Below are 72,089 nucleotides of genomic sequence, written 5' to 3' on the forward strand. Positions count from 1 at the left end.
TCCCTTTTCCTCCCAAGTCTTTTGTGCGTTTCTTCAAATTACGGAGGTGGGTGCCCATGCGTTTTTGTACGTGATCTACGCATTCCTTTTTAGTTATTGTCACGTTTTCGTACGGTTCAGCATCTGTGACACCTTTGAAGGTTTTCGAGTCTCCATCGCCTACATAACTTACATACTGCACATCATGCAATGCTTCAGAGCGCTGGAACATTTCAATGGCAGCATCGACCTTTATTTTTCCAACTGATCCCTCGTGATTTGCTTCGCAATTGTCCACATGATTTTCTGCCTATTCCTTGTATTCGTTGGTGTGTTCTTTTTTCGCCCAGATCTCGCATGATTTGCAGTATTTTGATTTCACTAAGACATCGATAACTGTACCAGTGTGCCAACCGATAAGTGAAACGAAACCATACAGAGATGAAAAGCCGCGTTTTCGCCATGATCCATCGCCCGACACCGTTTTTTTCTCCATTCTCGACAGAAAGTTTTTTTTCTTCTTTCGCTGCATTTGACAGACTCCTCTCGGAAACGATTTTTGTTGCATTAGAAATATTTTGAACGATCGTGTCATAAACCGAAGAATAGACCGGGCGGGACAGTTCCATAAATGCACAAAATTTTCGTATGCCTTGCAAACCAACACCAAGCAATCGCATGGCAAGAATAATTCTGCGATTAATTCCGTAGGCATTCTTGATATATGGGCAACTCGGTATTTCTGTTTTGTCACAATTTTTACAGGATACAACAATTTTAAATCCTAATCCTCGTTTACTGCTTTCTATGAAACTCACTTCAGAGTGACACACTTTACACACGACGACATTGGAAATGGCGGCAAAAACTGCTACAAAATTTACGATGTTATAGCCAAACGTAGGATCCACTTCAATATTGGTAACATCACGCCCTTTCAATTTCTTCGCCGATGCGCTGACGTCTAAATCCTCCGGCTTTTCTATTTCATAGCGATTCAACGGTCGCTTGTTTTTCTTTGTCGATCTTTTTTCGTACGAATCAAAACCTTTTGCACCTTTCTTTTCACGACAACTCCTTCTGTCACTCATAGTTTTCAATAATCACTGCTTATTTTCACTATTATTCGAATATTATGGAATGTATATACGAGGCGAAGCAAAAAAGCGTCCGTTTCAACGATCGAGATCCGGTTTACTAACGTTACACACGTGTTCTTTGAATGTATATTGGACATGGTGACACCTATAGGCATTCTTAAGTACTATAGAATTTTCGGAGAAAAATTCATTCTCCATCGACTGCCATTATACTTGCTCCCGTACTCATAAATTACAGCGCGCGCCGGAATCACAAAAGACGCTCAAAGCATACCTGAGAGGCGTTGCCGCAGAATGGAAAATTTGGGTATTTACACATTTTTGCGGCACTCCATCTTTTGGAATATTATTCTTAAGACTCTAAAGCACCTTATAAGCAAAAAAAAAGTTTTCGATTTTTTCAAAATTTTACTGTGGGTTTCTCTCTTAAGATAAGCAGTCAAATTATTTTAAAAGGGCTACATTTTTATAATTTTAATGTTCTTTTTAGAAGAAGGCGTCAAATTGTTTTAAAGATTATTTAAAAGTTATTAAAATAAAAAGCCCTATATTTAATTAACTATAATTGTAAAAGATAAAAAGACGATGCAAATGTCCTATAATACTTTGACCGTACAGTAGCTATAAAATTTAAAAAAATTAGAAAAACGGAAAATTTAGAAAAAGAGGAGTAATAGATAAATAATAAAAATAATAATCTAAATCAAAATATAAATTAATCATAATATAAATCAAAATAAAAATTAATTTTATTTAATAAGGCACTCAAAGTGTTGCACATTTTATTTTATAACACTTTTAAATACGCTCTCTGAAAAAAAGGATATAATACAGGGTGTTTCCAGATTAAATAGCCAAACTTAAAATACGAATTTAAGATCTCAAAGCAAACAAATATTTTATCTGGAAGTTTGCTCGCAAACGCTTTCTTGAAGAGATATTGACTTTTGAAATTTTAAATTATAGAAATAAATAATATCAAAATGTCTCTTTTTCTGTTTTGAAGATCGAAGGTCATTGACAAACTTGTGTGTAAACATAACAGGCTTTACACTATAAACAAAGCTCCGTTCATTTGTATCATTTCTTAATTCGTTGAATACTTTTATGAAGTAATGATGCCTCTGTGGATTATTCAGTTAATACATGCGAGAATGTCAATGTAGAAAAATCAAGATAATTATTTATATAATATTTATTGCAGTAGACACCTTTATGTTTTATTTAATTGTAAAAGTATTAGAATACATTTTTAGTAATTTAACCGAGAACAATCATTTTCACGCGGACGCAAGTTGATATAAATTTTATCCGTGCAGGCTGAGAGTCGAGATCTTTCTAACGTTATCGTTTAACCTTTTTTATTATTCTTCTTATCTTCGAGCCTTATTATATATTATTTCTCATTAGTCATGTCGATTGCACGCTTTTTTAAATTTTTATTTTTGTTTTGTATCACCAGTCGCGAAGTCTGTTTATACATACAGTACTGGACAAAATAAAGTACGCACCTCGAATATTTTTATATTTATATGAATAACTCGACAGTTTTAGCAAATATAATAATAATGTATTTTGACAAAAAGAAGGTTTCTTAATCTACTTTCGTTTTTTGACAATAAAAATCTTAAATACATTCAAAATTTTTCAATAGTTAAGTTTGCTACATTTATTATGAGATTTTTCTCGGACAAAATAAAGTACGCAAGTGATAAAAAGAAATAAATCAAACATAGAATTTACAATTAATACTTTGTATGGCCGCCTTTTGCTTCTATGACTACTTGCAAACGTCGAGGCATACTTTCAACAAGGTTTCGGATGTGCTGCTGGTCTATATTTTCCCATGCTTCTTCTAATGCTTCAAACAACTTAATTTTATTTGTTACTTCGCCCTTTTCAACTTTTTGATCTAAAATAGACCACAGGTTTTCAATCGGATTTAAATCCGGTGATTGTGCTGGCCAATCCAATAGTTTGATCCGTGAAGTACGGAAGAAAGCAGCAGTTTTACGAGCGGTGTGTTTCGGGTCGTTATCCTGTTGAAGTATAAAACTATCTTCCTGACCAACTTTTAGAAGAGTCTTATATTTCAACAGGATAACGACCCGAAACACACCGCTCGTAAAACTGCTGCTTTCTTCCGTACTTCACGGATCAAACTATTGGATTGGCCAGCACAATCACTGGATTTAAATACGATTGAAAACCTGTGGTCTATTTTAGATCAAAAAGTTGAAAAAGGCGAAGTAACAAATAAAATTAAGTTGTTTGAAGCATTAGAAGAAGCATGGGAAAATATAGACCAGCAGCACATCCGAAACTTTGTTGAAAGTATGCCTCGACGTTTGCAAGTAGTCATAGAAGCAAAAGGCAGCCATACAATGTATTAATTGTAAATTCTATGTTTGATTTATTTCTTTTTATCACTTGCGTACTTCATTTTGTCCAAGGAAAATCTGTTAACTATTAAAACATAGTTCAACCGAAAGCAATGGATACTGTATTGATTCTCGAAGATCAACGTCGCAATAGACATGCGCCGTTTACTCACGTGGCTCTCGAAAGCCAATCAATCGCGCAATCGAACGTTTCGCGCATGTCAGGCGCGTACCTATTTCGCACAGATCATGGGCAGCCAATAACGACAGGCGCCTTCGCGTCACCTTCGCACATTTTAAATTAGTAAAAATTGTAACAGTCCTTTTTTCGAAGGCTCGGACAGCCTAGCCGAGATCAGGGCTCGAGAATAAGGTTGACAGACCTCTGTGGTGTGTAGATGTATAATAAACTGAATTTATTAATATAATAAATATGTAATACAAACGATGGCTACTCAGCACGCGGATATAATATAAAAGAAATATAATTGGCATGCGGATAATTACAAAATATAATATATAGGAAATATAATCCAAACGCGGGTCATATAAAATATACTACAAAAGAAGTATCAGCAGCACGCGGATAATTACAAAATATAATATATAAGAGATATAATGTAGAAGAAATATAATCAGAACGCGAATAATACAACATCTAATATACACGAAATGAAATCATAGCACGAATAATGTAGCATTATAATATACAAGAAATTGAATCGCGACAGAGAAGAAACGACGAAGTACGATACAGGCGAAACATAATCGGGCGCAGGTAATATACAATATAAAACCCGAGATCCGAATACGAGTAATGCCATGAAAGTCAAAATACGGATTAATTACATCGGATGCGGTTCCGTTGTGTAGGCGCATTTATTCCGACGGCCGAAATTTACTTTGGACAGGTGTCAAGGCGGATCGGTATTTCGGCGCAGGTAAGGCTTGTAAATGATGGCCGCGAGGCCACTTTTGGGGATAACGGAACTCCGTGAGTATAAGAAGTCAGAGGGGCGGAACGCGTACACGTAAGGGGCGCGTTTCCTTTAGACGGTGAACCCCCACACAACAAAGACGATCTCACGGCGAGAGCAAGTGGGCGGCGCGTATAGGAGAGTGCGCGCGAGAGAATTTCGTTGCTAATTGCGTGCAGAACACGTGCTACCGTTATCCTGCGGGTAGGCGGATGCACCGACCTGTTGCAATTCAGCAGCACAAGAGATGTCAGCTTCCCTCGAGAAATCGGTGCAGTGAGAATCGGAAGACAGAGAGAGATAGTCGGCCCCCAGAATATTCGAGGGAGACCGAGTACTTTTGACCTCATGCCGGCTGATGCGGATGGTTCTCGGATTTGGATATATATTCGGAAATGCGAGGTTCGCAGCGGAGACCGAGTATGTCCGATCTCGGCTTTCCTTATATACCGTTCCGTCGATCAGGATCGGTCGGAATCAGGAACTAGAATCCCTCAGTTAGGATTGCTGGCACTATTTATACCGCCTAGATCAGCGACGGATTATTCGGCGGCTCGAAATTGTAACGGGATTTTTACTGCCGGCGGCATTCAGCTGTTTTCGTTAATCGTTGGGCGGCCTCGGCTGTACATATACGTAACGCGCCGTGTACGTATATCGGGTGCCGTGTACAATTTACAAGTCGCTTCGGCGACTATTATGAGAAAGATTAGGGTGGCGCGTATGCGTCTGCTGCATTGTTCGGCCGGTGTTCGCCGAGCGCAGCCTTCCGACACGCGGTCGAGACGATGGGGGGATGCATTGTTACAAAATTAATTGGCGCATTGCAATTAGTGAGGCTTCAGCACCGCATTAATAAAAGGAGCACCCATCAAATTGCGCCACCAAGTCTTTTGAGTCTTTGTACGCAAAACCGCTGTTCGCTAGTAAAATATCGCTATACGACCGTATTAAAACCGCTTACTCGACTTGAAAACGATTTCAGATTATTAATTGGAACTCTTTGTTAATTATTATATTGTTTAAACTGTATTAGTAATTTATTGTGTTAATTAAAATCGGTCTATCTCTTTCGGTCTCTTCTCTGCGCTCTCCTTCACGTATTCGCGCACAATTATATATATATATATATATGAGTCATTCCACGTCAAATCGGTCACCCCCCCCCCGCCTAAAATTGTATTAAAATAAATTTAACTTCCAAGGTACCAAAAACTTGAAGCATCTAGTTTTTATGCCGTGTGGTAATTTTGAAAAATGTTAAATAATGACCTTGGTTTTGTCAGTTATATAAAAAATGGTACGTATTTTCTTATTCAAATCTTTACTATTGCCTTACAAATAAAGTACAAAAATCATTTTTAATGTAATTTGATCCGTTGAATCCGAATCCAAAGTCAGAAAACCAAAATTAAATTTTTGCAAATAAATAATTAGTTATTGATATTTACTTCTAAAAAATAAAATTAATGTTATTATTTTTAAAAATGCTTTTTTCTCTTTTTACTACAACATTTCCGCGCTAGAATATTAACTAATTATATATATATTAAAAGCATCTAGTTTTTTATGCCAGGTGGCGATTTAAAAAAATGTTAAATAATGACCTTGGTTTTGTCAGTTATATAAAAAAATGGTATATATTTTCTTATTCAAATCTTTACTATTTCCTTATATAAATATATATATATATATACAATATATATTGTATATACAATATATATAATATACATATATTATATAGATAGATAAATATTGTATTTGTTCGTTCTCCTTGGGATTACAATATTACACAATTATAAACAATTTCCGATTATACACTGTCACAACATAATATAATCTTTTAACAATTTATCTTAACCTAGTTTAAAACTAATTTAATCTACACTTTTTAGGGGGATGAGCATCCGCTCTGGGTCGCCCGTTAACCAAGTTTTTCTTTTTTAACATCTTTTTTTCCCTTTTTTTAACCCCCTCGCTTCATACACCCTTCCATTTCATCCTTCTCCTCTTCCTCTCTCTTCTCTTCTCCCCCTCTCTCTCTCTCTCTCTCCTCTTCTACCTCTCTTATCCACCTTTCCCCCTCTCCCTTTTCTCCCAATATCTTTCTCACTACTTCCTGCCAGCTCTCCCTTCTCTCTCCCCTTTTCCCTCATCTCTCCCACACATGCTCCCACGACTCTTTCTCTCCTTCACATATCCTGCATTTCTTCTTCTCCTCTTCCCAATACCTACTTTCTAACATCTCGCTTCCTAATCTAAATCTCGCTACTCTTCTCCATCTGTTTTCCTCTCAATTTTTTTTTAAATATTCAGGTATGCCTTCCCCTTTAACCTCCTTGTACCATCTATTATATTCTGACCTTTCTATTTTCTCCTCCCTCTCCCTCCTCTGTTCCTCCAAATCCATTCTTATTAACTCCCCAAACCATCTCCCTCCCCTCTCTTCTCCTCCATCTTCTCTATTGTCCGTCATCTTCTCCTGAAGTATTCTTCCCTTTCTCTTTCCCATTCTGATCCCACCTTCCCTTCCTTCGCCCTTTTTTTACAATTCCTCTTAACACATCTTTGCCAGTTTACTTTCTCTTTCTTCCTCCATTCTTTTTTCAAAATTTCATGCCCTTCTCCCCGCTCTTGTCCTCAATTTCTGTAGCTTCTCTCTCACCATATATGCCGGTGTCCTTCTTTTCACTCTCAAAGTCCACCTCAAGTACCTTTCCTCCATTCTTTCCATTTTTTTCCTTTCCTTCCATCCCCATATTTCCACCCCATAGCTCATCACTGTCCACACCAACTTGTCAAATAGCCATAATCTTGTCCCCCAATCTTTTCCAAACCTTCTTTTTTCTATTCCCCAAACCTGCCCCATAATTACTGTCGCTCTTCTCATCCTCTCTTTCATTTGCCCTTCCTGTTCTCCATTTCTCAGAAATCTATATCACAGATACGTAAATTCTTTTACTTCCTCTAATTTCTCTCCTTTCCATCTTCACTTCCTTTTCTTTCATTTTCCTACCCCTCTCCTAAATCTCATTATCTTCGTCTTCTTCGCATTCAATTCTAGGTTTCTTTGCTCTAAGTACTCCTCCAATCTTTCTATCATACTCCTTGGTTCATCTTCCTCCTCTATCGACAACACCATATCATCCGCGCACCTAATGTGTATATCCTTTCCTCTCCTATCCTTACCCCTCCTCTTTTCACCTTTCCCATTTTTTCCGCTGTCAATATATTAAAAAGCATTGGACTCAATGGACATCCCTGTCTTACTCCTTTTCCTATCAAAAATTACTTCTCTACTTCCTCTCCTACCTTTATCCTGCAACTTGTTTCCCTCAGCATCTCCTCCACCCTTCTTCTCAATTCTTTCCTCATCTTTCTCTCTCATTGCCTCCATTAGTTTTTCCCTGTCTATCGAATCAAACGCTGCTTTCAGGTCTACAAACTTCGCCGTGAACATCTCCCCTTTTCTCTCCAGCTGCCTATTTATCACGTAGTTCACTACATAGATATTGTCCATCGTACCCATCCCTCTTTTGAATCTCGTTTAATTCCTCGGCACTATTCCTTTTCTGTCCACCTCCTTCCTCAACCTTTCCGCTAGTACCATCGTGTATATTTTATATAGTGTCGACATCAGAGTCACTCTCCTATAATCCTCTACCTCTTTCTCTTCCCCTTCCTTCACTATTGGTACTATAACTTCTTCCTTCCATCTTTCCGGCCATCCCTTTCCTCCCCACACCCTGTTACAGAATTCCAATGTCCACTCCTCTATGTTCTCTTCTCCATACTTCCATATCTCGTTTGGAATCTCATCTATCCCTGCCGCTTTCCCTTCTTTCAGTTTCTTTATCGCCACTAACATTTCCTCTCTACCTATTTCCTCTTTCTTCTCCTCTTCCTTCTCTTTCTTATTTCCCTCCTCCTTTCTCTCCCTCCATACTACCTTTTCTTCTACTCCTTCTAGTAGCTTCATAAAATATTCTCTCCACTTTCTCATCTCAATTTCCTTATTTATTCCCTTCTTCCCTCTTCTCTTCCTGTTTACTATTTCCCATACCTCCAATTCTCTTTTCACTTCCGCTGCCTTCCTTTCCCACCTCTCATTTTCTTCTTTTTTCTTTCTCTCGCACATCTTGTACTCTCCTCTTCTCTTCCTGTATTCCTCACCTTTTCTTCCTTCCCTCCTCCATCTCCTCAGTTCCTTCCTTATCTCCTCTCTACACTCCTTATCCCACGACCCTCCCCTCTCTTTCTTTTCTTTTCTTAACTCCTTTTCCGTTTGTCTCATAATTTCCTTCAGCTTCTCCTCCATTCTCTCCCATTCCCTTTCTAGCTCTTCTTCTCTTGCTCCTATTTCTCTCACTTTTCCTTCAAATATCCTATGTCCTTTTTTGTTCCATATTCCTTTCCTTATTCCTCCTTGTTGCTTTCCCTTTTCTTCACCCTTCCTTTCTTCTATCTCCACTTCTACTAGATGATGGTCTGAATCCACCTTATTTCTTATCCTTAGTCTTTTCACCTTTTCCCCGCTGAACTCATTCCCTAATACATAATCTATTACCGTGTTCTCTCTTTTTCCCATAAACGTCCATTTCCCCTCCTTGTCTCCTTTTGTGTTCCCGTCTAATATGCTCCATCCTCTTTTTCCCCAAAATTCCAGCAGTTTCCTTCCTTCCGCGTTGATTAAATTATCCTTCGACCTTCTTTTATTTTCCTATACTTTCTCCTCTTCTGATCTCTCCTCTCCTCTCTATCTACCCCCTTCCTTTCCCGTTTTCGCGTTAAAATCTCTTCCTATTACCGTGTCCACTTTCTTTATTCTTCGTCTATTGCTCCATTTCTTTGCTCGCTTCCTCCCTCTCTTACATACACCCTTACTACCTTCCATCTTTCTCCCCCCACCTTTACTCTTTCTACCACAAAACCCTCCTTGTCCGTCTTTATCTTTCTTCTCTTCTCCGTTATTTTTTTTCTTATCCCCATAATCATGCCTCCTATTGCTCTTCCTATCTGTATCCTATCCCTTGTACTCCCCATATATATCCTCTTAGTAACAATCTTTTCACTTTCTTCCATTCCTTTTTTTCCAACCATGTCTCTGACAACACTATCACATTCCATTCTTCTAATCTTTTCCAGAAATCCCTATCCTTGTTCCCTACATCTGCTACATTCCAGAAGGTCACTTTCCAACCTTTTTCTCTTTTCTCCCTTCTCCTCTCCTTATCCTTCTCTATTTCGCTGTTCCTTCTTTCCGTCTCTTCTCTTCCCCCGCTTCCAATTTCCTTATATTTCCTCTCTCATATTTCAGCACCTCCTTTTCTCCATCCCATCTCCACCACTTTTCTTCTATTCTTATCTTGCCATTACTTATCCATGTACTTTCTCCTTTTTTCTCTTCCCTCCTTGCTATTTCCCCCAGCTTCCATCTCATCTTCTTTTCTTCAACAAAAAATCCATTGTTGTCCAATTGTTGAATCTGTTTAATATGACAATTATTACATGTTTCATTACATACATATATTTCATATATGTATATCGATACGTTCAGCTAGCCACAGCGTCATTCGAATATCGAGCCATGTAATGTTTATGGATTTCTGTTAGAGCGTACCGTAGTGAAAGGATTAGTCTGTACTTTGATTTATATTTTATTTTATTCACTAATGTGTTAAAGTAACAATACAAAAACAGCGCTAAGTATTTTTTGTACATTACATTCTTTTTACTTTTAATTTTTTATTTAAATTTTTAATTTTCATTTTTTAATTTGCTAAATTTTATTTTTTGTGCCTTATACTACCTTTTTTGAATATACGTTTAAATATTTTTGAATTAAATAATTATTTAGAGATAAATAATTTCGAGCAGTTTTATTATGAGAATATTAATATAGTATTATTAAACGAATTTTATCTAATAATTGCTTCCCGAAAAAAATCATTGAGCGTTGGATACAAAAAAGACTTAATTTTTTAGAGCATTGTTCCTTTAATAGAATAAGTAGGAATTGTAACACAACTAAACCTTCTTTTATTTCTTTACCATATGTTAGTTGTTTAAATGATGTCGTTCGGATTTTCAATAAGGTTGAACTTAATGTTGTACATAATATACCTAAGAAATTAAATTGCTTAATAACTTTGGGTAAGGATAGATTACCTATTGAAAAGGAGATTGAGGTGGTTTATAGAATTAATTGTAAAAACTGCGGCGCCTCATATATTGGACAAACAAAAAGACATCTGTGTACACGCATAAAAGAACATTTCAGTAATATTAAAAATCATCCGAGTAATTTTTCAGTAATTAGCAAACATAAGATTGAATTTGATCATGACTTTGATTGGTCTTCTCCTAGTATTTTACACAACGAAAAACATGTTAGAAAAAGAGAGATTGCTGAAATGTTTTTTATTAAGAAAAATAGGCTCTAATGTTAAACTTGACACTATGCTCTCTCTTTGACATCTCAAGAATATAATTATTGCTTGCAAGTATATATTTTTATATTGGTTTTGTTTTATAATTTGCGGTTTGCGTTAATTACTAATGACTCTGTATTGTATATTTTTTTTATAGTTCACTTGAAAAGGACCAAAAACTATGGTCGAAACGTAGTGATTGTTGTGTCTCTGGTGAGGTACAAAGAATTTTTCGGGTCTCAACCGTTTAAAGGATGGGGATCCTAAGGATAGGCGGCGTCTCCACTCCGGATTGGATTTCAGTTTTGTTAATAAATCCTTTTCAATTTAACTCTTGAATGGTTTTTTTATTCTGTCGAATCCCACCTGGGTGGTTAGTCAAGTATGCCCACACTCGGCAGTTAGATTACAGGTGATAGTTTTGTATTCAGCGGCGTGTCTTCGACTCTTAGTTAGGTTCTAATTAGTGACTTGTCTTTTAGGATTTTCGTTAGCGATTGACTTCATCGCCTCGCTCTCCGTTCGCTGTGGTCTCCTGCCCTTTTCTATATCTTTTGAGGGAAGATGTAGAAAAGCTCTTCCATTGGCTAATTTTTATTCACACGTTTTTATCTAGGTGCAAGCGAAGCAGTTTTTGTTGATTCTTCGCTTGCGATCCGCGGTTTTCGGTGTAACGCTTATATTCCATCGTGTTTGCGTCTTTTCGCGATAAGCGCTTCGCGAAAGCGTGAGAACGTTTCTTAAACGATTGCATAATGGTCGACTTACTAATTTATTATTAAAACTATATTTAATATAATATAGTTATAGTTATTCGGACTATAATATGATTAACATGGTGTAATTACACCATGGTGATTAATATCAATAAATTATTTGTCAGTACGGTGAATTTAAAGTCTAGCAGGCGGACCGTGGCTTTCGTTCCCTTCTTCATCATCCGTTTGTTGTCATGAACACACTTATTCTCGTGAGAAAGGTAAACTTGCCGCGACGAAGCAAATTTGACCGGTTGTTAAATTCTCTCGCGAGTACCAGACAAGGACCCAGATCAGCTGAAGCACAGCTGATTGAACTTTCCACGTTCAGAACGAGACGGAAGCGACAATAGCTCGGTTCGCAAGCAACTCGTACAACAGCTCACGTTCCGCCATTGCAGATTCACATTCACGTGGATCTCAACGCGTCCTTATTCTGTGCCTTTTTGCACTGTGCTCCGAAAAGTTGTTTGTACTGTAAAATAAAGTACGCAAAATTCAGCAACGCAAGAGACTTGGTAGCACCAGTTTTTTCACCAGGCTAGTCTTGTTCTCTCCAAACTATTCCGTCTATCACCCTACATCTCTCTCGCTCTCTCTTACTCTCGGTCTTTCGATCTCTCGCCTGCTCCTTCTTTAATCCCGCTCTGCTCTTCAACATTCGACTGCAATCACTACATCTAATCAACTCTTTCAACAAAAATACTGGTGTTCTATAATTTTTCTCGTATGAGCAATACTTTTTACGTAAAAAATTTGCGTTTGTTGTGCGGTGAATTGACAGAGCAGTGAAGCGTGTCAACAGCCGTTATGAAAATTAAAGTATTGCACGCACGCACAAAAATGTCAACCTTTGTATAAATTATCGAATAGAAATGAACAACGAACTATTGAAAAGCTGGAGATTTCAACTTTTCAATGTAATTTGTTTAAAGAATGTAGATATTTGAGAATCGCCAGACAGAATTTAAAAAAGGTAAGATTCTTTTCTCGACCGTACTGGCAAATATTATTTATTCAATCACAACGTTTCGACCCTTCTTTGAGTCCTTATCAAGTGATCTAGATATACATAGACAGAGATAATTGCAATAAAAAAAACAAAATTACTTCAGTAACAATATTACAAAATGATAAAAAGAAAAAGAAGCGAAACATACTTGTAAAAATAAAAATAAAATTATAATTTTAAGATGTCAAGAACGAACAGTGTCGGTTTGACAACACGTCAAGACTCTTAGACGAGTTATTGGAGACTAAACGATCTTTATTATTTTGTCGTAGATATTATTTAGATTGTCGGTATCCTTTTGTAAATTAATAGCGTTATTATTTCCCTTAATAAAAAACATTTCAGCGATTTCTCTTTTTTTTACGTGCTTTTCACTGTGCAAAATAACAGGCAAAGTCCAGTCAAAATCGTGATCGAATTCAATTTTATGTTTGCTGATAACTGATAAATTACTCGAATGCATTTTGATGTTGCTGAAATGTTCCTTTACACGTGTACAAAGATGTCTCTTTGTTTGTCCGATATATGACACGTTGCAATCCTTACAATTAATTTTGTAAACTACTTCAGTTTTTTTATCTGTAGGCAGTCTATCCTTGCCGAGTGCAATTAAATGGTTCGGTTTTTTAGGAACATTATGAGGTTTATTTTAATAAATCACGAGGCCGAGACCTCACACATTTAATCAGTTTCTTTAATCAACCACGAGGCCGAGTGCTCAAATTTTGTATTAAATATTTTAATAAATCATACTTCTACGAAAATCGTGTGTGAGAAAGTACATTACCACATATCACAAAACACATCTAATCAATTTTCTTCTCCAAGATTTCAAAATGTATTTAAGTACAGTTGGTACAAGAGTGAATATCTATCAACGTGGCCTAAAAAGTTTAATAATTTAATAAATTTTTTTGTTATTTTAAAGAAAATAAATATTGTTACGTCCTCGGGACGTCTCTTGCGCTGTCTCACAAAAAATGTCGCACACACTCACTCGCGCTCGGAATGAACAAACTCTCGTAATGTGGAAAGGAGTTTTAATGAAACAACCCAATACAATAAAGTAAAGAAACACAATATGTAATAGGCCAGAATGCTCATCGGTCTTGTAAGCGTCTACACGATGCGACAGCTAGACCAAATCTAGTCATGGCGCTGGAAAAACATCCAAACGCCGGTTGTCTATAAACAACCCTCCTAGCAATGATGCTCAGGGGATGAAAAGGGATAAAGGTGCTCAGGAGATGTAAACCAGGGACGTAACACTGCCTCCCTTCTTCAAGCTTGTCGTCCCGACAATCAGAAACAGAAGTTATCCAACGCTGTCCAATAACTCTGCATTCCGATGCCGACTTCAGAAGTCCGACGAATTTTTCTGTTTTACCCTGGGCTCCTGCCACAGGTTACCGAACAATCCACCATTCTGGATTCCGTCACACATCCATACAAGTTATTGTCGACTCCAGGGCACCGACGAGCCTTTCTGCTCTACCCTGGGCTGCTGCCACAGGTTACCAAGCGACTTCGTCATTCTGGTCCCAATCGACTGACAGTCCAACATCGACTCCAGGGCTCTAACAAATCATCCTGCCTTACCCCGGACTGCTGCCTCAGGTTACTGGGCGATTTGCCAATCGACCTCCGATGTTTTGTCTTCTACGTCCTGATTTTCCTGCGACCTCGTGAAGAACTTCAGACAAGGGAGGAGGGGATAACTTCCGTGGACCCATCGTTCCTTATGGACTCCCCAAGTCCCTGCCTCGGCATTTGCCCGAAGTCCCGCGGGAAAACCACGGATCAAAAACTGCGGGAGAGACAGTCTTCTTAGAATAAATTGAAGACGAAAATCCTTCTTCCTGAAAAGCTCAACTCAAAAATCGGCCTCTCCGCCATATCCAGGAAACTTTGTTTCTCCTCGAAGCAGAACCGTAAATACTCCTTCAATTGAAACCTCTCCCTCGAGTGAAACTTCTCTTCTTCGAAGATTCTGTAAAAGAAAAAGAAGATTACGCAATAATTAATTCACCTTACTTTTATCTGTTCAATTTTTCTCTGAATTTTCCATAAAATAGACATTCCCTGGGTTCCAATCTATTCTAACAATTTTAATCCCTTTCCAGAAAAGAAGCTATCCTATCCGCATGTATGACCTTTTTCCTATGCCTAGGAGTCTTTTGAATACAATATACCACGTCGTTAAATCTTTTAATAATTGAATAAGGACCCTCCCAAATATTCTGCAATTTCTGGGCCTTTCCTTTATTTCTCTTGGGATTATATAGCCAGACTCTTTCTCCCTCCTCGAAAAGAATTGTTCTAACTTTCCTATCATATATGGCTTTCATTTGCGAAAACTTTAAAGCCATACGTTCCCTAACACAAGAACGAATTTCTTCTAACCTTTCCTTCAAATTATCCACAAAATTCTCTGGAGGCAATTTTTCTTCGTCAAATTTAGGACTTTCTTGTAACAAGTCTACTGGTAGCCTCAGTTCTTGAGCAAAGTACAACTCGGCAGGAGTCACACCTGTAGTCTTATGTTTCGACGATCTATATGCCAAGAGAAACATAGGAATCCATTCATTCCAATCTTTCTGATTTTGAGAAATGTATTTTGCCAAGTAATTGATAATCGTCTGATGTTGACGTTCCACCGGGCCATCTGATTGAGGATGAAGAGCAGTAATCCTTGTTTTTTGATCCCAAGAAGTCGCATTAATCCTCCAAATAACTGAGACTCGAAATTCTTTCCCTGATCTGTGTGAATCTCAATAATGTGTGATTCACAAAAATTTTAGCCACAGTCTTGGCTCTAATATTCTTGACAGGGAAAGCTTCCACCCATTTTGTGAAACAATCAACTATTACAAGAAGATACTTATTCTCGAACTTAGTCAACGGAAGAGGACCAAGGATATCCATTTGCACCTTTTCTAATGGAGCTTTGACGTTATAAATTTGCAGAGGGGATTTTCCTTTTCCAAAAAGACCTTTTTTTGATATACATATCTTGCAGATTCTGCACCACTTCTCAACGTCTTGCTTACAATTCGCCCAAAAGAATCTTTTTTGAATTTTCTCAAAAGTCTTGTTAACTCCGAAATGTCCTTCGGACGGAGAATTATAAGTTTCCTGTAAAATCTTTTTGATTCGATCTTGAGGAACTATTAATTGAAGGAAACTAGTTTGAAGATTTAAGGCTTTCCATCTCTTATAGAGAATTCCATTTTTTAGAACGAGAATCCCAATAAGACCAATAAATTTGAGCCGAAACATTCTTGATAGGAACTTCCGAATGCATTAATCTTTTTCCTGTTTCTTTTTTTCGTATAATAAATGAAATGCTTAATACAAAAAGTGATAAATAAAAAGGCCAACTTATCGAGCAATTATTAGAGTTGTTCTGTCAAATAAAAATTTATTCCATGTATAAACTATTAAACATAAAACATTATGTGAAAGCTACAAACATTCAATACTCAGACTTAAGCAATAATTACAATCATTATAAAATAATAAAATAAACGTTTCAACCGCACGCGGTCTTCCTACGTATTATATTACAGTAATTATTAAAAAATACAAAATCATACAAAAATTCACATAATATCGAAAATTAATGTTCTTCAACAAGAGTCAAGAATTTATAAGCAGTTAAAGCGTGTTTCAATCCGTCATATCCAACAACTGTTCGTCTCGATATAATCTTTGATTTTAATCAAATCTAGAAAAGTTTCATCGTTAATATGCGAGAAATTAAAACGTTCCGTAGGCGCTGCGATTAATAAAAAATTAACGATTACGTATGTCAAAAATCGTTCTCATCAATCTTTTTATCGTTCTCATCAATCTTTTTAAAGATTGATTTAAAAAAATTGATTGATTTAAAAAGATTGATTGATTTAAAAAGGTTGATGAGAACAATAATTCTTTATTTACAAACGTACATCTAGATCTTGCGATTAATGGGATTAATAATAGATGGGATCACATTGAAACAAATACTAGAATACCGAAAAGCGAATTTATATGTGGTATAAAATTCATATTGACCTCTACTTATTTTACATTTAATGACATAATTTACAAACAGACTTTTGGGACCCCTATGGGGTCTCCGTTATCACCAATTATAGCTCACCAATTATAGCTAATATTTCTCTCAATGTTTAAACCCCCAAAGCGTCGTGATTAGGCCCAGACGCAACGAAACAATCAAAACAATAATAAGAATATTAAGTCGGCTCCTTAATTTTTAAAACACGATCTACACTCCATTCCTCTCAGTCAATAGAGTCACACGCGATGTTATTGCGACAATTAAGAAAGAAAGAAAATTTGGAAACTGAGGAATGTTTTATGTTTAATAGTTTATACATGGAATAAATTTTTATTTGACAGAACAACTCTAATAATTGTTCGATAAGTTGGCTTTTTCATTTATCACTTTTTGCATTTACAATATACGAGCAAAACTTTGTATCAATTGATTTGAAATGCTTAAATCTTTTTGCTGTTAATTTATACACGCTGGCTTAAAGGCGTTTATTTACCAACATTAATATATATAACAGAAAAAAGTATAGAATCGAAAGGATCTGAATAGCTCAGTTGGAAGAGCAGTCGCCCGGCAAGCGAAAGGTCTCGGGTTCGATTCCCGATTCTGCGACTTTCGGATCTATATTTTTCTCTCGCACTTTATTTCTTTAGGGGGAATAGGGGATACATGGAATTAAAAATCTCTTGTAGAGATTATTCCAATTTTATATCTTGGCCGTGCCCAAGTAAAAATTTGGTGCCTTGTGCACAGGTATTTAATTCTAACGAAAAAATTTAGTTTCGTTTAGAATAACGCACTGTCATCCGCGATTTGGCTCTTATTGCCTATCTTATATATGTTAAATTTATATTTATATTACAGAGCCTAGTTAAACTCTTAATTTATACACGCTGGCTTAAAGGCGTTTATTTACCAACATTAATATATATAACAGAGAAAAGTATAGAATCGAAAGGATCTGAATAGCTCAGTTGGAAGAGCAGTCGCCCGGCAAGCGAAAGTTCTCGGGTTCGATTCCCGATTCTGCGACTTTCGGATCTATATTTTTCTCTCGCACTTTATTTCTTTAGGGGGAATAGGGGATACATGGAATTAAAAATCTCTTGTAGAGATTATTCCAATTTTATATCTTGGCCGTGCCCAAGTAAAAATTTGGTGCCTTGTGCACAGGTATTTAATTCTAACGAAAAAATTTAGTTTCGTTTAGAATAACGCACTGTCATCCGCGATTTGGCTCTTATTGCCTATCTTATATATGTTAAATTTATATTTATATTACAGAGCCTAGTTAAACTCTGAAAAAAATTTAGTTTCGTTTAGGATAACGCACTGTCATCCGCGATTTGGCTCTTATTGCCTGTCTTATATATGTTAAATTTATAAAAATAAATAAAACAAAGTGTTCACATGAAGCGCAGATGAGTTCTATATGTAACTTTCAGAATTATCTTTACGTTACTGTATAATTTAAACTTAATATAAATATATCTCTTTATAAATAGTCTCTTTGTATACTAAGATCATAAATAATATTGAACTCATTGCACATAAATAACGTTTAAAAAAAAGAATTAGAATACTTTAGCTGAAAATAAATAATTAAATTATCTGTCTGGAAAAAAGTTGTTATTATAAAGATCTCCTTGAGGAGTGTAGAACGAGTATGAATTGCTTCGTCGAACACCTCGCCCCAAGAAGGGGGGACTGAGCCAAATGTAAATCTTTATTCTTACAATTAGTCGAACTGGAATTGTTATCTTTAGGACGCAGCACAGGGAAGTGTACTGCTACGTACATCTTAATGTTAGTCAAACTAGGACTTTGTAAAGAAGAGTCGAACTTGGACTCTTATCACCTTTCGGCTCGATAAAGAAAGGACTGTATAAGTCCAGGGAGGTCATAAGACTCTCCGTCATCATGCGGCCCAAGTTTCCGATAAATGCCTGACCTCTGAATTAAGAGGCTATTTCTCCTGGTCCCCAATTGGACCAAGCTAGAGACGATCAAGGTCGATATCTCTAATATGAGAGATAAATGCAGCACTGCGAGATAAGAAATTTGCAAGCAGTTCATACACACGTCAGTCGTATACGATGCACATCGAGTACTTTGACAATGAGAATAATGGCGACAACAAAGACGAGAGGCGCGCGCACGTAGTCAAGCTGACGCCCTCCCAGACTGCCGAGCGCTCTCGATCAACGAACATAGTCGGTAATGCAGGGAGTTTCCTTAACAAAATATATTTTTGTTTTCAAAATTTTTTGAACAATATTACTGTAACTACACAAAATAAATAATATTTTATAGGCGTCTGATGGGCGTGAGAGAGAGAAATAGAATGTTTCTCTCACCGTTTCGATTAGGATATCGTGTTTCAAGGGATAGGCCAAAGGTTTAATTTATTCCAACGTTAAATGATAGTATGTATATGTATAATGTGCAATTGTGAATATTACACGTCTTCACGTCGACAATTCTTCAGAGTCGTATCTTGCCGTTTTCGCCGTCGTTCGATGTTTCGAGGAAGAGAGATATGATCTGTTCTGTTCGGTTCTCTATTGTCTCTCGATTCCCAAAAAGTCGGCATATTTATACCCGGTGTTAAAACCTTCCCTACCCGAAACATCGGACCAATCAGAATTACCTTTGTTCATCGCGCAGAGATGTGTTTTCGGTTTTCTCGACAAACAAAGGATCGCTTAGAACGCTTTCAATAATAAATATTACAAATAAATAAGTACCCGGCACGAGGTCGACAAACAAAACACGTAAATCAGCTAATCTCATCGTCGGTTAACGTCTTTATAAAAAATGCCTACAGCTCGGCCATCCTGACTTTTTGACCGTCCCGGTCAACGTTATTACCAAAATTACAATACGCAATAAATAAAATTCCTTTACCAAATAATATATAATCATGCTCGAATATACGGGTGCATTTGATCCGTCGCAAATTATATCACATCTCGTTTTTTTCTTTTTCGCTCCGTCAATATTTGTCTGAGGTTTATCTCGCGTCAAGGTCGCGCTACGGATAATCGCTCACCTTAATTGGATCGCGTAATAGATCGCTCGCATCACCTCGCTGGTCAATTTTTTTTTCACCATCGGAATTATCATTCTATTATATTTTCCACCTGTCCGTTTGCCCTCGGCGTGCCCACAGCAATTGATACGTGCTCTATAGCACCGGATCCCAAATATCTCTCAAATATGTCAGATTTGACACAAGTTCCTCTGTTCGAAATTGAACGTCTCGATTTACCATACGCGCAGAAATATTTAAAGAGATACTCTACCGATTCCTCCGATGCTGTTGACTTACGCGGGTAGAGCCGGATAAATTTAGCGAACACGTCGATGACGACAAACAGGTGACGCCCAAACTTGAAAACAGAGTTTTTTCGAATAAAATCGTACAATGATTTTGCCACCAATAAAAATCTCGGCATAGATCGATGAAAATGACTCGCGAGTCCGACGAACCTATGTACGTCCCTGATGTTACATGGCACCGGATCATTCAACGCAGACTCTATACTCTCATCGCTCGGTCGTTCGTGTTTTAATGCGATAACCCTCTCGAGATCCGGCGCGCACTTCTCCGCTCGAAGACTACTCAGACCATGAGATTCGTAGACCTCGCAGATCTTTTCGGTGGTATCTTCATCAACCGCCGGATTAATTTTCACTTTTTCGCTCGAACATACCACATTGTCGTCGCATTCAATATGCATCATTTGACTAACGCGCGCTTCTTCCGCGTTTGTAATTTCAAAATCTCGCCCTAATGTTACACGCAGCGACGGGCAATTCAAGAAATCCCTACCGAGCAAAACGCTATACGCCATCGTATTAGGAGGCACCGTATAAAATTTCATTTTCAAGCGCACGCCTTTTACCTCCAAATCGGCGTGAGCGATACCGTCAATATTTAACTGCGAGCCGTTAATTCCGCAAAACTGATCGATGCTCTCACCGGCGAGCAGACGTGAGTCGCCCCGAATTATCTCGCTTTTAATCAGACTAATTGGAGAACCCGAGTCTATTATTGCATCCACCACGTAATTATTGAACCCGTTATTCTCGTTTTCCATTATAATTTTTACGGTAATCTTATAAGGTTTTAACAACGCGACAGGTTGTACGACGTTCATCGACGCAGTTTGCGCACCATTGTTCAGCGTTTCCGACGCCGCGGACCGACTTCGCTTCGGACACTCCCTAGCCAAATGATCCGGAGATTCGCACACATAACACACTCGCTTTGCCTGTGGTCGCACGCACTGATCCGCAGTATGTCCTGCTCCGCGACACCTGTAGCACCTCGTCGAGTCTCCCCGTGTCGATGTCTCCGCTCTTCCTCCGCTAGTTGTCCTCGCTCCGTCTCCCCTCGGTCGGACGTCTGGTCTCTCTGAATGTACTCGAACCACCTTTTCGAACGCCTTCAATAATTCTCTTCTAGATTGGAAGTTCATCAGGCGCGCCTGGCTCTGCAGACGAGGATCGGTCACTCCCTCGATGATATAATCGAGGAGCTCGTCTTCCGCGATCGGTATGCGATTCGCGAGAATCACCTTCTCGTGATAATAATCACAGAACTGCTCGTCTCTCTTCCACACGCGAGCCTCAAATTCTCTCCTCAGCGTCAATTTTCCTGGTCGCAGATCGAACATCGACTCCATCTCTCGCAGAAGGTCCTCCAGGTCCAGTGTCACATGCTCGGCCCTTGAGTGAAACCAAGACAACGCACGGCCTTTCAACCGAGAGCTAATTAACACTCTCGTCGAATTATCGTCCAGCTGATACGTGCGTCTCAATAACTCCAACTGCTGCTTCCACCTCCAGAAGGTGCTATCCGTTGCGTCAAATTCAGGCAGCAGCTCCTTAATTCCCCTCACACCGCCGAACGCAGAAATGACACTGCCGTTCGTTGTCGTCGGTGTGGGGGTTGCACTTCTCATTACTTCTATTTCTCGTTGAAGTAACTGCCGCTCTCTCTCCAAAATCTCTCGTTCTCGACGCAGTAACAAGAGTTCCGCCTGCGTCGCGTCGTCGTGCTCTCTCCGTTCCGGCGTCGTCATCCTCACTCGGTCTCCTCGTCTCGGCGTATCGTCCACGGTCTCCATCTCCATGGCGTCACCCTGTTCACTGGGTGAACGCACACCTCCTGAAGCCGGGATGCCATCCGAATATCTCTCCTGCCTCCGTTGCTCGCTCAATCTCGCCCATACGCCTGAATCGTTGGCATTCAGGCGCTGGATGAGCTCGGCTTTCGACCCTCCCAAGGTCAGTCCTTTCTCGCGAAGAGCCTCCTTCATCTCAGCGATGGTGAAATCACTCGGCTGCATCGACTCCGCCACCGTCCCTCAGATCTGTTCGATCGGTTCCTCGGGCACTCCGCGATGTCCCCGACACTCGCGCAACCCAAAGATCACTATGCGTTGATCGTCTCAACCCGCGCGTCCCACACTCGACGCGTATCGCGAACTCCCGAATCGCCTCTCTCAGGCCGAATTCGCGAAACCGGGTGCAACGCCTCGATCCCACTTCTGATTTACTATAGGCGTCTGATGGGCGTGAGAGAGAGAAATAGAATGTTTCTCTCACCGTTTCGATTAGGATATCGTGTTTCAAGGGATAGGCCAAAGGTTTAATTTATTCCAACGTTAAATGATAGTATGTATATGTATAATGTGCAATTGTGAATATTACACGTCTTCACGTCGACAATTCTTCAGAGTCGTATCTTGCCGTTTTCGCCGTCGTTCGATGTTTCGAGGAAGAGAGATATGATCTGTTCTGTTCGGTTCTCTATTGTCTCTCGATTCCCAAAAAGTCGGCATATTTATACCCGGTGTTAAAACCTTCCCTACCCGAAACATCGGACCAATCAGAATTACCTTTGTTCATCGCGCAGAGATGTGTTTTCGGTTTTCTCGACAAACAAAGGATCGCTTAGAACGCTTTCAATAATAAATATTACAAATAAATAAGTACCCGGCACGAGGTCGACAAACAAAACACGTGAATCAGCTAATCTCATCGTCGGTTAACGTCTTTATAAAAAATGCCTACAATTTTAATAATATTATTCCAATATTACAAGATATTTATTCTATATTTATATTATTATGATATAATGTATATGTATGTTGTTCAAGTTCTATACTTTAGATCCATCTCTTATAAAAAATTGTTGTTTGGTAATCAATTAAATCATGCATTTTTTATCTACCTGTACCCGACAGCGCGCAGCTGCGGGACGGTACCTTGCCCCGCGTTCTGCGCGCCTACACGCGCTCGAGAGCTGCTTTGCGCGCGAAAACGAAAGAGACGCGGCCGTTCGAGAGGACGAAAAACAATAATACCAAGACAATAAACTAATAAAATCGGATACGCCGGAAAGATTCCGAATTTTCTGGAAATCAAAACATATAAAATCATTTCTCGAGCGACCATCGTCCTCACTCTCCTAGCTTGCGTGGTAAACAGATTGTCGGGGATTACTTAATGTTGAGAGAAACGCGAGATCCGGCACTGGCGACGTCGAAATATCTCGAGGTGGATAGGAAAGTGATCTGAAGAGAACTTTGTCGTATTAATCGATTTATTCTGATTAAACGCTGAGAGACGACTGGACCCGTCGGCGAACGGCAGTTCGTGAATTTTGACAAACAAGTATAAAGAGGGGGAACAGTTTCGACAGATTCATAATATCTAGAGTACAGAAATATAAAGGAGAAAATACATATAAATATAGAGGACATAGGTGTCCTTTGTAATGTAAACGCGAAAACAACAAAAAAAAGCGCGCAAATAAGTACGCGGAGAACGGTATCTATAGAAATTAGCGCGATAACATTTACCGAGAATATTTGCTTAAAATTCGACTTTTCATAACGGCCGTTCTCGAGAGATTTAAGAAGATTGATATTTTCTTAAACTCAATGACGAATATTATTAAATTCGACGATACAGATTTCAAAATGCAATATTAAATTAAATTGAATCTAATTGTACTTATAATGATTTGTCCGAACATTCCGCCCGCCTTGTCTACTCGTAGTAGACGAAATATTGAACTGAGATATACGAGCGGTTAGCGCAAAGTCTTTGTATAGTCTATTAATTGTCTATCGGCAATAATCACAGTTTGACGATTGGTCGCTTGAAACTTGAGGTAGCTGTCTTCACTGTGGCGACTCGAATGAGTCCGTCGACTCCAGAGTGCACGTCGGTAATGCGTGCGAGAGGCCACTTGGATGAAGAAAATCGTTCGTCTTTAATTAGAACGAGAGAGCCTTTTTTGATAGCATCTTGAGGTCGTTGTCGTTTCGAGGTAGTTTGCAACTGCTGCAAGTATTCTGACGACCATCGTTGCCAGAATAATTCTTTTAATTGCTGTAGGAGTTGCCAGCGCGACAATCGATTTTGCGGCACTCCGTCAAGCGAAGGTTCCGGCACGGTAGCAAAAGTTGATCCAACGAGGAAATGTCCAGGCGTTAGAGCGGAAAGGTCCGACGGATCATCAGAGAGAGTAGTTAACGGGCGCGAATTTAATATCGCCTCGATTTGCACGAGAAGCGTTGTCAGTTCCTCGTAGGTAAGAAGAGCGTCGCCGAGAACTCGCCGCAAGTGAAATTTGACGGATTTCACCCCGGCTTCCCATTTTCCTCCAAAATGGGGGACAGAGGGTGGATTGAATTTCCACCTCACTCCGTCATTTGCGAGAACATTAGCGATGTGAGCCCACTCGCGAGAAGAAGACGTGAACATTCGTTTGAGCTCTGCGTCGGCACCGATGAAATTCGTGCCACAGTCGCTGGTCAGAGTAGAGCAGATGCCTCGCCGTCCGGTGAATCGCCTGAATGCCGCCAGAAAACCGTCCGTAGAATAATCAATGGCGACTTCTAGGTGTATCGCAGACGTGCTGAAACAGATAAAAATGACGAAATATCCCTTGTATGTTTTGCAGCCTCGTCCTCAAAAAATTTTGAGAGTCAATGGGCTGGCATAATCGACTCCAGAGTTCACGAACGGTCGGCACGGAACAACACGTGATACTGGGAGCTGTCCGACAGTTTGTTGACCCGTAGTAGCACGATGGCGAGCACAGATAACGCATTTGTGGATAAAAGCTCTAATAGGAACGCGACCGCCGATGATCCAGAATTTTTGACGAATCGATGATAGCGTGAGTTGCGGTCCGTCGTGTAGAGTCTTTCAATGATAATGATCCATCAGGAGAGTTGTTAAGCGACATTCTCGAGGTAATATTAGATGGATTTTTTTCTGCTGGATCGAGTTGTGACCGGAGTAAACGTCCGCGTAAACGCAACAGTCCATTGTTGTCGAGAAATGGCGTTAAACGGTGGAGCCAGCTCGAAGTTGAGAGTGATCGTTGATTCTTCAAACTTTTGATCTCGGTCAAGAAGTAAAAATGCTGCGTGAGTTTGACCCACAGCATTAGAGCGGATTCTAACTCTTCGACGGTGAGAGGCTCGAGATATGAGCGTGATGTGACTGATTTGCGGAAGAGTTGTAGCGCACGCTGGACCCATGCGGTTATTCTGAGGAGGGTCGTCAGCGATGAATATCGATCGAGCATAGAGAGATTGTGCTCATGATTTTCAACTGCAGTTGTACACTGCGGAGATCGTTCTTCGAGGTTGTCCGTAGATTCGAGACTCGGAGTTGAAGACGGCCAAGATGTGGAATGCGTGTGTAGCCAATGAGAGCCGGTCCACCAGAGTTCTTCTTGTTGAAGACGTTGAGGCGTTACGCCTCGTGATGCGAGATCGGCAGGATTCTTCTTTTCGGAAACGTGATGCCATCTAGAGTTTAAAAGCTCTTGAATAAAAGAGGCGCGATTACGCACGAAGTCTTTCCATCGAGATGGATGACTTTTGATCCACGTAAGAGCGACCGTCGAATCGGTCCAAAGATGGATCGGCGCGGTTTGTAGTTCAAGCACTTCGCGAATTTTGAGAATTGACGCACGAGTATCACTGCAGCTGAGAGTTCGAGTCGCGGTATAGTCATTCTTTTGAGAGGAGTTACTTTAGTCTTTGAGCAGATGAGTTTCACTTAAGCGTCGTCAATGTCACTGAGAACGCGGAGATAAACGACAGCGGCGATTGCACTTTAAGACGCGTCCGCGAAACTGTGCACTTCCACGGCGAAATTCGAAGCACTTGTACCAAACCAGCGCGAGATAGAGATACGAGAGTTGTATTCGAGTTGAGTGACGTAGCTTGTCCATCGTGATTTCAAAATTTCTGGGAGTTCGTCGTCCCAGTCGAGACGTATAGCCCACAATTCCTGCATGAACATCTTTGCGGTAACTGTGACAGGCGTAATCCACCCGAGTGGATCAAACATGCGCGCAATGAGCGATAGCACTGAGCGTTTCGTAACGCGATTGTTCGAGATCGTGAGCGACGGCGGTGAAAACACGAAACTGTCTGATTGGCGTTCCCAACGCACGCCGAGAGTATGATGTATCGCACTGTCGTTGACCGAGAGCGTAGAGGATGGTTCGCGATCACAAGCAGGAATTTTGTCGAGAAGATTTGAGTCGTTTGAGATCCATTTTCTGAGAGTGAATCCGCTCGCCGTGAGCGTGTCCCTTAATTGCAAGATTTTTTCCTTTACCCGAGCGATACTTTCTTCACCGGAGAGAACATATGTGTCGCGACAAAGAATTTTGGCAGCGTGAGAGCGTATCGGATCGGATTCGAGAGCAAGTTGCTACAAACAGCGTAGCGCGAGATATAGAGCACACGCGAGGCCGTACGTTACTGTGCACAATGTATATTCTTGAGGCTTCTCATCGGGAGAGTCTCGCCAAAGAATTTTTTGTAACGGCCAATCTTTTCCGTGTACGCGGATCTGCCGATACATTTTTTCGATGTCGGCCGCGAACACGTATCGATGCCGTCGCCAACGGAGTAGAATGTCCGCGAGATCCGGTTGCAGTTTTGGCCCGATAAGAAGACACTCATTTAACGAAAACCCGCGATTTGTCTTTTGCGATCCGTTGAACACGACGCGGAGTTTTGTTGTGCTGGTTTCACGCGTAACACCGTGATGCGGGAGAAAAAACTCGCGAGATTGTGCGCGATCAAAAGCCGCGACGAGACGCATGTGATCGAGAGAGCAATACTGACGTAAAAAGTCTGTTCAGGATGGAACAAATAATTTTGTCAATATTATGTCCGTTATTTTTATATCAAGTCATGTCCGATATTGTATCTTCTTCGCTGATGACTTGTTTTGTATTTTCGTCGTTTATTACTTGTTTGTGTCACCGTTTCAAAAGACAGGTCTTCTATTGTATTCTCCCTTCTCAATATTGAAGTAATCGTCAGCGCTCGTTCGAACGACCAGTCAGTCTTTTTCGAGAATCGAAGCGAATCTGACCGTAATAATCATCGATAAGAGTTAATCGAAATAATTGAAATACGCGATCGACGAAACGTGATCTACTTGTGCGGTTTGCTTATAACGCGTAATTTAAAGTGTAACAAACCCACAGTTGCAAATTTCGTCATATTTTCCTAATCGATATTAAAATTAAAGATTAGGATTCAGTGCTAAATAAATTAGTAATCTAACGACAAACAAAAGGAAAATTACGTTTTTGAATGTTCCTTTCTTTCTCCCGATTTCCTGTCCATTTCTGTAACGATTTTCGTGTTCCTCTCTCTTCCTCTCTCGGGCCCGCTCAGAGCCCGATTCTGATCGTCTTCGATCTCTCTCTCTCTCTCTTACGTTCGCTTCCTAGTTTGTGTTCTTTTTTTCTTTCTGCTTCCTGTGTCCTTTGCTCCTTCGAGCGATATCAGCTGATTTCGTTCGTAGCCGAACTTTGTACTCTCGGTTCGCGAACATAATTTTGGTCCTTCGAGCCGGATAGGATATCCGAGCGGAACTCTCATCTCAGTGTCGTGCGGAACTAACTAATTTATTGACAAAATGAGTGAACTCGTCTCAGCGCAGCAAGCGCTGCTTCATTCGGTTGCTCGTTCATTAGACAATTTCAAAAAAATCGGGAAGAACAATTTAACAAGTGCAAAAGTCCGATCGCGAGTTTCTACGCTAAAGGAAACCTGGTCCCAGTGTCTTCAAACTCACACAGCATTAATCCATGCTATTCCAGAAGCTAAAAGGGAAACTATGGATTACTTCAAAAAGCAGCAGCTCGATGATTACGAAGACATTTACCAAAACACGCTGGACTACATGGCCGAGTGTCTCGAGGCGATCGAGCCGACGGCTAACGCAAACTCGTCGTTCGGCTCCGCAGTGAGTAAACGCGATGAGTCGTTCTCATTATCTCACTTGCCGCCAATTCTTATTCCTCCGTTTTCCGGTAAGTGTGAAGACTGGGAAAGTTTTTGAGATCGTTTCACGTCTCTTATCATCATGAACAAAGACCTGTCAAATTTTGCACGGATGCATTTTCTCGTTTCGAGCCTTACGGGTCGCGCTCTCAAATCAATAAAGAACACTCCAATCACTGCAGACAACTTCGAAATAGCATGGAAAGCTCTAGTGTCTTGTTACGAAAATAAACGTCGATTAATTGAAGTGCATGTGTCTGCCCTATATAATATGCCGACAGTCTCTCGCGAAAACGCGTTTGAACTAAACGAATTACGGGATAAAGCGAATTGAGCCCTCGCATCGCTCAAAACATTAAATCGTACGCCCGCGGAGATTCTAAGCGACATGCTAGTCTACTGCGTTTCGCAAAAACTAGATCATTTTACGCGGAAGGCCTGGAAACTCAGAGGAAGTGACAATAGTGATATTCCGACATACGAAGATTTGGATCGTTTCATCTCCTCTCGTGCGCGCGCTCTCGAAGAACTAACTCCTCTCAGCCTCGCGAAGCCTACGCGATCACAAAAGATAAACAGCAATACCGTCTCCGCTTCATCGGCTGCGTCGTGTCCCGTTTGTAAGGGATCTCATTTTATAAATAAGTGCGCGCTCTTTATTCAAAAGACTCCGACCCAGCGCTTAGAAATAGTCAAACAGGCAAAACGTTGCGTAAATTGCTTGAGTGCAAAGCATGCTGTCCAAGCCTGTCCGAGCAAGTACTCTTGTCGCGCTTGTCAACGGAAGCATCATTCTATGCTTCACCTCGAGTCCTCGCCGTCGGCAACCGAAACTGTTCTTCCTACGACATCAAAGTCGAAATCGGAGATGATGACCGATAATGCCACGTCGTTGTTTTCTGCGTCAAGATTACAATCTCGCCCTTCCGTTCTTCTCGCAACCGCGCGCGTAAAAATCGGATCTCCTTCAGGTCGAACAGTTATCGCTCGAGCTTTACTCGATCAAGGATCCGAAATAACCTTTATTACCGAACAAATTGTCCAAACTCTAAAATTGCGTCGTATCAAACTACCGATTTCAATCTCCGCCGTCGGCGGAATCGATGCCGGTATCTGTCGTTTCGCGGCTCAAATTAAATTGTCTCCACGCGATGCCTCCTATCCGACTCTTACAAGCACCGCGTCAATAATGCACTCACTGACTAAATACACGCCGCCGCTAATAAGCTCAACGAGCGATTGGAATCATTTATCCGATCTCACGCTCGCGGATCCCGATCCTACCAGCCCCGATCGCATTGACATTATTATCGGTGCGGATCTATATAGCAATTGTAGACGGTGTGCGAAGAGGGGATAAGGGGACACCGCTTGCGCAAAACACTATTTTCGGATGGATACTCTTGGGACCGATGTCCGGTATTTCATTACGCCGATCCATATCCGTGCAACATTGTGCAAATGCGCTATCTCTAGAAAGTGAACTGCGCAGATTCTGGGAAATTGAGGAAATCCCTCAGCGTGCGATCCTCAGCCCAGAAGAGCAGCAATGTGAGGAACACTTTCTCACAACTCATTCGCGTTGCGCCGACGGGCGATACGTTGTCCGTCTTCCGTTTCGAAAAGGCCCTCCGATCGACATAGGTCAATCGCGCAACACAGCCGAACGTCTCCTTAAGAGCGTACATCGTCGGTTCAAAAGCAGTAACGAGTTAAAAATAGAGTACACGAAATTTCTGCACGAGTATGAGGCCCTCGGACACATGAGAGAGGTGACAAGTTCAAGAGCGTTTTCAATGCAGTGCGTATACATTCCGCATCACCCGGTCATTCGCGAGAGTAGCGTCACGACACGGTTGAGAGTCGTATTTAACGCGTCTAGTATAACGACGAACTCTACATCATTAAATGACCATTTACTTACTGGCCCTAAATTGCAGACGGATCTCTCAGCCGTCGTACTGCGGTGGCGACAATTTCGTTATGTTTACTCGGCCGACATCGCCAAAATGTATCGCCAAATTTCAGTCGACTCTCGCGACGTCGATTATCAGAGAATATTGTGGGCTGACAGCGAAACCGAATGCGCCAAAGAGTATCAATTAACGACAGTGACGTACGGCACCGCGTCTGCTCCATTTCTTGCTTTGTGCGTACTTCGGCAGCTCATTCTCGATGAAGGCCATTTGTTTCCGCTCGCGGTTCCGGTATTACAGGATAACATATACGTCGACGACGTTTTATTCGGAGCGGACGATATTCCTCTCCTTTGACAAATGCGAAGTCAAGTCTGTGCTTTGTTAAAATGCGGACTTTTTGAATTACGAAAATGGTCGAGCAATTCCGTCCACCTTCTCAATGATATAGAAGTCGAGGATCACGGATTAGCATGTAATAAACCGTTGCAATTTGATGAGCAATTAAAAATTCTTGGCATTAGCTGGAATCCAGCATCTGATATATTTCGGTTCAATGTGTCGTTTCCGATTGTTGACGTCACCACTAAAAGATCCATTCTATCAGCCATTGCTAAATTCTTCGACCCGTTAGGTTGGAGCACTCCAGTGACAATTAATGCCAAGATATTTTTGCAAAAATTATGGCAATGTAAATTAGAGTGGGACGATCAACTCCCCCCTCCACTGCTAGATCAATAGAATGTACTTCAAATATCTTTAACTGAAGTCAACGGTCTTCAGCTTAATCGGTGGATTCAGCGAGGCTCTGACACCGTACATTGCGAACTCCACGGTTTTTCCGACGCGTCGAACGCGGCGTACGCCGCTGCCGTTTACATGCGTATTATATCGCTCTCCGGCGAAATCAATGTAAATTTATTAATGAGCAAATCAAAGGTCGCCCCAGTAAAAACCTTAAGTATTCCGCGACTAGAATTATCTGCGGCCTTATTAATGGCTCGATTAATTGAATTTGTTCGTAATTCCCTTCACATTCCTGACGTGCCCTGCTACTGTTGGACTGATTCAACTATTGTGTTAGCATGGGTGAATCAACATCCTTCCCGCTGGAAGACCTTTGTCTCAAACCGCGTGTCACAAATCCAAACGCGAATTCCATCCGCAAAATGGCGACATATTTCGACTCACGAAAATCCTGCCGACTGCGCATCGCGAGGAATCTCCGGTCATTCGCTAGCATCTCATACTCTATGGTGGCGCGGGCCCGAATGGCTACTTATGCCGTCTTCGGAATGGCCGACTCAAACCGATCCGCTGGTACACGAAACTGAGCTCGACCAAAAGTCTCACGTTCTCAGTCATCTCATGCGATCGGTCGAACCCTGGGATCTCGCCTCGCGATATTCCTCGTGGACAAAATTGATTCGCATCACCGCGTATGTAATGCGGTACATTCATCGCTTGCGTCATCCCATCGTATTACATCAGAGATTCAAAACCAATTCAGCCGCATTGACCGCTGACAAATGCCAGAAAGCGAAAGAATTCTGGCTAAAGCGAATTCAAGAAAATGTTTTTCCGCTCGAACGAGACGCGTTATTAAATAACCAAAAAATCTCGTCAAGAAGCGCGCTTTTAACACTCAATCCGTTTATTGGCGACGATCAATTAATCCGCGTTGGCGGGCGGTTATCTCACGCCTCCATTCCATTTACAGCAAAGCACCCGGTGATCCTTGCTTCTCATCCATTGATTAAATTAATCATTCGGCATGCTCATTTACGATCGCTCCATGCTGGAACGCAATTAACTCTTGCCACCTTACAACAGGAGTTCTGGATTCTGCGCGCTCGAACTTTAATAAAATCCGTCATTCATCAATGCGTAGCCTGTACTCGCGAAAAAGCCGTTCATCCCGTGCAACTCATGGGAAATTTACCTTCCGTTCGCGTTAATGCTCCCACTCGCGCGTTCTTGCATTGCGGGTTGGATTACGCCGGACCCGTGTCAATTCGAGCATTATCTGGTCGCGGACGCTCTGCCACCAAGGCTTACATCGCGCTATTCGTTTGCATGGCCTCCCGAGCCGTACATCTCGAAGTCGTGGACGGTTACTCCACTTCTGCGTTTTTGGGAGCTTACGCGCGATTCTGTACAAGACGAGGACTTCCTGAGTCGATCTACTCCGACAATGGTACCACGTTTGTCGGAGCCGATCGCGAACTCGCCGCTGCATTTCGCGCAACGCTCCGAGATCCGAATCTATTAAATCGCACTGCCTCCGAGAAAGTTTAATGGCATTTTCTGCCGCCTTCATCTCCTCACTTCGGCGGATTGTGGGAGGCTGGAGTGCGGAGCGTAAAACATCATTTACGCCGGGTAATGGGGACACACACTCTGACCTTTGAAGAGTTTACGACTCTCTTATGCAATATTGAAGCGTGCCTTAACTCGCGACCGATTGCACCGCTTCATGACACGGTCGAAGATTACGAGCCACTTACTCCCGGTCACTTCTTGATCGGATCCGCGTTAACTGCGATTCCAGAACCTTCCGTTCTTGAAATCAAAGAAAATCGTCTGTCGCGATGGCAAATCGTTCGCCAACTCACCGAGAGATTTTGGAAACTTTGACAACACGACTATGTCAACACATTGCAACAAAGATTTAAATGGAATAAGCTCGCGCAAAATGCTATTCACGTCGGACAACTCGTTCTACTTCATAACCCTTTGCTACCGCCCTGCAAATGGGAGTTAGGTCGTATAATACAATGCCACGCTGGCCTAGATGGATTAGTTCGCGTCGTAACCGTCAAAACCGCGTCATTCACGTATAAGCGTCCAATAGTCAAAATATGTTTATTACCTATCAATATCGACAAGTTAGAAACCACTGCGACGACATGCAACGATTAATGTAAACAACGTATAACCCGCCTCGAAATCAGCTTTAATTTTTTTTTTCTTTTTTCTTCTTTATCGCAGCTTTGTTAATTTCCTTTCTTTAAAAGATTTTGTTTGGAGTTTCTTCTCCTTTTGAAACTGTCGTTTCAAGGCGGGTGGTATGTTCAGGATGGAACAAATAATTTTGTCAATATTATGTCCGTTATTTTTATATCAAGTCATGTCCGATATTGTATCTTCTTCGCTGATAACTTATTTTGTATTTTCGTCGTTTATTACTTGTTTGTGTCACCGTTTCAAAAGACAGGTCTTCTATTGTATTCTCCCTTCTCAATATTGAGGTAATCGTCAGCGCTCGTTCGAACGACGAGTCAGTCTTTTTCGAGAATCGAAGCGAATCTGACCGTAATAATCATCGCTAAGAGTTAATCGAAATAATTGAAATACGCGATCGACGAAACGTGATCTACTTGTGCGGTTTTGCTTATAACGCGTAATTCAAAGTGTAACAACCCCACAGTTGCAAATTTCGTCATATTTTCCTAATCGATATTAAAATTAAAGATTAGGATTCAGTGCTAAATAAATTAGTAATCTAACGACAAACAAAAGGAAAATTACGTTTCTGAATGTTCCTTTCTTTCTCCCGATTTCCTGTCCATTTCTGTAACGATTTTCGTGTTCCTCTCTCTTCCTCTCTCGGGCCCGTTCAGATCCCGATTCTGATCGTCTTCGATCTCTCTCTCTCTCTCTCTCACGTTCGCTCCCTAGTTTGTGTTCTTTTGTTTCTTTCCGCTTCCTGTGTCCTTTGCTCCTTCGAGCGATATCAGCTGATTTCGTTCGTAGCCGAACTTTGTACTCTCGGTTCGCGAACAAAGTCGATATATTGACTTCTGAGCGATGGATTTGATTCGAATCGTTTTTCCATGCAATGCAACGTCTTAAGTGCGATAAAGCGAGAGTCACCAAAATCATTTACACTTTTTTTAAGAGACAGGCGTACAACGAATCGTCCGTTAACGTCGCGAGAATGAGTCGCTTTGAAATGTTCTTTGCACTGAGATTCTTCTGGAGACATTGAGGCTTGAGATGCAGGCAAGATTTCTTCTTGTGCCCAGAAGCGTTGGAGGAGCTCGAGGAGCTCAGAGTCGAGAGAGCACTAAAGACCAATGATTGAGTTGCGTTCCATGGCGTTGGTCTTCGGATTATCGTTAGAGAGGGGCTCTGACAGCACCCATCCGAGAGTCTTAAGCGTACGTTTGCTCCGAGTATGAAATCGATTTTTCCGGACGTGGCGAAGTTTGGATCCGCGAGCTTGAGACCATGAATGTGCGGCCATTGAGTATATTCGACACGCGCGGGAGGTAGATAGGCCGTTAATTTCGGTAGTACGAGAGCATCGATTTCGAGAGAGATTTCTTTATGCACTTGGAGATCACTGTGAGAGAAACGAGTCCGTTTGATACGCTTGAGCGTTGAGCACCGATGCCGAGAATCGGAATAGCCGCGGCGCGACGCGAGAGCTTTAACAATTGCGCGACCGATTCCGAGAGAAAAGAGACTTCTGATCCTTGATCGAGAAGTGCTCGCACTTGATAGAAATCTCCGGTTGATGAGATAACGTTTACGAGAGCGGTGACTAAGAAAACCGGAGTCCGACGGATTACTCGCGATTGAGCGATGTGATTTGATGTCGCAAAGTTTGAGTCTTGCTCGGTACTCAGTTAAGGAGCTGCAGAGAGTGGAAGAATACTTGCACTATGAGTTGCCGGCGAAGATGATGTGGCGACAGACGTCGACGAGTTTGAGGATGCATCTGATGCACCGATCGCTGTGTTACCGGCTTGATTATGGAGAGTAGAGTGATGTTGCTTGTGGCAGAGACGGCAGCGCTTTGTTGAGCAACACGATTTCATTTGATAAGGCTCGAGACAGTTAAAGCATAGACTTTTTGCAATGATTACTTCCTTTCGCTGCACGGGTGTCTTTTCGAGATACTTAGGATACGAGGAGATGTAATGTCCCAATGAACACAACGCGCACTTTTGCTCAGACACAGCAGCGGTATATGCACGAGCGTTAGCTTGAGGTCTTGACGGATTTGCGTGTTGTTTCCGAGAAGTCGTTTGTTCGAAGGCTTCAAGAGTGAGAATACGACCGAGAAGTAATTTCTCGAAGTCGGTGAACGATGGTGCTTGCGATGTGGCTCCGAATGATTTTTCTCACTCCTTTACAGATTCGGTGTCTAACTTGCGCACTGTCACAAAGATGAGAATAACATCCCAGTGATGAACTGGGCAGCCCAATGTAGCGAGGGCTCCGATGGCTTCTTTCAGCTCGCAGAGCAGGCGTTTAACTTTCGATGCACATTTGGTTTTTGCCTTGCGAATCGAAAACAGAGCGGAGAGCTGAGCATCCATGAGGATACGCTTATCGTCGTGCCGGGCGACGAGAGTATCCCATGCGCGATTAAATCCTTTGCTCGATATCTCGACGCCTTTCAAGAGTGTAGCCGGCTTGTCCGATAGGCTCAATTTTAAATAATAAAGTTTCTCGACAGCAGAGAGATCGGTATTCGCGTTGATCATTGATGAAAAGAGATCTCTGAAATGATTCCACTGCGAATAATCACCGTTGAATTTCGGTAGATCGATGCGAGGCAAACGTCGAGAATGCGATGCGGACGATGAATTCATAGAGTTGTCGGCTGTATTCTGTTGAGCTGGCGGTTCAAAACTGTCGAGGATAGTGAGCATTGTGCTCTAGGCTTCGACAAATTTTTCGTCGCATTGCTCATAAACCTTATTGACAAAGTAGTCCAGCTATTTAAATTCTAGCGATCTCAGCTTGTATAAGTTTTCGCGCTTGGAATTTTTCCCAATTCGATTTTAAACTCGCTAGGCGACTTTGCACTGCACAGCGGGTGGTCTTAGAAGGACCGAGCTTTTGTAGATTCTCGCAAGCGCGAGCGATGAGGCCGAAAAGCTCATACTGGCAATCGAGAAGAGCCTCGAGAGTCATTCTGTCGAGATTTAATAATGAGAAGTTCGAGAGTCACTGCACACACTCACAGCTGCATTTTGGGCGAAATTGATAAGTCACTTAGTATGATCGCGGTGAGAGATATTCAACTTTATTGTCACACGCGATATAGAGAGATGCGAGTAGCCGTAATAGATAGAAAAATCGATAAACGCGACGAATTACTTTCCGAGAATTACTGAAATCTCGAGAATTTCGGTAAAGAGAGAGCGCGAACTACGCCCGCGATCCGCGAATCCGGCTCGAAGGACCAAAAAAAATGTTGAGAGAAACGTGAGATCCGGCACTGGCGACGTCAAAATATCTCGAGGTGGATAGGAAAGTGATCTGAGGAAAACTTTGTCGTATTAATCGATTTATTCTGATCGAACGTTGAGAGACGACTGGACCCGTCCGCGAACGGCAGTTCGTGAATTTTGACAAACAAATATAAAGAGGGGGAACAGTTTCGACAGATTTATAATATCTAGAGTACAGAAATATAAAGGGGAAAATACATATAAATATATAGAGGACATAGGTGTCCTTTGTAATGTGAACGCGAAAACAACAAACAAAAGCGCACAAATAAGTACGCGGAGAACGGTATCTATAGAAATTAGCGCGATAACATTTACCGAGAATATTTGCTTAAAATTCGATTTTCATAACGGCCGTTCTTGAGAGATTTAGGAAGATTGATATTTTCTTAAACTCAATGACGAATATTATTAAATTCGACGATACAGATTTCAAAATGCAATATTAAATTAAATCGGATCTAATTGTACTTATAATGATTTGTCCGAACACTTAAGGAAAAAAAACCGTTTTTGCGATTTAGATTGCTCGTCTGTTGCAAATCTCTCGATTTGTCGCTCGCAAATCGGGTATTTATTTCTCTTGTTTTGTGATTTAATTACGCTGTAAATATTGTAAATACGTTTATTAGTTGGCTGTTGACTTTAATTTACTTGTAAAATATACTTTTGTGCCGTCTAAAAGAATACAGTGTATTTTCAACCGTCACGTCGATATCTTCTGTTGTCCTTCTCTCGCATTCACTCTCGCACATTAAAAGTGGTCCTTTGAGCCGGATCGTAGCTAGTAAATCGTAGATCGTAGACCGGCTGTGCCGTGAGTGAGTAGATTTTTTAGCTGCTTTTCCCGGTATTCTCTAGAGAATAACCATCTGAAAAAACTGCAGAAGGAGAAAGTATCATGGGCAACGATCACAAGGACATTTTACTTGGCCAAACTGATCTTTACGCTCGCATCACCCACGCGTATGAGAACCTGAAGAAGGTGAGCGCTGCTAAAATCACCTTGGGTATAGCCGAAGCACTCCTTCAAGCTCTGGAGCAGTGCTGAACGAAATTCGAGACTTGAAGCAAAAAGTTGCTACCGTTCCGAGATATGCTTGCATAAAAGGATTATTTCCGGAGTGACATACCTGCGTTGGCGTATGAAGCCTACCAGGATTAAAAGGGATACTTCCTGGACACTATCCGTGCGCTCAAGGCCAAAGAGATTACCGCAACCATCTCAAAAGAGAATCAGGAAAAGGAAGGTCAAGCCAACCTTGCCGCGCATCCAGCTCCCTACTTTCTCCGAAAAGTACGAGGACTGACCGGCCTTCCGCAATCTCTTCCAGTCAATCATCAGCAGAGACACTTCAGCGTCACCGGTAGAGAAGCTCCACTACTTAAAGACCTGTTTGAAGGGAGAAGCGGAATTATTAATCCGAAATGTATCTATGATGAAAGAGAATTTCGAGCCTGCTTGGACAGCGCTTCGTGAATATTACGAAAACAAACGATTGTTAGTGAAAGCTTACTTTCTCGCGCCGAAAATGAAGAGTGAATCCGCGATCGAGCTTCGGAAGATCCTTCATAGGATCAAGACCATCGTGAGCTCTTTCAAAGGTATAGGACGTGACAAATAGTGAAGAACTCTTTAACTATCTTGCCGTCGAACTTCCCGACTCACGCTCGCGCCACGAGTGGAAAAACTCCATAGGGGAATCCACCGAACTGCCAACATATGAGCAGCTAGACCGATTCTTTTGCCAACGGCTACATACGTTAGAGTCGATGCTTCCTGCGAAGAATGAGAGTGCCGCGAAATCATCCGGAACCGGAAGTGCGAAGGCGACCTGCTCACATCACGCCCGTAAACAGGAGACCAAGATAGGAAGCGAACGCGAACATTGCCCGTTGTGTCAGGCCGATCACTTTATCATGTTCAGTGAAGACTATAAAAAGAAAACGGCCGCGGAAAGAAAACAATACATTGCCGACAACCAGATGTGCGGCAATTGCCTCGGACGGCATAAAATCGCGGAGTGCTCTTCTAAAAAAACTGTACGGCGTGCGGTTGCCATCATCACACCTCGCTTCACGACGCGTCCTGTGAGGTCGAGACCGCAATGAGATCGCACATAGCGCAGTGCTCGGTATCAAAATCGGTGATGGTGCTTCTCGCAACTGCGCGTGTCCGCGTAGCCTATCATCATGGTAATTGGCATCTTGTTCGCACACTCCTGGGTCAGGGCTTCGAAATGTCCCTCGTATCCGAGCGACTCACGCAGCTACTTAAATTGCCTCGATCGACAGTTTTTATCGCGATCTTTGGAGTCGGAGCTAAAAAACGGGTGTCGCCAAGGGATGAGTCTCACTGACCTTTCAACCACGGAGCGGAAGGTCCTCGATGTCTGTCGACGCGCTGGTGCTTCCCAAGCTCAGTCATCGCGAGGGAAGTCGACGACAACCTCAAGCCATGGCCTCATCTTCAGGATCTGTAGCTTGCGGATCTTGACTTCTGCTCCACAGATCCAATCAATGTGCTTTTGGGAACTAATGTGCACGCCGCCATTCTCGGTCAGGGTGTTCGGAAGAGAAGTCCGCGAATCCGTCGCCCAGCAAACGTCTCTCAGCTGGATATTATATGGCATCATCGGGAGATCATCCGCCATCCAGCAAGTGAGCAGTCATCAATGCCGCACGGAAGAAGACTTTGTGACCTTGGTGCGTCAATTCTAGAAGTCAGAGTAGATCCTGCCTGCTGCAAAACCCTACTTCAAGGAGCTCGAGTGCGAGGAGCACTTTCGCCGCATTTACTCCAAAACAACCGATGGATGTTACGTCGTGTGCCTACCGATTATCGCAGCCTGACCTCTCTGGAACAAAGAACATGGCCATTCGAGTTCTAAAACATATTGTTACGTCCCTGGTTTACATCCCATAAGCACCTACATTCTTTTCATCGCCTGAGCATCATCGCTAAGAGAGTTGCTTATAGACAACCGGCGTTCAGATATTTTCCGGCGCCATATTCTAGTTTTGATCTAGGTAAATCGGTTTTAAAGTAAAATCCAATACGCTTGACGGGAAAGTTCCGCTGCGGGAGTTCCTCTCTCAATTTCTTTTAGTCGCACGTGCGAATAATTGGAACAAATTCGCGAAGACCGTTGCTTTGGTCACGAATTTAAGAGGAAAAGCGCGAACTGTTTTAGAGTATATAGAGAATTTAGATAACTTCAGTTTTGCCGAATTGAAATCGAAATTAGAATTATTTTTTTAACAGGAAAATCTCACTCAGAATTACTATTACAAATCAAAAACAAAATTTCGGGGAAGATCTCGCTTCTTTTGGTGCCGAGTTGGAAAGATTGTCGCAACTTGCATATCCCGAATGTCCTTACGCGATAAGGGATAAAATCGCATGCGCGCAATTTATTTCCATTTTTTACAATGGTTTCTTGAGAAGGACCTTTATATTAAAAGGGATAACCTCTTTAAATTTGACCGTTGAGAGAGCGAAAACCGTGAAAATTATTCAAGAAAAAAATTTCAAAAAAAGAAGAAAAAATTACGGGAATCATGGAAAATTTAACAGCGCGAATTTCGAAAAGGTAGAGAAAAACGGCGCGCGGAAGGATTTCGATAAGAAAAACGGGAACGGTAATAAGAATAATGAAAATGACGCGCAAAATAGAGATCACAAAAAGAAAAATTCTTTGAGAGAGAAATGGCGAGGAAATAATTTTTCATCGAAAGACAAAGAATGCTGGTCATGTGGGAAAACGGGACATTTTTTATCTGAATGTCCCGAGAAGAGAAACGCGATTTAGTTAGGCTGTGCGGGATGAACTCGACTTTCTCCGAAAAAGCCCGATATCGAATCGATTTGTAGATCTTATTGTTAATGTTGATAGAATTAGAGAAAATAATTTTTATTATAAAAATAGACACAGGCTCCGATATTTAACTTATAAATAAAAAATTGTTAAATAAAGATGTAGAAAAGATTCAAATTAAAAATTGTAATTTAAAATATCCTACTGGATAAAAAGTTTTGATTGATTTTCTAGTAAAGGTTAGAGTAGAGATTAGAAGATATTGTGTTTCAATTCTTATGTTTGTCGCCTCCATAAATAATAATTTTATTTTGGGAACAATTTATAAAGTTCCAACTATTTAAAAAAAATCGTTTTGAAAATAATTCTTTGAATTTGAAAGAAACAAAAAAATAAATTTTTGCAAATTTTTTAAATAATTTCTCTGATGTATTTTCTAAAAATATTGTGGCTGGCAACTGTAGTGTTGTAGAACATGTCATTAACATAAAAGACTCTTTCCCCATTAAGCAGACACCTCGTCAAATTCCCATTTCATTTCAAAAAAGAAGTAAATAAAATTATTGAGGACATGAAGAAACAAGGAGTAATAGAGAAATTGCAAATTCCATGGATTTTTACCGGCCGTTATGGTGAAAAAGAAAGACAGCAGTATAAAATTTTGAATTGGTTATCGGAAATTAAATAATGTAAAGGTAAAAGATTCATACCCTTTTCCCAGGATTGACGATATTTTAGATCAATTCTCAGGTAACTTTTGGTTTTTCACGATAGATTTAAAGAGCGGTTATTGGCAACTAAAAGTGCGACTTTCGAACGATTAACGGAAAAAGTCTTACACGGCCTTTTATCAAAAAAATGTTTAGTATATTTAGATGACGTAATAATTTTCGGAAAAACTTTTGATAAAATTTTAGAGAATTTAAATTTAGTATTTTTGCAATTAAAAGAAGCTAACTTAAAAATGAATTCTAAAAAATGTATTTTTTTTCAAAAAAATGTTAAATATTTGGAACATATTATTTCAGAACAAGGCATTTCTACAAATCCCAAAAAGATTATTGTCGTGAGAAATTGGCCAAACCCCCATACTAGAAACTAGTTACGAAGCTTTCTCGGTTTTTACTCGTATTATCGTAAATTCGTGAAAGGATTTTCTTCTTTAGCAAAACTCTTTTACATATTAACAGAAAATCAAGTTAAATGTATTTGAGGAAAAGAATGCCAAAATGCTTTTGAGAAATTAAAATTAATGTTATCATTTTCTTTGATATTATCTTTGCTTAAGGGGGAAGATGAATTCATTTTAGACTTTTAGAGATTTACTGACGCGTCTAATATCGGTATCGGTGCAGTATTATCCCAGAGACAAATGGGAAAAAAGAAAGAGATCGTTTATTTTAGTAAAACGCTTAGCAACGCTGAACGAATTTATTGTGCGACTAGAAAAGAATTGTTAGCGATAATAGATTTTTTGAAATTTTTCCGTCACTATCTTTTAGGTAGAAAATTTGCAATTCGTATAAATCATGTGTCGTTAAAATGGTTGATGTCTTAAGGATCTAGAAGAACAATTGACTCGTTGGCTCGAAAAAGTTCCAGAATTTGAGTTCGAAATAATTCATCAAAAAGGACAATCTCACGGAATGCCGATGGATTATTAAGGTGATTATATGAGACTTTTGGATGCAAATACTGCGCTAAAGTCGAGCAGAAAAACGCAGAAAAAACAGAAAAAATGGTCGCTCATATTGTGTTTGCGGAAAAAGATCTTGAAGAATGCCGTCGTGCGCAGCAAAAAGATCCAAGCATTTCATTCATTATACGAGGAAAAGAAACAAGAAGACCATTGCATTTAGAAGTTCCTGCTAAGAATATTTCGGCTCAGATTGATTGGTCTTATTGGGATTCTCTTGTTCTAAAAAATGGAATTCTCTATGAGAGATGGGAAGCCACAAATCTTCAAACAAGTTTCCTTCAATTAATAATTCCTCAAGATCGGATCAAAGAAATTTTACAGAAAACTCATGATTCTCCGTCCGGAGAACATTTTGGAGTTAACAAAATTCTTGAAAAGATTCTTTTGGGCGAATTATAAACACAACGTTGAGAAGTGGTGCAGAACCTGCAAGATATGTATATCAAAGAAAGGTCCTTCTGGAAAAGGAAAATCTCCTTTACAAACTTAAAAGATCCCACAGAAAACATATGCAAAATGGCTTTTGGTAAAATTGGCTAAAACTTTGCCATTTTGTACTTCTAGTAATGCTGATCAAAAGTTACCACAGTCACAAGTCAATCCTACGAGCCGTTTTTGTTCTGGAAAAGCTGAAAGTTCTGGAAAAGTCGAATAGTGTCTATGATTCTTTCTTGTTTTCAGCGTTATCCAGAATCAACAACGTGGACGTAGCGAGTATCTGATCCCTTTGTGTGTATATGTGTGTTTGTAAGTGTATGTGTGAGAGAGTGGGTAGGTGGATATGAATGTGTGCGTGTGAGTGTGTGTATGGATGAGGGTGTGCGTGCGTGCGTGTGTGTGGGTAGGGGTGTGCGTGTATGTGTTGTGTTTGTGTGCGTGCGAGTGCGTATGCGTGTGTGTGGGGGCGGGGGTGGGTATGTGGGTGAGGGTGTGCGTGCGCGTGCGTGCGTACGCTCGTGTGTGTGTGTGTGTGTGAGTGGATTGGAGGTGTGGGAGGGGAAGTGTGGTGTGTGTGTGTGTGTGTGTAAATAAATGGGTGGGTAGGTATGGGGGGTGTGGGTGTAAGTGTTAGCAGAGATAAGGACCCGGTAGTCGTTAATTACCGTGGAAGTAACGAACCGTGGGATTCTTATTTCTACTGACCCACACGCATACCCATCCAGCCACCCACTTATACACACACATACACGTACACGCACACCCTCATCCACATACTTACCATACACACACACGCACACCCACACATACACACACACGCACACCAACACATACACACACACGCACACCCACACACACGCACACCCCTACCCACACACGCACGCATATCCCTATCCACACACTCACTCACACACACATATGCATATCCATCCACCCACTCACCCACACATATACACACAAAGGGATCAGATACTCGCTATGTCCACGTCGTTGATCCTGAATAACGCTGAAAGCGAGAAAGTATCATAAGTATTATTATCGAACTTTGAGCCTTTCCAGACCAAAAACGGCTCGTAGGATTGACTTGTGACTATGGTAACTTTAACCAATTTTACCGAAAGCCATTTTCCATATGTTTTCTGCGGGGTCCTTTACAACGTCGAAGCTCCATTAGAGAGGGATACAGGAATAAGTATCTTTTTGTAATGGTGGATTGTTTCACAAAATGGGTAGAAGCTTTATCTGTCAAGAATATTAGAGCCAAGACAGTGGCTGCAGTTTTTGTGAATCAATTTGTTTCAAGGCATGAGGTATCTATTGAGATTCCTACAGACCAGGGAAAGAATTTCGAATCTCAATTATTTGGAGATTTAATGCAACTTCTTAGAATCAAAAAGACAAGGACTACTGCTCTTCATCCTAGGTAGAACGTCAACATAAGACGATTATCAATTACTTGGCGAAATACATTTCCGAAATTTAGAAAGATTGAGATGAATGGATTCCTATGTTTCTCTTGGCATATGCATCATCGAAACATGAGACTACAGGAGTGACTCCTGCAGAGTTGTACTTTGCTCGAGAACTTAGGCTACCAGTGGACTTGTTACAAGAAAGTCCTAAATTTGACAAAGAGAGATTGCCTCCAGAGAATTTTATAGATAACTTGAAAGAAAAATTAGAAGAAATTCGTTTTTGTGTTAGGGAACGTATGGTCTTAAAGTCTTTGCAAATGAAAGCCAGATATGATTGAAAAGTTGGAACAGTTCTTTTAAAGGAAGAAGAGAGAGTTTGGCTACATAATTCTAAGAGAAGTAAAGGAAAGGCCCAAAAATTACAGAGTAATTGAGAGGGCCCTTATTCGATTATTAAAAGATTCAACGACGTAGTATATTGTATTCAAAAGACTCCTAAGCATAGGAAAAAAGTCGTACATGCGGATAGAATAGCTCTTTTTCTGAAAAGGGATTAGAATTGTTAGAATAGATTAGAGCCCAGAGAATGTCTGTTTTATGAAGAATTCAGAGGAAAATTTGACTGATAGAAGTAGAGTGAATTAATTACTGCGTAATCTTTTTTTTTACAAAATCTCCGAAGAGAAGAGGTTTCACTCAAAAAAAAAAGGTTTTGGTTGGTGCAGTATTTACGATTCTGTTTGAGGGAAAAACAAAGTTTCCTGGATATGGCGGAGAGGTCGATTTTTGAGCTGAATTTTCTAAGAAAAAGGGTTTTCGTCTTCAATTCATTCTAAGAAGATTGTTGATCTGTAGTTTTCCCGCGGGATTTAGGGCAAATTCCGAAGCAAGGACTTGGAGAGTCGAATCCGGGTCACCCAAGCTAGACATTATAAGGACGAGATTAACTGCTTGACGAAACGGAGAGCGCTGCCGATACGCAGCCCTCTTTCAAAATTGAATCCTTACCTGGACGAAACGGACCTTCTCCGCGTAGACGCCTCCGACACGCTAAATTGCCTAACGATGCTGCTCATCCAATCAAACTGCCGAGCACGTCAAGCCATCGTCGACGTCAAGCTGATCATCGACGCCCATCATCGGAGGACTTTCCACGGTGGGACGCAATTTACGCTGTGCTCCATCCACCAAGAGTATTGGGTACCACGAGGACGCACACTCGTCAAAGGCTTTATCCATCGATACATCACGTGTCTACGCTGACGGGCGGCAACTCCGTAACTTCCTATGGGTGACCTGTCGACTCCGAGAATGACGCCAAGCCGCCCGTGTTCAGGGACTCCAAGAATGACGCCAAGCCGCCCGTCCCTGAACACGAGCGTGGATTACGCCGATCCGGTGTGGCTTCGTACTAGCAAGGGTCGAGGTTACAAGGCGACCAAGGCGTTTATCACTGTTTTCATTTGTATGAGTTCCAGGGCAGTCCATCTCGACGTCGCCTCGGACTACTCCGTAGACGCCTTTCTAGCGGCACTGCATCGTTTCGTCGCTCGCCGTGAGTTGTGCTGCTCGCTATATAGCGGCTGCGGCACAAATTTTGTCGGAGCCAGTTGCGAGCTCTATTATCCGCCGCCAGCCACAAGGGACAACGCATCGTCCACGTCGGCAAGGATCGCATCCAGTGGCATTTCAACCCGCCAGCGGCCCCGTATTTCGGTGGGATTTGGGAAGCTGCCGTCAAATTGATGAAGTTCCATCTGCGTCAAATACTCGGCGACGCCACCCTTATTTATGAGAAGATAGCTATTCTACTGACTCAGGTCAAAGCATGCCCGCTGCAAGTCTTGTCAGATGACCTTGAGGATGTTGCTGCCCTAACTCCTGGATATCTCCTGATCGGCTCAGCACTTACCTCGGTGTCCGAGCCATCACTCGCTAACGAACCGACAGTACGCCTCTTCCGCTGGCAACTGCTACAGCAAATGAGGAACCATTCTGGAACCGGTAGACTCGAGAATATTTGAATACTCTGGCTCACCTGCCGAAATGGTCCAAAGTCATACGAGGAGGTCAGCGACGGCTGTGCATTCTTCAAAGCGAAACGACGCCCCCTACTAAGTGGCCACTCATGCGTGTCACATGGATTCACTCTGGGGCGGATGACACGTCCACGTTGTCGAGATCCGGATTGCTAGATTCTCCTTAAAACGTCCAGTGAACAAACTTGTGGTTCTACCGTGTAGCTCCGAACCTGAGACTACTGACCAAAAAAAAATCGTTAATCGGTCACGTTAAATTGCGTAAACGCCGCAATTATCAATACTTATTTGTCCGTCTGGACTCTACTAAACTCACATACGTGCGCTCTTGTATCTTCGTTCTTCTTCATTTTAACATTTCTGATATTTTTTCTTAAAGTGGCACTAATCTCGTGGCACTTATTGTATCGTGTCTTACACGTTATTTCATATGTATTGTGCAATTAACTAGATTTCTCAAAATGTCAAATTTAAAAGTGCGCTTGGTAAAACCGTCAAACATTTCGTAGGCCGCGACCTATGAAGACGAGCGGAATGCTCAAATTCTATATTTTAAATCCATCTCTTATAAGAAACCTGTTATATCCTTAAGGAATATAACTAATAAGATATAATTATTACGAAACCCATGGCCGAAACGTCGTGAATATTAATCAAAGATTATTAAATAGCCAGAGTTGGTTGATTAAATTACTACAATTTTTAACTATCATCTGGTGACTTCAGAGATTTTTACATCTTATATAATTATTACATTCGTCTGACGACAAATGCCGATCGCGCGAAAAACGCAAACGCTGCGAGATACACGCGGAACTGAAATTGCACAAAAATGCAAGCGAAGCGGAAGAACCTTTGAACTTACTTTGCTTGCACCTAGGTTTTTGACTGAGAAGGCCTGTTGCAAGGCACCCCTTTAGATCAAGGAACCTCCAAAAACCGATACTATATAAACCGAGCAGGAGACGCGCCCAGCAGTCGCTCACAAGTTGCTAATTAAAAGTAACCACGCTAACTGCGTGCGATCTATAACATTTTATCGCAGTCGCGCGCGTAATTCGCGAAGTCATATGTAATCGCTACCGCTTAACTAGTTAAGTAACTAGAAAGTGTAATATTGTGAAAATAAAGATAACGTGTTTATATAAGAGTTTTAACAAGGCTCTGTAATATAAATATAAATTTAACGTATAAGACGGGCAACAAGAGCCAAATCGCGGATGACAATGCGTTATCCTAACGAAACTAAATAATTTTCTGTTAGAATTAAATACCGGTGCACAAGGCACCAAATTTTACTTGGAGACGGCCAAGATTTTTAAATATGAAATAATCTCATATTTGAGATTTAATTTCAATACCCCTTTTAACCCCCCTACGGAAAATAAATAAATGAATGCAAGAGAAAAATATAGATCCGAAAATCGCTGAATCGGGAATCGAACCCGAGACCTTTCGCTTGCCGGGCGACTGCTCTTCCAGCTGAGCTATTCAGATCCTTTCGTAGGGGGGTTAAAAGGGGTATTGAAATTAAATCTCAAATATGAGATTATTTCATATTTAAAAATCTTGGCCGTGTCCAAGTAAAATTTGGTGCCTTGTGCATCGGTATTTAATTCTAACGGAAAATTATTTAGTTTCGTTAGGATAACGCATTGTCATCCGCGATTTGGCTCTTGTTGCCCGTCTTATACGTTAAATTTATATTTATATTACAGAGCCTTGTTAAAACTCTTATATTGATACACGCTGGCTTAAAAAATGCGTTTGTTTACCAACATTAATTTATATAACAGAGAAAAGTATAGAATCGAAAGGATCTGAATAGCTCAGCTGGAAGAGCAGTCGCCCGGCAAGCGAAAGGTCTCGGGTTCGATTCCCGATTCAGCGATTTTCGGATCTATATTTTTCTCTTGCATTCATTTATTTATTTTCCGTAGGGGGGTTAAAAGGGGTATTGAAATTAAATCTCAAATATGAGATTATTTCATATTTAAAAATCTTGGCCGTGTCCAAGTAAAATTTGGTGCTTTGTGCACCGGTATTTAATTCTAACGGAAAATTATTTAGTTTCGTTAGGATAACGCATTGTCATCCGCGATTTGGCTCTTGTTGCCCGTCTTATACGTTAAATTTATATAACGTGTTTAGTTCAAATAAAAGCTCTTTAATAGTGAAAACGTTAAGTAAATTAATACAATAATCCCGATCCAAGCCCTGATGCCCCGGATCTTCATCCTAACTTAGCGCGACATCTTGTGCCCGACCCGAGGCACACAACAAAATTGGTGGCAGCGGTGGGATCGCGTCGAAGGACCGTCAGGAATTACTCGGAAAAAGACCTGAAAAATACAGCAGTATTAGTAACCAGGCATCTCAAAAATAATATTTGACGAGAAGCGGATAACACAGAAGGCAGTATTATAAAACTTGTAACATATATACACATAAGGAAACAGGCACGTCAGCTAGATAAAACAGCCGACGTATAAGCAGCAGCGTGCCATACATGCAAGACTACACACACACACACACGGACAACGCATTAACAGACGTGAAGTAGGCCATCACCTAAGGACCTTTTTTTTTGACGCTGTGTGAATCCTCATAGATACCACGCACTTCCCGGGTAGAAAGTGCGAATTATGTGGGATTTCTTGTTCCCCTTGACCACTAATGATTCGGTCAGGGGGTCTACGACATACCTCACTAAACACACAGCGGGTGCCTTCGCGGGCTCTTATGAGGATGGTAAGAAACTGCCGTAGCATTACTTCTTGCCATCCCCGACCTGACCGTCTTAAAAGAGCATCTTCTCCAAAAGGAAGATACTCTTCCCCGCGTAACCATCGTGCGGTCCTTCCCGGTTGCGGCGCAGAGGAGCACCACCCCCACGCCGCGCTTTCCCAAAAAGTTTGAGAAGCGGGGTCACGGCTCGAGTGTTTCCGCTTGAGCCGCCACTCTCCGCCTCCGGAGTAAAGTTTCCTTTCCTTTCTAAAAGGGATGGGAGATTCGACCTATACCCCGGAGGCTCTTCACTTTCAGGGGGAGAATCCTCTCCACAGGCATTGGTGCCCTCCTACCGATCCCCTTGGGCGCCAGTGAGAGAGCCGCCAACTGCCGCGTCCACTCTCGAGAGGGACCACGTGCAATGGGGATCATATTAGCTTATGATCCCTTGTAGTCGCTCAAGTTTTGGGTCGGGGTTCCTTCCTTATTATAAGATTCGGCCGTCGACCCGGGGACTTCGCCGAGACGTCCCTCTAGAGGGAGGGGCCTCGGCAGGAACGGGGGCGAGAGGCGCCCGACCCACGCCTGCAGGGCCTATGCCGTGCGGCCGCCGAATGCTGGGCATTCTTCGAGGGTGTATTGCGCCGTGTCCTCCGCATGTGAATTGTCGCAGTGGCAACAATTCGCTGTGCGCGCCTTCCCGATCCTACACAGGTACTTTTGAAAACAGCCGTGTCCAGTGAGCACCTGTGTAGATCTAAACGACGTTTCGACGACTGCATAGCAGACGACACTATAGCCGGGGGGAAGTGCAGACCGGAGGACGCGATTATACGCGAGGTCCCACAATAAGGGGCCTAACACTGACCTCTGAAGAATCCCGCAGAATATTGCCCTCCTGCGCTCCACTCCTTCTCGGTCCCGTAATACTTTTTCCTTTTTCAGGAAATAGCCCCTGATGACCTCCACAAAGTAACCGGGAACACGATGGTGCGTCATTGCCCCGATCTTATCTCAGGGCAGGGTAAAGGCGTTCACTATATCCAAAGATAGTTATCAACACCCTTTTTTTTAACGCTGTGAGAATCCTCATGGATACCACACACCCCCCGGGTAGGGAGTGCGGGCTATGTGGGACTGCTCGTCCCCCTGACCGAACCACTAATGATTCGGCCAGGGGGTCCGAGCCCTACCTCACTAAACTCACAGCGGGTGTCTACCTCAGACGTTAGGTGGGGAACGGCAAGGATGCTGCAATCCCATGCCAACTCGCCACCTCCCCCCGCCTATTCTTCTCTGGGGGAGGTGTGGTCCCCGGATCACACCTCCCCCCGCAATTGCGGCCGTACGCGGTTGCGGTGCAGGGGGACACCACCCCCACGCCGCGCCCTTCCACAAAGTGTGGGGGCGAGGTCGCGGCTCAAGAATTCCTGCTCGAGCTGTCACCCCCCGCTTCCAGAGTGGTGCTCCCTCTCTTTCCCAAAGGGAAAGAGGATTCGGCATTCACCCCGGAGGCCGTCGCCAGGAGGCTCCCCCTCAGAAGGAGAGGGACTCCCTCTACACCATGCGTCCCCTCCTCTTAGAAACCTCCCGGCTCCCAATGGAAGGAGACACGCGATACATCTACATCCAAGAGGGGGAGTCGCGCGACCCAGAAGTCAGACAAACCCGCCCCCAAAACGCCCTCCCCCCTCAGATTCCTCCAGCCGCGGCTCCCTCTACTCCCTTGGGAGTTAGGATTCGGCCGCGATCAGGGAGACTGCCCATTGGGGGATCGCGGACGCCCCGGTGCCGCGAAAAAAAAAGCGGAAACCGAGGCACCCATGCCCTCCTACCCAAAAAAGAGTCGACGGGGTCAGTTCTCTGCCGAGGCCCTCGGCCTGCTCTTTTAGTGCAGGTTTGTAAATGGAGGCGCCCCCCCCCCCCCCAACTGCCGCTAGCGCGAAAGAAGGCGGCTACTTCAGTGGACACCCCCACCGACGACGGGTGAAGAGAAGAGACTCCCCCCTCCTTCCGCGAGGCACCCGGAGAAAAGATGCAAACCTATGCACCCCTCTCCCCCCAAAGGCCTCATCCCGGGTCCACTCTCATTCGCGTGGATCCGGGGATGAGAGCAGCCCCCCCCCCCCGGTCTCCGCCGTTTGCGGGCACGCTTGCATCCGGCGGACGAGGAAGAGGGGCCACCCCTTTGTCCGTCTTCTTCCTCTTCTTCCTCCGCCGCTTGACCGGCAACCATTTCTCTTTCTCTCCTTCCCTTTCTCTTCCTTTTTTTCTCCTCCACCTTTTTTTCGCTCTCTCTCTCTCTTCTCCTCCTCCTTCCGCAACATAATTTTCTCGCAGAAGAAGGAGAAGGCACCCCATTTTTCTTCGTCTTGGACTATCTCCCTCGCCATTATTTTAAGGGAAAGGTCTTCTCCTTCAATTCCTTTCTCTCTTCCTCCTACGCAGCACACCACTCTAAGGTGTGCTGTGCGGTATCCTCCTCTGCATCGCAGTACCAACACCGCGCCGTGCGTTCCTTTCCTATTCGACTCAGGTACCTACCGAAACATCCGTGTCCGGTAAGTACCTGAGTCATTCCATAAGTCACCCCGCCTTCGGCCCTGTCCAGCCATTTTGTTAGGCAGAGCCGGATGGCCTCGACGGTCTTTTTTCCCGGCAGTCTGAGATCTTTCAACTGCCGGATCCATTCCTCAATCACTGACCGTCGAGCGTGAGCCGCGTTTAATACCGCGCAGTCGTTAGAGTAATGTGTCACTTGTAGCATCGTCTTCTCTCTGTTTTTACTGTCGGGTGAGTGCTCCCTCCGTTTTTTAATTTTTAATTCTTGTGAATTTTTCTACGTTTAATTTATATAATGTTGTTGTGACTTTGATTAGTGTTAGTAAAGGAGTCACTTATGTGCTCTGCTTCCTTCCTGACAATGGTCACCGTTAGGGAGACACTCCGACGGCCGGACGATTTGAATAGAGAGAAGAATAACATTTATTTTGTTTGCGGATTCTATGTATACAAGTTTTATATTTTTATAATTGTAACGACTATCTTTGATTTCTTGATTTTTGTATTTTGCAGCTACTGAAGAAGACCCGAAGTGGGTAGAAACGTTTAGAATTTAATAAATGAGTTTTATTCGAGATCTCATTTTAATTTATTAATTTTATGCATGACATCCGCACGGGCTCCGATTGCCGTCGATATTTTATTTTTATTGTAACACAATAATTCGAGCCAAGTACAAAAGTTTTTATTTTTAATTTATTTAATTTTAAAATCTCGACGGCAATCGGAGCCTATGCGGATGACATGCACAAAATTAATAAATTAAAATGAGATCTCAAGTCAAACTCATTTATTAAATTCTAAACGTTTCGACCCACTTCGGGTCTTCTTCAGTAGCTGCAAAATACAAAGAAACAAAAATAGAAGATAATCGGTACAATCAGAAAATTATAAAACTCGTATACATACAATCCGCAAATAAATTAAATATCATTCTCCTCCCTATTCAAACCGTCCGGCCGTCGGAGTGTCTCCCTAACGGTGACCATCGTCAGGAAGGAAGCGGAGCAGTGACTCCCTTACCAACACTAATCAACATGGTATAAATTAAACGTAGAACAATTCACAAGAATTAAAAATTAAGAACCGGGAAGAACACTCACCCCGACAGCAAAAACAGAGAGAAGACGATGCTACACGTGACACATCACTCTAACGACTGTGCGGTATTCTACCTCGACACAGTCGATACATATATACGCAAAAAACAAATATAAAAATAAAATATGAAAATAAAAATAAAAATGAAAACAACTAAACTAATCGGCACTCATGTCAAAAGTCTAACAAAAAAACCCAGCTATGTAAAATCACAAAGCTAGATTTTGGTAAATTTTTCTATTAACAGATCAAGATTCTCGTTTAATTTATCAGTGTCGCTATGTAAATTTAAACTATTCCTCTGACGTTTTATGTGGATCATTTCGGATATCAAACGTTTACCTAAAAAAGGCTCCTCGTCTAAGACTTTTACATCCTCCCAATTAAATTCATGGTTCAATAATCTATGTTCCGATATGACTGATAATTGTGACGCGTTTCTTTTTATGTTGTTGCGATGTTCTTTCATCCTAGTTTTCAACAATCTACCCGTCTGCCCTACGTACGACGCATCACAATCCATACAATCAATTTTATAAACTACATTATTATGGAGTTCTCTTGGTAACTTATCCTTGTGTACTTTAATGAATTTACGGAGACTGTTAATTGCTGTATATGATGGAATGACATCCAAATCACGTGTAATGTCCTCGATTCTCTTCGATACATTATTAATATACGGAATATTAAAGTACGAAATTTTTTTCTGCGTTAGAATCTTGTCATTGCATACATTTGCTCTATTGTTATGCAACTTATTATTATAGCGGAAGAACAACTTTTTTAACCGCGCTTGTAATGTATGAAATATCAAATTGAGAGGATAATTATTAGACAAAAGAACTCCAATCATAGACTCAAAGTTAACTTTATGGAATTTCGGATGAGATAGCCAAAAAACTCTATCTATGAGGCTGATAATGGTGCCTTTTTTATGACAGAGAGGATGCTGCGATTCAAAATTTAAATATCTACCTGAATACGTCGGCTTATGAAACAAATCAAACTCAATGCTCCCATTATTTATAATAATGGTGACATCTAAAAAATTCAATCGGTTGTCAACCCCCTCCTCCATGGTGAACTGCAATCTAGGATGGAAAGAATTGAAAGTGTTTAAAACTATTTTAAGCATGGAGGGTGGGGCCGCCAACGCGATATCGTCAACATATCTAAAATAAAATGGAAATGACAATGGAATCGCAGCAATCGCTCTACTCTCCAAATCTTGCAACGTGATATCCGCAATAATCGGTGAGAGGGGGGAACCCATAGGCGTGCCAAAAGTCTGTTGATAACATACATTATTAAACATAAAATAAGTCGAGTTTATAATAAAACGAATTGCCAATAAAAATTCATCTCGTGGAATAATACACTCTTTTTCAATATACCCCCATCTGTTAATTAAACTATCAATAGCCATATCCAATGGTACGTTGGTGAACAATGATGTAACATCTAGTGAAACTAGCTTCACATCACTATCCACACATAAACCATTTAATTTGTTCACTAATTGGAAACTATCAGAAATAGCCGAATCAGGTTTCGGAATTGCCTTATATATTATCTTATGTAAAAATTTTGCCAAGTAATAAAGAGGTATATTCCTAGATGACACGATGACACATAAAACGTCAGAGGAATAGTTTAAATTTACATAGCGACACTGATAAATTAAACGAGAATCTTGATCTGTTAATAGAAAAATTTACCAAAATCTAGCTTTGTGATTTTACATAGCCGGGTTTTTTTGTTAGACTTTTGACATGAGTGCCGATTAGTTTAGTTGTTTTTATTTTTATTTTTATTTTCATATTTTATTTTTATATTTGTTTTTTGCGTATATATGTATCGACTGTGTCGAGGTAGAATACCGCACAGTCGTTAGAGTGATGTGTCACGTGTAGCATCGTCTTCTCTCTGTTTTTGCTGTCGGGGTGAGTGTTCTTCCCGGTTCTTAATTTTTAATTCTTGTGAATTGTTCTACGTTTAATTTATACCATGTTGATTAGTGTTGGTAAGGGAGTCACTGCTCCGCTTCCTTCCTGACGATGGTCACCGTTAGGGAGACACTCCGACGGCCGGACGGTTTGAATAGGGAGGAGAATGATATTTAATTTATTTGCGGATTGTATGTATACGAGTTTTATAATTTTCTGATTGTACCGATTATCTTCTATTTTTGTTTCTTTGTATTTTGCAGCTACTGAAGAAGATCCGAAGTGGGTCGAAACGTTTAGAATTTAATAAATGAGTTTGACTTGAGATCTCATTTTAATTTATTAATTTTGTGCATGTCATCCGCATAGGCTCCGATTGCCGTCGAGATTTTATTTTTATTGTAACACAATAATTCGAGCCGAGATTAATAGTTTTTTTTATATTATTTAATTTTAATAAGAATACTTATAAGTCAGCTCTTTAATTTTTTTTTTATTTTTTTATTTTTTTTAAACCACACTCTACACTTTATTCCTCTCGACCAATAGAGCCAAACGCAATGTTATTGCGACAATTAAGAAAGAAAGAAAATTTAGAAACTAAAAAATTTGAATCCTATGGTTGGGTTCTCAAAAATTCCCCTTGTTCTTTCTCTTAACATCCCTTGTAAAGAAATAGGCGAGAAAAATATTGGTCCGAAAATCGGCTGAATCGGCAATCGAACCTGAGACCTTCCGCTTGCCGGGCGGCTACTCTTCCAACTGAGCTATTCAGACACTTACGAATAAATATTTCTCTCAATGTTTATACCCCCCCCCCCCCCCCCAAAACGTCGTAATTAGGTCCAGACGCGACGAACAATAATAAGAATAAGTGATATAATAAAAGGCCAACTTAACGAGCTTATATGCTATTAATTGAACAATTTATTTATTAATTTACTTCATACTATACAAAAGTTCAGATAAACGTTTCGACTGTACGACAGTCTTTCTCAATATCCTAATAATATGTTAAAAAATTAATTTAGTCATTTCGACATCATAAATAAATACAACAATTATAAGATTATATGACGAACGCAGTACAAATTCATGTTTGTTGGCATGAGTTAGAGCGTCAGATGCTGTTATATTATGTAACCACTGTGAACAAATTAATATATCCGCTCAAATATTACATTTAGATTTTTAATAAATAGTATTAACTTACTTTTTTGTCAACGAACATAACACTTTTTTAAAAAATTATTTCTTTTTACTTAACATAGTCACAATGTGTATTTTTTTAAAAAACAAATCGATATCTGTATCTTACAATGTCGGCGCGCTGTATATATACCCAATTTTTAAGATGACGTAGACAATTTTTTTAGAATATCATAATAAGAACCGTCAAGACGCTCGGTGTCCTTTTTTAGGTTGATACTGTTGTTTTCTTCTTTAATATATATCATTTCTGATATCAACCTTTTATAATAATTCTTTTCATAATCTAGGATTTTTGTGTCGTTCCAATTGAAATTCCAATTAAACCCATAGTTTCTTCTTGTTCAGAGAAAAATAGTGTAAACTCTCAAAATAATAAATATATTAATAACCACATTAACGCAACAAATTTTATAAACAGAACTATTAATCCATTAGAACAAACCAATGATAAATGGTTTATTAATTTGACTGATGTAGATATTCCAACTGATGTCACAAATTTATTGCAATTAGGTAGTGATTTTAGCCTTCCTATTAATACTGATAAAAAAACAGCTGTCCATGAATTTATTAAAGACATAGAAAGCAATTCGAATAACATAACTAATCTCACGACAATAAGAAACATAGCTATTCCACAGTTCTTTGTTTTTTTAAACAACAATACTAGGAAAGACATAATTAATGACAAACTTACGTTTATGTACAAAAAAACCATGACATTTTGTAAACAAAATCCCAGCATCATTTTCACAAGAGCAGACAAGGGAAACACGACCGTAGCAATGACCAAAGAATTTTATATAGACAAAGTGGAAGAATTATTAAATGACAAAGATAATTATAGGACAATCAAAAACAATCCAATAATAAAAATAGAAAAAGACCTTAACAAAAATTTAAAACAATGGTTAAAAAATGAATGGATCACAAAAAAAGACTATTATTGTTTAAGTTCCAGTGATTCATTGCTTCCTAAAGCATATGGCTTGCCCAAAATTCACAAGGAAAATGTTCCATTCAGAGTAATAGTATCGTCGGTCAATACAGCACTACATCATTTAGCTGCATATTTACACAACATTTTAGTGACAAGTTTACCCAAAGGGAAAAGTCATGTTAACAATAGTTTTGAATTGTGCAACGCTTTGTCTGATCTTAAATTAAATAACAATGAAACAATCGTATCTTTGGATGTAATATCGTTGTTCACAAATGTTCCTGTGGACCTTGCAATAGACAGCATAAATAATAGATGGCATTACATTGAAAACCACACATTAATAGACAAAAATGAGTTTGTTAATGTAATTAAATTCATTTGGACTTCAACGTACTTCACATTCAACGAAACGATCTATAAACAAATACATGGAACTCCTATGGGATCGCCTTTATCTCCAATTATTGCGGATATTGTTATGCAAGATATAGAAACTAGGATTCTTGAAACTATAAAGGTTAATATAAGGTTTTACTATCGCTATGTCGATGATATCTTGCTTTGCTTGCCGGAAGATCAAGTCACATATCTAGTAGAAAAATTTAATGATTGTCACGATAGATTAAAATTCACAATAGAAAGAGAGGATAACCGTAGCATAAGTTTTTTAGATATCTCACTCAAAATTATAAATAACATAATATACATAGATTGGTTTCAGAAAAAAACATTTTCGGGTAGAACACTCTCATATCATTCAAATCATCCTATATGCCACAAAAAAAGTGTAATATATAATTTAGTAGACCGGTCAATATTATTATCACATCCCCGTTTTCATAGTAAAAATTTAACATTAATCATAGAAATTTTATTGAGCAATAGTTATCCTCTTGATCTCATTTTCTCAGAAATCAATAATAGACTGAAGTTCCTTATTGTCAATAGATTAAACAAAGAAATGACTCAAGATATAAATAACGAAATCATAAATAATGACAATAATAAAAAATTCATAGCGATACCTTATATTGAAAGAATCTCGGAACTAGTAGCATCAGAATTAAAGAAATCAAATATAACAGTAGGATACAGATGTCTAAAGAAATTAAACAGAGTCATAAAAACGCAAAAAGACAGAGATATGCTCCAAAATAATTCGGGGGTCATATATAAGATTTCATGTAATAATTGTGATGCTACATATGTAGGACAGACGAAAAGACAATTAGGTACAAGAGTAAATGAACATAAAAATAATATTAGATTAGATTCAGCAAGGCACTCGGTGGTTTCTGATCATATTGTAAAATTTACACACAATTTCAATTGGAACGACACAAAAATCCTAGATTATGAAAAGAATTATTATAAAAGGTTGATATCAGAAATGATATATATTAAAGAAGAAAACAACAGTATCAACCTAAAAAAGGACACCGAGCGTCTTGACGGTTCTTATTATGATATTCTAAAAAAATTGTCTACGTCATCTTAAAAATTGGGTATATATACAGCGCGCCGACATTGTAAGATACAGATATCGATTTGTTTTTTAAAAAAATACACATTGTGACTATGTTAAGTAAAAAGAAATAATTTTTTAAAAAAGTGTTATGTTCGTTGACAAAAAAGTAAGTTAATACTATTTATTAAAAATCTAAATGTAATATTTGAGCGGATATATTAATTTGTTCACAGTGGTTACATAATATAACAGCATCTGACGCTCTAACTCATGCCAACAAACATGAATTTGTACTGCGTTCGTCATATAATCTTATAATTGTTGTATTTATTTATGATGTCGAAATGACTAAATTAATTTTTTAACATATTATTAGGATATTGAGAAAGACTGTCGTACAGTCGAAACGTTTATCTGAACTTTTGTATAGTATGAAGTAAATTAATAAATAAATTGTTCAATTAATAGCATATAAGCTCGTTAAGTTGGCCTTTTATTATATCACATATTTTAATTGTATACGAGCTGAAGTTTAATTTATAAAATATATATAAATAATAAGAATACTTATAAATCAGCTCTTTAATTTTTTTTAAACCACACTCTACACTTCATTCCTCTCGACTAATAGAGCCAAACGCGATGTTATTGCGACAATTAAGAAAGAAAGAAAATTTAGAAACTAAGGAATTTGAATCCTATGGTTGGGATCTCAAAAATTCCCCTTGTTCTTTCTCTTAACATCCCCTGTAAAGAAATAGGCGAGAAAAATATTGGTCCGAAAGTCGGCTGAATCGGGAATCGAACCCGAGACCTTCCGCTTGCCGGGCGACTGCTCTTCCAACTGAGCAATTCAGACACTTACGAATAAATATTTTACTCAATGTTTATTTCTTTATTTCTTTATTTAATTTTAGTTTCCATTTTGTTCACCATCCAAAGGTTTTTTTTTTTTATTAAGGATTTAGGGTAAACGGAAGTGAATTGCCAGAACCGCTTCGAAAGAGCGCGAAGTAGGAGCCAAGGGAGCAGTGGCGAGGAGGCAGGAAAGTAACGGGAGACTCGAGGAAAGAGTGCGAGCGAGAATAATTGCGAGAGCGAGAACAAGCGCGATAGCGATAATGAGGCTGCGACAGCAAGCCAGCGTAACGCTGAGTGTGGATGAGAGTAAGAGAGGAGTGGAGGCACTGGAGACGATAGAGTAGGCAATCGTAACTTCACTTTAGTTGCGTACAATTCCGATGTGCACTTTATTTTATTTGTTTAGTTCGAGCACAGCGTAAATAATTCGGCAACTCCAGTCGAGTCCAGAGCACAGCCCCTGTCGTGACGGCACTAGCGGTGATAACTGCACGGTCCTTGCGCGTGCAAAAGCACGCGCGACGCAAGTTGGAGATGACACTTTTCGTGAACCAGCTTGACAGTTAGCTAAGCACACAAGTATGCAATAGTCGACAATAATGATGAGCGCACTAATCAATACACCGAAAGTCTTCTGAGAATTATACTGGTCGGCGCAATAACTTTCGATTCGGTTTTAATTTAAATGCTCTGAATCGCTTGATAGAAGGTTCTCGCTCAGCAGCTCCTTACAGAATTAGGCGAGAATCGACACGTTCGGCGAGTCTTCCTGGTTTTCCCGACTGAGAAGGTGAACCAGAATCACGCATCAGCCGGATGACACGTGTCGAAATTGAAGCAAACATCGGTGAACCGAGGAACGAAAACAATGACATAAGCTCCTTGGTATTCTCAAATTTGAAGGTTTAACGGGCTGAGCGATAACCTTCTGATTATTGATTTTATCATGGCACGACAGCGAAGTAAGAAAATTATTAAATACAATAGTTGAGAATGCTTCGTGCCATGCGAGTTAGATATAATTTAATATAACAGAAATAAATGAGCCGTTAACTTAATAAAATTATAATAATTTAAGCGATCATGCCTGAACACACTTAGAGGTTAAGTTTGTTTTTTTCATTCTGAGAATTATTATTTATTTTCAGTAATGCGCGACGTAAGTGCACATATTCATAAATGAAATGTTAATTTATCATAGATAAGATGCGCTAGACCCAGCGGGAGAATAACTAGCGGTGCGTTTTATTTTATATTAAATAATACTATTAATTTTAAAAGTGATGATGCGAGAGTTCGGCATCCGAATGCCGAAATGCATGCGCGGACAGAAGGCAAACGAAAATGTTCAATTTTATTTCAGATAAACCTAAAAATTGAATTGTATTGAGTTTTATTTAATTTTATTTGGCCTTTTGTTAAATCATTTAATGTAAGTTGAATTTGAATAAATATTTAATTTCATTAATGTTAAAATAAAATAAAATTAAATTAAAAAAAGTCCAAGATCCAGAGCGCGGACCATAGAGAAAGACCCTAGCGAATTCCGAGCACGGACTATAGAGAAAGGCCCTAGCGAATCCCGAGCGCGGACCATAGAGAGCAACCAATGCGAGCTCCGAGCGCGGACCGCGAGGAAGTTCTCAACGGTGATTGGCGCGTACTAAGAACGACGCGTGATTGGCCAAAGTACCGTAGGTAGGGATGGCTAGGATAAAAGCGGCCGACGCGAGGACTCGAGTCTCACTACATTCGCCTGACGCCGTAAGGCTACGATAGGCAAAGTCGAAAACTAGAGTCTCCGCAGACTCTGACGCGTCAACGTAAGACGTACGCTAGTAGACAGTGAGACAGTCGTGTACATATATCTAAGTGTAAAGCTAGATCGCGACTTAAAATAATCGTAATAGGCTCACTAAAATCGCCGGACGCAGAGAAGCTACGACGATGAGTCAGTCGCGTGAATAAATCTAAGTTAAACGACTAGATAGCGACTTTAAACAAGAATAATTGATATTGTAACGCGACGCAAGTGCGAGATCGTGTACGCGACGTGGATCTGTGATTCGCGTGAAAACAATTGTGAAAAAGCCTGGGTGTAAGCAAAGAGCAATAAATCTGTTAACACAGTGTTCTACTTACCTGGTGATATTTATTTGGTGAATACTTACCTACCAAAAATCCCTGCGTCAAAAAATCCAGCATCGAGGGTCCGTGAAATCTAAGCGGCGACGAGGCAACTTGAAATAAAGAGGGAAGGCGCTAACGAGGAAAAGGAGGATCATCGAAACATAGGGACAACTCAGAGGAACATTAAGTCTTCGACGAGTACCCATCTGCCAAACTCAGCACGAAGATACCTTCGTACTTACGTAAGTCAAAGTACGTGACGTAGATAAAATATACGATGGCTGGGTAAGCTTCGCATGCGTGACGTTTCCTTTGTCGGAAGATCGTTTGTGTAGTAAGTCCGGTCACAACGGCACGTCTCAACTCCCCTCCCGTGACCCCCATTTCGTCGTCGGACCATACAAAATATCAGAAAAACATGATACAAATATAATTACATATTGGCTAAGAGAAATTATAAGAGATGGGGCTCCAATTCCTCCGGAAGTCGACTGCGATTATTCAATGGCATTTTTAAATGCCATAAGTTTGGCTTTTAACGAACGTAACTTAAAAAGCTACATTTCTGATTGTTACCGATGGATTTGTGGCGAAATTTTGCAACATTCACTTCAAACTTATATAAGAGTTGACATTGCCCATTTAATTAAAATTGTTTGTCGCAAAAATGTATTTGATAAGAAACACCCAAAAGTAAAAGATTTTTTTGTAAGATGTATTGGTTAAGATGTATTACTGAATTACTGATATCAATATTTATTGTTGCTTACAGTCAATACGATGGCAAAGATACTGATAGTAATGATGTTATTTGTGCCACAAAATAATTCTATTTATTTGAAAAAATTAGAAATTTTACTTTTACAGACGATAGTGATAATGATAAAGAGTTTAATTATCCGGATGATTTAGATGAAAACAATAATTTGATTTTTTTTATAAACAACATTAGAGAACAAGCTGAATGTAAAGTTAATGAAAGTGTAGAGACTGATAGGTATAACGCTTTTTATTGTCCCGAACTTGTAAATCATTTAGTCAAATTGGCAAAACATTTTTCTATTTGGACAGAAATAATGACAGGATATTTTCCTTTAGCTTCCAGTGTAGCAACATCTTCTAGATGCGAAGCCTACTTTAAAGATTTGAAACATGCAGATTTAGGATCAAATTACAAACCATTACGCCCAGATAAATTTGTTGTTTGTCATATTGAATCAATTGAAAGTATATCAAAATTAGAACATGCTGCAATAAAACATATAAATGAAAAAATTGCATTGGTGCAAGATAATAATAAAATAGCAAATAAAAGAAAAATTGATTGTAATATATCAGATGAAAAAACAAAAAGTGTTATTAATAGTTATAGTTATTTAACAGAACAAGAAAATTGGAAAGGCTTAAATATTGAAGCATGTAAAAAATTTAAAAAATCGGAAGAAGTACAAATTCAAGCTGATCAGGAAGTGAATAATGATTTTATAAATAGCTCGATTACTCTATCAGAAAAATCCAACTTAACTTACGTAGATGAAGACATAAACAATCATGAAAATAAGGAAAATAAATTAACATTACGCAAAAAAGGTAAAACTAAATCTAAGCAGAAACCATTAAGCAAAAATAAAACTAATCGTCAAAGGGGTAAATATTTAAAGCCATGTCCGGATATTCATCTTATATATAATAGACCTTTAAGAAAACGAAAAGATGAAATATTGAAAAACGGGAGTAGCTGCAATGTAGTCATCATTAACAGCCAGAAGATATATATTAAAAACACGTGTGCTTTTGATTCGTTAGTTGAAATATTAGCAACTGCGTATTGTAATTATTCGTTATTTAAAAATTATTTAGACGAAAATCCTGAAAACTTATTTTTAAACTTTATAAAAAAGTATGCTAACGAAGGTATTAACAGTTTACTTTATTAAGAACGAGCTGCTATTTTATGTACAATTTTTGAAATGCATAATGACATTGTTGACTGTACAACTAATCCCAATTGGTTAATAACTAAATTAGTAACAGATTTACTAACTTTCGAAGAAGCTAGGAAATGTATAAAATGTGAAATAAAATTTAAGAATTTGTTTGTAATAGATGTAAATGAAACAAAATTGTTAAGTCAAGACTTTAAGCAAATTTTTCTTAATTTTATTTCAGAATTTTTTAGCATTGAGACAACAACATGTAAAACTTGTCAATCGGAACTGCAAATTACTAAAATAACACAGTCATGTCTCTTTTTTGATCTTACAATCTTCTTCCAGATAAATAAAATTAAATACCCATATGGAATAACTTTAAATGATATTCCTGAAAAAATTAACGTTCAAAACAAAATGTATGTTTTAGCTGGTATTATACGTTATATTCCTGGACATTTTACATCATTTTGTCGTAGTACCACCGGAATATGGACAGAACATGATGACATGTGTAGGAAATTACATTGTGTTAAAAATCCATTTTTAGTACAAATACGTCCATCTATTATAATTTTTATAAGAATATAGTGCGCGCGTGTGTGTATACACACAAATATTTTTATTAATGTATTAAACTATTAATTTACTAGTTATGTATTAATGTATTAATAAACCTTTTTTATTTTATTACAATTTTTATTATTATTAAATTGTTTCAGTTTAATTTTGTTTCTTTAATTTTTTTAGTTTTATATTTTACTACAATATAAAATTGCTTCTTTCTTCATATAAAATCTTTTGTTTTTTAATATCAATTTAACATTTATGACATTTTTATTTATTACTATTATTTACTACTATTATATTATTACAATTTCTGTACAGCGTGCAATTTTATAAAGATAATTTAGGAAATTAGGAGTACCTTTTATAAAATATTTTTTGTTTAAAAATTTTATGTAAATTTTATGTATATTTATTTTACCAGTTACGTATTGTATCAAAGTTTGAACGATATTGTCTCCTTCAAATAAATACAATATTACATAAACTTTATTTTTTAATTTCAATTATTTTTTCTTATCTCATTTAAATAAATTTAACCTTATGTAATAAGTATATTAAAATATTATTTATGATGTTAAACGGACATGTTGTAATTTTTTGTTTATTTATTTTACAAAATGGACAATAAACAATTATTTATAAACAATCGCTTATTATTCATTTGATTCCAATCGGGTAAATCGTGGACAAATGGTGAACAATCGATTTCTGTACGTAATTTTAAGATAATCGTGTTTATAAGTGCTCGTGACGAAATTTGCTCTAACTTTTTATTTATAATTTATTTATAATTTCTTTTAGCAAGGTGAATAAAAAATGATTATTTATGGACAATTGCGGACAAATTCTGGACAATCGAATCCCGTATGTAATTTAAAAACATACACACTTAGGGGTGCTGATAAAAATTTTCATTTGTTTTTAATTTTTTTGCAAGAGTGGACAAAAAATAATTTTTTATGGACAATTGCGAACAAATTCTGGACAATCGAATCCCGTATGTAATTTAAAAAAAACACTTAGGGGTGCTGATATTAAAATTTTTAATTTTTTTTTAAAATATGTGATATAATAAAAGGCCAACTTAACGAGCTTATAAGATATTAATTAAAAAATTTTTTTATTAATTTACGTCATAATATACAAAAGATAAGATAAACGTTTCGACTGTACGACAGTCTTTTTCAATATCATGCTAATATGTCAAAAAATTAATTTAGTCATATCGACCTTATTATAAATACAACATTTATGAGATTATCATATGACGAACGCAGTACAAAATTCATGTTTGTTGGCTTGAGTTAGAGCGTCAGATTTCTGTATGTCATGCTGTTATATTATGTAACGACACTGTGAACAAATTAATATATCCGCTCAAATATTACATTTTAGATTTTTAATAAATAGTATTAACTTACTTTTTTGTCACGAACATAACACTTTTTTTAAAAAATTATTTCTTTTTAAATGACATAATCACAATGTGTACTTTTTAAAAAACAAATCGATATCTGTATTTCACACTGTCGGCGCGCTGTATATATACCCAATGTCGTACAGTCGAAACGTTTATCTTATCTTTTGTATATTATGACGTAAATTAATAAAAAAAATTTTTAATTAATATCTTATAAGCTCGTTAAGTTGGCCTTTTATTATATCACATATTTTAATTGTATACGAGCCGAGGTTTAATTTATAAAATATATATATTTTTTTTTAAATTTTTTTTTGCAAGAATAGACAAAAATTATTTTTTATGGACAAATGTGGACAAATTCTGGACAATCAAATGCCATATAGTTTATGTCAAAATTCGCATTTAGGGGTGCCAACTTCACAGACCTGGAGTTAACTGCAATTTCAAAAAACGGCAACTCACTATAGGAGACGTCATATTAAATCTACAATTGCATGAGAAAATCCGGTTACAGCCGCGCAGCAAAACGATTATCCGAGCCGCCACAAATAAAAATAGCGCAGGAATCGTAAGAGCCAAAGAAACTGCACCCGGTGTCTATATAGGACGATGCCTAGTGCAACCAGAAAACTACGTGTGTTCAATTAGCGTCATAAATACAACTGACGAAGTTGTCGAGATTCGAACACCCATGGTAATGATAGATAACATAAACGTAGAAGCAACACATAAAATAAACGTCTTACAAACCGAAAATCCAAAATATTCAACGGAACGGAATAAAAAAATATGACAATTATTACGAACAGAGCATCTCAACTCAGAAGAACGACAGGCAATACATAGGATATGCGAAGAATTTTGCGACTTATTTCTTTTGAGCGGAGAACCGCTGAGCTCCACCGCAACTATGAGTCACAAGATAGCCACACGCGCCGACTTAGCACCAGTAAACGTACGACGATATCATCTGCCGGAGAAACACAAGGCAGAAGTAAACAAACAAGTACAAGAAATACTAGAGGCCGGTATTATTAAAAAGAGCGTTAGTCAATGAAACGCGACATTACTTGTAGTACCGAAAAAAGCAGACGCATCCAGGAAACCAAAATTAAGGATAGTCGTAGATTTTAGGCGCCTAAATGATCTAACAATAGGTGACTCATTCCCACTGCCAAATATCACGGATATACTAGATCAGCTGGGAAACGCCAAGTACTTTACCACTCTGGATCTGGCATCAGAATAGCAATGGCGGAGAAAGATAAAAACAAGACAGCTTTTTCAACCTATGAATTTAATCGAATGCCGTTTCGATTAAAGAATGCGCCAGCAACTTTCCAACGCCTGATGAATTCAGTACTCACGGGGATACAAGGACTCAGATGCCTGGTCTACCTAGACGACATCGTTATCTATGGATCCAATCTGGAGAATCATAATCAAAGACTTGTGAAAGTCTTGTAGAGATTACGAAAACACAATCTGAAGCTACAGCCGGATAAATGCGAATTCCTGCGAAAAGAGATAATATATCTGGGGCACATCATCTCCGAAAATGGAATATTATCTGACTCATCAAAATTAACAGCAATAAAGGAGTTTCCGTTGCCGAAAAAAGTAAAGGACATCCAGTCATTCATCGGATTAACCGGATATTATCGCAAGTTCATACAAGATTTTTCAAAAATCACGAAGCCTCTACCGAAATTAACGAAGAAAAACGAAACCTTTGCGTGGCATAACGAACAGCAGATAGCGTTCGACATATTAAAAGATAAATTAACAACGGCACCAATATTATTGCAATATCCAGATTTCAATAAAAAATTTAATGTGACCACAGACTTCTGATTACCCAATCAGAGCCGTGCTCTCGCAGGGACCGATAGGCAACGACCGTCCCGTTGCTTACGTAAATAGAGTGCTATCTCGCGCAGAGCAGAATTACAATACAACCGAAAAAGAATTACTAGCAATCGTATGGGTTGTGAAGCATTTTAGACTATATATTTATGGAACAAAATTCAAAATTATTACGGATCACAAACCCTTGGTTTGGCTTTTCAGCGTAAACGACCCCGGTTCAAGATTAATCCAATGGAAAGTAAAATTAGAGGAATATGATTACGAAATCATACATAAGACCGGACGAGCGAACGCAAACGCTGACGCACTAAATCGAAACGTAACAAGAGACGCCAACCAAGAAGAAACAGAAGAAGAGATCCTTAGGATAGAAAAGGAGAAAGAAAAAGAAGATTCCGCCAAGGAAAAAGTATACATCAAAAAAGAAAAAAGGCAAATACTTTACGAATACCATAACGCGCCTATCAGAGGACATTAAGGTATCGAGAGAACAATCAAACAAATTCGCCTGCTACACAATTGGCCAGGTCTGACAAAAGACGTTGAAAAACATATTGCAAAATGTGAGTCGTGCCAGAAAAATAAATCGTCACCAAAAAATAAAGCGCCACTAATAAATACTGACACAACTTATGAACCATTCGAGAAATGTGCGTTAGATATAGTAGGGCCGCTAACGGTAACTACAAACGGAAATAAATATTTATTAACATTTCAAGACAGCTTAACAAAATTTAGCAAGACAATACCGATACCGAACCAGGAGGCTGGAACAATCGCGAAAGAATTCGTAACGAAAATAATTCTCGAACACGAAATTCCGGATAAAATTCTGACAAATCAGGGAACAAATTTTCTAAGCAAAATCTTTACAAATACTTGTAAATTACTAAAAATCGAGAAGCTGCAAACAACCGCATATCATCCGGAAACGAATGGAGCAATAGAACGATCACATAAAGCATTAGCCGAATACCTTTGACATTATATCGACGCCGATCAGACGGACTGGGACAAATGAACACCGTAAACAATGTTCGCATATAATACGATCCCGCATACAACAACAAGTTATACGCCTTTCGAATTAATATACGGTCATCAAGCAAATTTACCGACAGCATTGACCAAACCGCCGAAAATGACCTATAGCTATGACGATTACGCCCAGGAACTTAGGGAAAGGTTGAGGGCCACTTAGCAGATCACAAAAAACCGCGTTCAGAAAGAAAAAATCAAAGCTAAAAAATATTACGATAAAAACGTGAAGGAAACAAAATTTAGAATCGGCGAAAAAATGTTAATGTACGATGAAACATTACGCCGCGGACGATCTACGAGGGTCATTTGAAAAGTTTTCGGCCTCATCGACATAAAGTAATTATAGAAAAAAATTTCTTTCACCGTCCGACAGATGACCTTGATATATGTAAACCGTAAAAATTTCAAGTCATTCTGATCATTACTTTGTCTATAGCACTCTTCCAAAGCTCCAAAAATCCTGTTTCGCCGGGATAATGCTCGGGTTCACACGTGCATGGTCGCAATGTCAAAATTGAACGAATTGAAGTTTGAATTGCTTCCGCACCCACAGAATTCGCCAGATCCAGCTTCCAGCGATTTTTTCCTGTTTCCTAAATTGAAAAAATTTCTCGAGGGAAAAAAATATGGGTCAAATACTGAGATGGAAGACGCTGTAAACCAGTATTTTCAGGTTTAGACAATCAATTTTTTTTGACGGTTTAAAAGGATGGGAGAAACGTTGGACCAAATATATCGAGTTGCAGGGAGACTACGTCGAGAAATAAATTTTGTTTTGCTTCGAAATATGTGTTTGTCTTAACAAGGCCAAAAACTTTTGAAATAGCCCTCGTAAGAAACTTGACGCCTTGTTGATAGAACCGTATACAATAATTGAAAAAAACTCCGATGTCAATTATACAACAAAAAAAGAAAGACCGACAATGCAAACAAACTAAAACAATTTATAGACAATTAAAAAAATACATATCACCAGTAGGACGATAATAAACGACACAGTAGCATACTTAAATAAAATAGAAGAACACTTTATACAAAGAAACAATTTATTTATCCCATGACCTCAAGCGGAGTAATAATAATAATAATACTAACATTAATTGCGATATTTACTACGGTCTAGAAAATAAAAAATAACAAAGACATTAAAAAAAGACCGAGAGTGACGATACTTGACAATGACTGGAGTTTACTTAAATCAATATTAAAAAGAAGCAATAGCATATGTTTTTAGAAAATAAAAAACGATTATAATCATATTGTAAACGAGAATAAAATTTTTGTAAACCTTAGTATTAAGCAAAAAACTACGTATCTTCGTTTTTCTTCTTTAACGGGGGAGAAATGTTATATCCCTAAGGAATATTACTAATAAGATATAATTACTCATACTACATCCGCCTGACGACGGATGCTGATTGCGCGAAAAACGCAAACGCTGCACGCGAAACCGAAATTGCGCAAAAGTGCAAGCGAAGCGGAAAAATCTTTGAATTTACTTCACTTGCACCTAGGTTCTTGACCGAGAAGGCCCGTTGCCAAATACCCCTTCCGATCAAGGAACCTCCAAAAAGCGATACTATATAAACCGAGCAGGAGACGCGCCCGACAGTCGCTCACAAGTTGCTAATTAAAAGTAACCACGCTAACCGCGTACGATCTATAACATCTTATCGCAGTCGCGCGCGCAATTCGCGAAGTCATACGTAATCGCTATTGCTCAACTAGTTAAGTAACTAGAAAGTGTAATATTGTGAAAATAAAGATAACGTCAAGTGTTTTAGTTCAAATAAAAGCTCTTTAATAGTAAAAACGTGAAGTAAATTAATACAATAACCCCGATCCAAGCCCTGACGCCCCGGACCCTCATCCTAATTTGGCGTGACCCTTTGTGCCCGACCCGAGGCACACAACCAATCGTTGTTTGATAATCAGTTACTGCATTTTTTGTCTACCTGTACCCGACAGCGCGCGGCTGCGGGGTGGTCTTTGCCCCACGCTCTGCGTGCTTACACGTGCTCGATAGCTGCTTTGCGCGCGAAAGCGAGAGAGACCAATAGGTATACTATGGGGGTCCTAACTCGAGTCCTCTGAGGGGGGTGCGGGGCGGTTTTCAGAGGCGAGAGGGTATGACGTCACGTGGGCGGGAAATCTTATCAGCAGATAAGAGAGGATTATCGGATCATGTTACCTGATATGTTTATAAACAAAAAATAAATATATATCTATTACAGCGATATCTATTACAAGATAAGATAAGCGGCATCTTTGTAAGATATCTATTACATAAACAAAATAAGATAAACAAATATCTAATACAACGATATCTATTACAATCATATATCAATTATCTGCGGCGAACGCGTCGAGACATGTTTTTGCGGGGAATTGCATTTCGCCCTCGCGGTACCCCCCTCCCCCATAAGCGGCGGTTCTTCATTGTTTATTTTAGGAAGAAATACCAGCGCCGATAACCAGCGGCTGCAGGAATTTATAAACAAAACAAGCGCCGAAAATCTGCGGTTGCTTTATAATCATATAAATATTAATCATATAAATATTAATTACTATTTTATCTAAACTTTTCCTAGAAAAAATTTCTACGAATTATCACCGGGGAGATACGCATACCGGGAAGTTAAATAATCGTTCACACGTTAACGAACAAAGAGTTGAACGGGATATATAATGAGGACCTTGATGCTGCCAGGTCAAATCAAAGTACGGTGACCACGAGAGCGCATGCTTTCCTCATTCGGTGTGCAAAATGTTTGTCATGCTATCAAGTGCTTCCGACATTCTCAGTTTAAGTGCTGAATAACTGCAATATATTCCAAAGATTGTTTTACTGTAAAAGTGCGGCTATTTCGTAGAACGTTTGTGGGACAAGCTTCCGGAGCACATCAAGGCGGATCCGGAGGTTCAGACATATCGTCGCTGTCTCGAGCATTACAATTGACCGTGAATGCAAACGCACATTGACGGTCCAGCACCGATGATTAGGGATTGCAGCGAATGTCAGCGAAAATAGGCTGAGGTTAGTGACCACAAGTGTAATAAGTGTGAAAAGTTACAGACAATAAATATGCAGCCAACGAGTTGTCGCGAGGGGGTGCCGTTGCATGAGATGCCATTCGAATTATTGAAAGTTGGTGTAATAGTCAATGCCAATCTAATGGAAAAAAATGTGTCCAAGTGTCCCGTTGAAATGGAAAAAACTGATAGTGCAGTGTATAGAAAGAAAAGGGTTAAAAAGTGGGAGAAAGAAAGTAAATATTCCTATTACGATTGGTTGAAAGACTGTGATAAATGTATCGACATTTTGGAAGACCAATATCCACCACCAGATAGATATCATAGGAATTTAAGATCTAAAAAATTATTTCTCTTTTATGAAAAATCACGAAAAGCTCGCATCGCCGAACTTGAAGAAAAAAGAAAAGTGGTACGCAAAATATGCCTAAGCAAAGATACCAGTATGCCCGCGCTTACAAGCAAAACTCATGTAAACTCAATCGTGCAGGCAATATATGCGCGTGAAATAGGTTTCAAAAAACGTAACACGAAAGAGCTGTACAGAAGTCTCTTTGCGAATACTTTATATGATTTTCCATGTAAAATGGTTCATTGGCGAAAGCTATAGAAACAACACATAACAGAACTCGATAATCCCAATGATTACCATTAATGTCAATTAGAAAAGTGAAAGCGGAACATATGCGAAGAGTATATTAGTGTATATAAGATAAGTTTTATCACGCGTGGAAGACAGGATTGTAGTGAATGTGTCGAGACATATTTTCGTGAGGTGTAAACAAAACGATAATCGGCTGCTGCCGCGGCTGCTCTTTTATAACCGATCATATTTCTTTCTGAAATAAGTTCGATCGCACGTGAAGCACAAAGGGCTGAACGGGATATATAATAAAGACCTATGCGTTCTCAAATCATAGTCCAAGATTTGACAGCACACTGACCGGTCCGCGAAAAGTTTATTTTTCTGTACTGTTTTATGTAAGTGCGGAAGTAAGAACTTATTTCGTGTTCTGAAATTGTGGAAACATGTGTCCAATTCCTATGGATAAAGACATCATTGTGGTCGACGTTTCTGACAACGTTTCTGAGAACGAGATGGAAGTCATCACAAATAATTTATTTTATAAATTTTTATACATTTTATATAAATTTTTATTTTATACATTTTTATAATTTTTAATTTATACAATTTTATAAATTTTATATTATAATAATTACACATTCACGCACGCACGCACGCACGCACGCACGCACACACACAAACACGTTTTATAAATATACACACAAAATTTATAATAAACTATATTTTTTATATAAAAATAATGTACAATTAAATCTTGTCGTTTTCCCATCCCTTGCGACACCCCACAAGCATATAAAAAGTAATTAAAAAAATAAATTAAAATATAAAAATCATTCTCTGCATCAGCATCTCTTCTTTCTCTCGCAAATGCATGGGAGAGCGCGCGCCTCTCCACGTGGGCCTGTCTCTCGTCGCGCCGGCTCTCTCGAACGCGAGATGTAAACATTCGGCACTTGGTTTGTTTTTTGAAATAGATAGCGCCTGGTGATTTTATAGTCCTTTGTGAAGATTTTTTAAGTGGGGTACAGCCTGTGGAGAGCGGGTCTGTCTCTGCA

At 39.7% G+C, this 72,089-nt stretch overlaps 5 protein-coding genes across 6 annotated transcripts in view; 2 read left to right on the top strand and 3 right to left on the bottom strand.

The window, feature by feature from the left end:
• The window catches only part of LOC114932117 (uncharacterized), a 1,669-nt gene extending 668 nt beyond the window's left edge, over window positions 1–1,001 (bottom strand). Inside the window, exons 1-2 of one of the 2 annotated variants that reach the window (XM_085480681.1) lie at window positions 192–983; window positions 1–125 (exon numbers count right to left, since the gene is read on the bottom strand). The exon at window positions 1–125 is cut by the window's left edge and continues 668 nt beyond it. In XM_085480681.1, the coding sequence (XP_085336807.1) occupies window positions 1–125; window positions 192–211 (145 nt within the window). In that variant the 5' untranslated portion in view covers window positions 212–983. The other variant, XM_029304294.2, reaches the window with a different exon arrangement.
• An 18,164-nt stretch (window positions 1,002–19,165) lies between these two features.
• Window positions 19,166–22,064, bottom strand: LOC146723993 (uncharacterized). The gene is given in 2 exon segments (XM_085480673.1): window positions 19,166–20,314; window positions 20,316–22,064. Coding segments are annotated over 2 exon segments (1,785 nt in total). The 5' UTR covers window positions 22,056–22,064; the 3' UTR covers window positions 19,166–20,269.
• A 1,789-nt stretch (window positions 22,065–23,853) lies between these two features.
• LOC146723994 (uncharacterized) lies at window positions 23,854–26,040 on the bottom strand. Its single transcript, XM_085480680.1, has 3 exons — window positions 25,908–26,040; window positions 25,047–25,680; window positions 23,854–24,637 (listed from the first exon to the last, which is right to left on the bottom strand). The coding sequence occupies exons 1-3, from the start codon at window positions 26,038–26,040 to the stop codon at window positions 23,854–23,856; spliced, it is 1,551 nt and encodes a 516-aa protein (XP_085336806.1).
• A 3,421-nt stretch (window positions 26,041–29,461) lies between these two features.
• LOC114936520 (uncharacterized) lies at window positions 29,462–30,322 on the top strand. Its single transcript, XM_029309769.2, has one exon. The coding sequence runs from the start codon at window positions 29,462–29,464 to the stop codon at window positions 30,320–30,322; it is 861 nt and encodes a 286-aa protein (XP_029165602.2).
• Window positions 30,323–31,246: 924 nt separating this feature from the next.
• LOC114936521 (uncharacterized) lies at window positions 31,247–32,263 on the top strand. The gene has a single exon (XM_029309770.2). It carries the CDS (start codon window positions 31,247–31,249, stop codon window positions 32,261–32,263), a length of 1,017 nt encoding a protein of 338 aa, XP_029165603.2.
• The last annotated feature ends 39,826 nt before the right edge of the window (window positions 32,264–72,089 follow it).

The sequence above is a fragment of the Nylanderia fulva genome, unplaced genomic scaffold (genome assembly GCF_048542155.1).
Source record: "Nylanderia fulva isolate GAGA-0341 unplaced genomic scaffold, ASM4854215v1 Scaffold156, whole genome shotgun sequence".
NCBI classification, from domain to species: Eukaryota; Metazoa; Arthropoda; class Insecta; order Hymenoptera; family Formicidae; genus Nylanderia; species Nylanderia fulva.

Excerpts from the sequence above, each read along its gene's own strand:
- LOC146723994 (XM_085480680.1), bottom strand. The coding sequence starts at position 26,040 with ATGTTCATGCAGGAATTGTGGGCTATACGTCTCGACTGGGACGACGAA. Across the intron at positions 25,681-25,907 it reads CTCTATCTCGCGCTGGTTTG|TGCTTGAACTACAAACCGCG; the intron begins GTACAAGTGCTT and ends AAATTCGCGAAG. Across the intron at positions 24,638-25,046 it reads TTTCTCGACAACAATGGACT|CACGTCTGCGATACACCTAG; the intron begins GTTGCGTTTACG and ends TATCTGTTTCAG.
- LOC114936520 (XM_029309769.2), top strand. The coding sequence starts at position 29,462 with ATGTCCGGTATTTCATTACGCCGATCCATATCCGTGCAACATTGTGCA.
- LOC114936521 (XM_029309770.2), top strand. The coding sequence starts at position 31,247 with ATGCCGTCTTCGGAATGGCCGACTCAAACCGATCCGCTGGTACACGAA.